Raw genomic sequence first — 72,089 nt, 5'->3', positions numbered from 1 at the left:
GAAGCAACACACTTGAACTGTCTGGGTAAAAACCGGCATATTCCACCTTAAATTACTGATAAACTTTCTTTCTTTATCAATTGCAGATTAAATTGACTGGCACGTCCTCGGGAGGAATTCACAGGATCGGCTAACCCTGCGTTGAAGCCAAGCGGATCTCCAACCTTGCTCCGTCAAGCAGATCCTTCCGGCTTACTGTGTGCCCCGGCGTATCGACACGTTTTTACGCCAACAATTCATGCGCTTATTAGGACAGCAAGTAGATAGCTCGCTAGAAAGTTTCTTGCCAACCAGTGCGCGCTAGCCTATCGGTCGGCGGCGGCGGCAGCGCAGCCAATGATGGAATACAGGAGGCGGAGCTCATCGGTGGCGACCATGAAAACCACGACGGGTACGTGTCCACAAAGACCTGGAGGAGGGCGCCGCCGCCGCCGCCGCCCGCGACGACAACCACGGCTTTCCTCAGGATGCTGCGCGAGGAGAAAGAGAGGTACGTACGTGCGTTCGTGCGTACGAGGATTATATATATTGTACTGACGAATCAGCTACTAGTAATTAACATGCATATGTATCGTCGATCAATCTGTTATGAGTTGCCCATCCCTGACGCATATCATATATATATATATATATATATATATATATATATATATATATATATATATATATATATATATATATATATATATATATATATAAAGAAAAGTTCAACTAGGCGATGTGTTCTATTTAAAGATATTATTGTTGTTGAGAAAAATATGCACTAACATACAAGCCCAAAGATCAATGAAACAATCATATTATAATTTTTGCAATAAAATAGTTCAAATACAATTGACATATGGAGAAGAGAGATCTAGAAACAAGAGATATCCTAAGAATTATAAGAAAGGAAATGTAAGGACAAAGAGACGTTATTTTCTTAGAAGATCACAAAATAGAGCTCCATTCCTCCATAAGAGAAATGTAAGAAGATATAATCCAAGAAAAAATTATGATAGTACATGTAGATGCTTTATTTGCAACTCGCCAGATCATTTAAGCAAAACATGTCCTAACAAAGACAAGAAAAGGTATTCCAATAAACAAGAAGAACAAGAAAATGTTCAAATAATAGATAGTGTGAATGAAAATATTTTAGTCTGTGATGATGATATAATGGACGATGAATCAATATACTCAATTATAGAGACAGATGAAATAGAATATGATGAAGAAAAAGAATAAGTGAAGAAGAGTTAGACTTAATTGATGAGTTAGCAGGAATAAAGATAGAAATGATGGATCAAATAGACAGTGAACACAAGTGGGATCATAAAAGAGTTGATTCTAATATAAAATGTGTATTCTGCATATATTATCAAGATCCACCAAAAAGAGCAACATGTAGGTTATGTTTAAGACATGCATGCATGTCATGTCTAAAACAGCAGAATGATATGAAAAATGAGTCAGAAGCTAAAATAATATATGAGAAAAATAAAGTGCAATTAGAAGAAGTAATTCTAGAGGAAAAAGGAAACAAATATTTAAACAATATTCCACAAGAGTTTCTCATTCCTAGATTAAGTTTTAAGACTGAACAAATTTTGTCATATTTTACTCGTGATATTATAGATCTAATTTGGAGAAATATGCTGAAAGGCATTACAAAACCTTTCATGATATACAAAACTATTTTATGAAATTATACCAAGGAAAAGAAAGGCAACTAGGAATAATTGCGAATGCAAATATTTTTCCTTTACTTCATCTCGATGATAAATTAATTGTTAAGCCTCATCAAAGATTCTTAATATTGAGGGCTGATATAAATTTAAAATATTTTAGAAACATACAAAGAAATATTGGAGATGATATATCTCTACAAACTATTATTAATCATGGGTTAGTCCATGACATATATTGTACACTTGAAGAAAATTTTCAATTAGACCTGGGAATAGCTATCAAAGAAGCTTGTAAGAAATTAGCATGTATTTAAGGAAGATACAAAATTAAGTTTTGTTCCAATCCACCAAAATTTACACAACCTATAAGACCAGTATGCATATATCACAAAGGGATCATAAAAATTTCCTACTACATGGACTTCAGATTCATAGCAAAATTATGAAGAGCTATTCGTAAAAGACACGAACCATGATAATTGGAAAATTTTCAGTGAAGCAAAAGAATTAGAAGGAAATACTAAATTTGCTCTTAAATATTATATGATGTACCAAAATAAAATAATAAAAATATTCTTACGAGAATACTATGGAAGATATAGTATAATACAAAGAGAAGTTAGAAGACTAATAAAGCCTAGTTATGACAAAGAATGTCAATTACGAAAAGAATATCGTGAATTGTTGTCCTGGTATGAAATATGGTAACCTGAAGAAGTGGACAACGAAGAAAATATTGAAGAGTCATAAGAAGAGTCAATATAGACTCAGTTCAATATCAATATATATACAAGAAATATACTCCCTATGTCGATAAGGTGTTATCAACAATTCGACCGGGGGAAGATATTACATGCTAAAATCCTTGATTTGATGTTTGCAACATCAATCATTTGGGCATGGAAGACCATACCAAAGAATATCCAGATGGATAAGACCGTGCACGACGGAGGACATCATAAAAGGAATATACAGTCACTCTACTGTAGTCAGGACAATTATTGAAGGCAGCAACTCCGTCCAGCTATCTAGGCAACAATAACAAGGAATAATTGAAGACTTTGCCTCGAAGGCTCCTTAAGGCGATAAGCATGATGGACACTCCCTTTGTGCTATAAAGCGAGACGCCAGGAGCTTTCATGAAGGCATCGAACAACCAAGCATTGGACCGAAGACCAACAGCATCAGACACCGCACTCTCATCCACTCCGCTCCACCATCTCTCCACTCACACATACACCATGAAGACCACAAACTCAGGAGTCCTCTGAGCTCGCCCACCTTTAGTGTTAATTACTCCACCTACTTAGTATTCACTCCACCTTTGTAAATTAGAGAATAAAGGAAGTCTCTGTGGTCTTCCTGCGCTTGTAGGGTAATCCCTAAGGTTTGTGCTAAGTGTTTGGGGTTTTCCGAAAGAAAAAGCCGTATGTAAGCTTGCTCTGTGGAAATAAATTAAGATTTCCTGTTTTAATCACTGCCTTCCTTTAAGCTCGTTCATATGGGGCGATGTCTCTATGCTAGGGACCCCAGAGGAGAAACCTCTGTGTATGTTGTTCTCGTGTTAGCCCTGGTAGCGGCAGTTTGTAGAGAACCCTGTGTGCGTAGAGAAGTGTTCCCTTTAGGTGGAACTGCCTGGGGAGACGATAGAGCCTGAGTCCTGTGTGTGTGTGGCTAGGGATAGCGAGGGATGAGAGTGCTCCTCTCCTCGCTATCCTTAGCCACGCACACATAGGACTCAGGCTCCATCGTCACTCTAGGCAGTTCCACCCGAATGGAACACTTATCTGCGCACACAGGATTCTCTACAAACGCCGCTACCAGGGCTAACATGAGAACAACACACGCAAATGTTTCTCCTCTAGGGTCCCTAACATAGAGACATCGCCCCATATGAACAAGCTTAAAGTAAGGCAGGGATTAAAACATGAAAGCTTAATTCATTTCCATAGAGCAAGTTTACATATGGCTTTTCCTTTCAGAAAACTCCAAGCACTTAGCACAAACCTTAGGGATTACCTTACAAGTACAGGAAGATCATGGGGACTTCCTTTATTCTCTAATTTACAGCGGTGGAGTGGCTACTAAGTAAATGGAGTATTAGTACTAAAGGTGAATGATTCTCAGAGGACTCCTGAGATCATGGTCTTCATGGTGTATGTGTGAGTGGAGAGATGGTGGAGTGGTGGCGTGGAGTGGATGAGAGTGCGGTGTCTGATGCTCGGTTCCTCGATGCTGTAACACCCCAGGTGTTTGCCACCAGTTAAGTAATGGGTTTGAGCTCAAATATGACATGTTAAGTGGTGATGAAGGTGTCAAGATCAAATCTACAAGAGTGAGCTCCAACTTAAACTTGGGCAACACACCATTGCTTGCATATGGGTCCTTTTCAGATATACACCTAAGTAATGTTGAAGGTGCTTCTTTCATGTGCCTCACATCAATTTCCACCCACATGGATGATTGAAAAAGTTTCATGAAGTTTGGAATCAAGAAGTCCTGTGAAATGACAAGTTATGCCCTTGCCTGAATTACTTTATTAGGTGAATGAGAACATGTAATGGCAAACAAACCTTGCTACCTTATTGAAACTGACTCTAATTGAACTCTACAACAAAATTTATGAAGGGTTCGTGTTGAGCAGAGGTCAAGAAAATGCCTCAATCGATCAAAAACTCTAATTTAAGCTTTATCGTGATGCTAGTTTGACCTATGTTGACCAATCTCTTACAATGTTTGCATGGAGTTGCACCTTAAATAAAAGTTGAAGTTTGAGTGGAGTAGAACAAACTTTGTTTTGGACCAAGAGCTAGATCAACTTGTAAGCAAGTCAAACTGAGGCTCAAACTTGGAACCTGTAGCTGTTTTCAGTACTCAAAATTTTACCAAGTCTGGGAACTAAAATTTTAGTTTCAGGTTAGCTTATTTGGATCTCTGTATCTCCCAAACCAGGCCGAACCAGTTCATGAACCTTTAATAGAAGTTGTAGTACTCCCTTATATATACAACTTTTATTATTGAGGTTTTTGCTGAAACTAGCTAGATTAGGGAGTAGAGAGGGGAGAATAATGCGGTTTCAGTCGGTCTGAAACTGAACTGCAGAATTCAGTTTTGGGGTGTCCTCCTTCGGAGCTCGGTATATTCCAATATAGTCCAAGTTAGCTCCCGATTCTTAAAGCAATATTGTTCATCTCGCAAAGACCAACAACTTTGCCTCTTGTGTTGTTATCAAATGACCACTAGATCGGGAGATAGAGGATGGTAAAGTTAGAGTTTCAGTCGTAATTTCGCAGTGGTATTGGCATGGTAGTGTTTGCTCGCGTTCATGGCAGACCGCGTGCAGGTGATACACGTCGTGTGGCCTCGCGCATGCACGCATGCTTGCCACGGCACCACGCTCGCTCATTTTCAACGCCCGAGTGCCCTCCTTGCTCTCTCATTCACTCGCTCTGCCGCTCCCTCCCTCGCTCTCTAGCGTCGCGCGCGCGCTCCAGGACGCGGCCGCCATTGATGCTGCTGGCCAACTCCCACTGCTGCTCGCGCAGGCTACGGCTGGGCTGCTGCTGCACGCGGCTGGCTAAGATAGGGCCCCAACGCGGCCATGGCCCTCCTTCGCAGCCAGCCGGCCAAGCCCTAGAGCTTGCCCCCGCCTGCTCAGTTCGCCGTCGCCGCTGCATGTCGACGGCCGTGCGTGGCCGGGCCACTGCGGGCCATGCTGAAGCCATGCACCGGTTCGCATGGGCCCACGCATGCTGCGCCGCCACTCCACCATCGCCGACGCACCGCCTCCGGCCAGCTCCCGCGCGTCCTCTGTTCCAAAGCCACGCCAGGGACCTTGCACAACAATTCGAGAAGAGGGAAGGATCTATGTGTGAAGCAGTGACTCATATGAATAGTGCCACCAAGGATCCGTTTGTTCATGTTTGATTTATGTTTTCTCTAGGGTCTCCGATGCAAGATTTACATTCCCTTTTCTTTGATTTTTGTAGATTTGGATGATGAACTTTGAAAATTCATAGTAATTAGTACAAAAATCGTAAAATAGTAAATGAGGACTTTTTGGAATCCTTGTGAAATTATCTATGCACTAGATCTATAATATAGCATGCTTTAGTTTAAAGTTTTTGCTGTGAAAATCAATTTGTGCAGTTAGGGTTTTAATGCTAGTCGTATTTATCCTTTTTCATAACTATAGATGTAGGGCTCCAAATGAAGTGAAATTTTTATGGCATGCTACTCATGTGATAAAATTTCATGGTCATTGGTTGTTGTATTAGTGAGTTATTGGTTTATCTTGCTCTCACATGATTTCTTGCATTAGCATTTGGTATTTTTCCATAGAGGTTGCTATACGTGTTCAAATGGCCTAAAATTTGTACAGTAGTCTATTGATAGTATGTGGAAGCTACTGTAATTTTTGTAGATTTTACTATGCACTTTTGTTATATGTTCTTTAATTCTACTTATTATTCAAATAAATTAAGAAATGTATTGAAAGAATTTATTTGGTGGTGGACACTATGTTTTCTGGTGTTCATTTGTTATATGGAACATGTTGGTGGCAATGGTTTTGCCCAGGTGCATGTTTGAAACATGAGTTAATAATTATTTTCTTGCAATTGTTGTTTTAGGATAGTTTTGGAACTGTTTGGATTACATCATGATAATGATGTTTTTCGGGAAATTTATTAATAACAAAGTTGTAGATAATTCATGTATCTAGCTGCTGTTAAAATTTGGTGGTATTTGGCCTTGTGGTTTGTGAGTTATGCCTATTTAAAGTTGGGTTTCAGAAATAGCTGCTCTCTGTCAATTGTGGACCAATTTCTGTAAATGGGTATATTTGACTTAGTTAACTCGAGAATCATGCTAAGATGATTAAAGATGAATTGTAGAAAATTTCATAAGATTTCTAGAATATCTTGTTGCATGGCTATTGGATTTGTATAACTCTAGTTATGATCCAAACATGAAGCTATTGTTTCCAGTCCAGAAATAGACATATGCTAGTTGTGGTTGTTTACTCCATGTGTTGCTAAGTGTGGCTTATGCCCTTGTTGATGGTCAAGTTATGATACTTGTGACCTTGTTAAACTTGTGTCATGCTTGATGTGCTTGCTCTCTATAGTTAGTTGTGTGATATTAGTTAAATAGCTATTGGTGTCTATGTCTTGCATAATCTTGTGTTTGTCTTGAATGCTTATGTGATGCATCTTGTGTTACCATTCATCACATTCATACGCATACATCTTGCATCTCATTTAGGTACGCTAGATGAACCATGTGCCGGATGGGATGTTGGAGCCGAATCCGAAGACGGTGTATGGTGGACCTATCCCGAAGATGGAAGGACTAGACAAATGCTAGGATGGGGGATACTCGCCAAGCGAGTGTCATCTAACAAACACTGACCTAGTGTTGGATTCCAGGCAAGCCCCAGAGCATTCTAAGTCTCCTAGTATTTTACAAAATATTACTTGAGTCCTTTATGATTGATGCATTAGGTTATAAGAGTTAACTGGAAACACTTGATGCATGAAACTACCTTGTCCTAGATATATACACCTTTAACCCTATATAGGTCTAGGATCGAATATATGCTTAGCCATGCTTAGACCGGTAGAAGTCGGGTGATTTCCTGTCACCTGCGAGATATAGGTGGATACCGAAGCACGATTGGCTATATTTGCTATCGTGGAAAAGAACCATGGGGTAATGTAAATCGAGGCCGAGCGGAGTCTATGCGTAGGTTGACTCATGTGATTCCATCTGTGCCGATTAAGGACCGTACCGTTGTTGGCACTTTTGATAAGAGTGAACGCATGCCTATCACTTAGCTGGCCGGATAACTTGTTCCGACCGCGAAGCCGAGTAGCTCAACTCAGGCCGGGCCTGTTCTGTTGTGCGCTCCTTGCGGGGAGCCAGACTGAGCCCAAGGGTAGGCTGGGCCTGAACGTCCTGGCATTTGATTGTCCTCGATTGTGCGGCGCGGTACGAACCCGCGAAATGTGTACCTGAGTTGTACCAAAGGTGACCTAAGGCTGTCTTCGCGCGGTATGCCTGGGTTTGTGTTAGGAATAAATTACCAGCTGGTTGAAATCGATTCGAATCACCGTCTCTCCCGGATAGTGAGAAACTTGGCTAGCCCCAACATCATAGTAATTGTATTATGAAATATAATGGTTCGGATAAACATGGAATTACTACACCTGCTATGGTTACTATTGTATGCTCTTAAAATGATATATCACATGTTTGGCACATGATAGTTGCTAATCTAGAGATGGATAGTTATAATTAACTTGATGACAGAATTATAATTGTATAATTGAGTTAATCGCTTTTTATGCAAAATGTTGTCAAGCTACCTCCACTTATAAAGACTTGCATACTCCTTGGAGTCAATTTATTTTTGGTTTATGACGGGTAAGTCTAGCTGAGTATATTCGAGTACTCAGGGTTTATCCCACCATGTTGCAGGTGAGGTTTTGGCCTGCTGAAGATGGTGGCTAACCACTAGTGGGCTCGATGACTCTATATTTACTTCTCATCTATATGCTTTATTCTGAGGATGTCACTTATGCTAGCAATGTATTTAAAACTTATATTAATGTAATCATTTGAAAGCTAAGTTGTTTTCATAAATCGGTTTTGAAACTCAAACTTGCACTATTATTTGTGAACTCATTTGTAATATTATTTCCGCTGCAACTCTACGTATGTAATGTGTATTTGCTTAATCACACGATCTTGGTTGTGATGTTGATTTACCGAGGTCCTTCGTGACACTCGGCGGACTACTGGGTTTATATAAGTGAAAGTATGTGCGTGTCAACGTGTTAGCGGGGATAGTCGTACTTGATCTTGTATAAATTGGGCGGTTCTGTCACAAATGCCTTCATGAATGTGCCCGACGTCTCGCTTTATAGCATGAAGGGAGTGTCCTTTATGCTTATCATCTGAAGGAGCCTTCGAGGCGAAGTCTTCAATCATTCCTTCTTACTGTTGCCTGGACAACAATAATTGTCTTGGCTACAGTAGAGTGACTCTATATTTCTTTTGCGCTATCCTCCATCGCGCACTATCTTATCCTTTTGGATATTCTTTGGTATGGTCTTCCATGCCCGAATAATTGATGTTCAAACATCAAATCAAAGATTCTGGCATGTAGTATTATCTTCCCCCGATCGAATTATTGATAACATCTTATCAACATAGAGAGTATATTTCTTGTACAGAACATATATATATTAATATTGAACTGAGTCTAATATGGAACATATATATTTTAATTTTCATAATATTGATATCTAATATTCTGGTCGTTGGCCATGACCACGGATATCCAACATCTCATCATTATTTTCATCATCGTCAGATATCTATATATTCATTTTTGACTCATAATCTTTCTTAATATTTTCTTCATAATCTTTCATTATATTTTCAAAATTTTCATCTATTTCACCTCTTATTTCTTGTAAGATTTCTTCCTTTAAGTCTTTCTTCTATTGAATAGTTATTGACTCTAATTTTTCTTTCATCTTAATATTAACATATTCTTATGGAACTATGTCTTTTTTTACCGCTTCTTTATATCTATGCGGTCTGGACGGTCCGTCTTCTCTTATATTTGGCCCTTCCCATATTGGTTTTATTTCATTGGCCTTCTTATATTTCTGGATATAGTCTTTGTCTGTTGGCTCTAAGAAATAGTTTACTCCCAAAATAGTTCTTACATATGAAAGAGCTTGATCAATATCTAAATATTTTTTCCAAGACACTCCTCCATCTTTTTCTTTTTCTACCTGCTGAGCTATAACTTCTTCAAATGATATATAAATTTCTGGTGTTTTTCCTCTATATATAACATATATGGGTTTTTTCTCTATATTGCCAAATAGTTCTTTTGGTTGTATTTTTCCATTAATTATATGAAAATATTCAGCCAAACTATTTAATATTGATAGCATATAACCTTTATCTTTACTTTTATTATTATATTGAACCCAGAAGTTGTCTAGAATGCATTCTTGTATATCATCTAGAACAATATGGTCTCGGGGCTTCAATTTATAAGTATTTGGTGAGAAAATTCTTAACTTATTATCAATTCCAAAACTGAAACATTCACCCCTAACAGGGCTTGTTCCTCTCTTCATTCCTGCAAAATAGAAGATCATGAAAATATATCAGGCAATGTATTATCTTTATCTTTTATATGCTCAAATATTACTTTATAATCATTTCTAGTAATAATATCTTCAAATAGAACCTATCGCCTAGTTGAACTTTTCTTACTATTGACTTTATTATAATATCTACATATAACTTCACAGTATGTTCTAACTGTGAACTCTTTAAATCCTAGATATAATCTAAAAGCATTTATTGCATTAATAACAGCTAAAATTTCTCTATCTGTATTGTTTATTGCTTTTAGCTTGTATTTTCCTGAAGCATACCTACATATTTGTTCTTCTAACTTTGGAGAGTACTTGTGTGGTTTTTGCTTTAATATCGCACCCCATCCCAACTCGGATGCATCTGTCTCTATAATGAAATAATATTCATCTAAAGGTAACTCTAGGGGTTTTAAATCCTTGACCTTTTCTTTAATAGTTCTAACTAACTTTATATCTTCAGGATTAAAATATTTTTGCCCATTTTTTCTTAATTTTGCAGACAATGGGCCAACTAGCTTAGCTAAATTTTCAATATAATTCCTAGCATAATTTACTATTCTTAAAAATTGCTATAGGATTTTCTTATCATTCATGACATCTGGAAATTGTAAGATTTTCTTTGCAATATGATCTTGTAAATAAATTTTTCCATCTCCTATTTCATGACTAAAAAATATATCTTTTCCTATATATCTCCATTTTCCTTTTAGACAATATTAACCCATGCTGTTCTATCTTTCTAAAGAAAGTTTCCAAATGAACTATATGCTCTTTATAGGATTTTGAGAAAACTAATAAGTCATCAATATAAACTAATATGAATTCTTGATTTTCATTAAAAATATTTTGTATTTTTCTTTAAAATAAAAGCAGGGGCATTTTTTAATCCTAAGGGCATTACTAGCCATTCAAAATAACCTTGATGACATGTGAAAACAGTCCATTCTATTAATTCTTCTACCATTTTTACTTGTCAAAACCCAGCTTTTAAATCAAATTTTAAGAAATATTTACTTCCTTGTATTCTATTTATCCATTCTTGCTTATTTAGGATATTATAAGCATCATCTATAGTATTATCATTTAGTCTTTTATAATTAATAACCATTCTTGACTTTCCTTTAGCTATTTCAGTATGATTTTTAACTATAAATGAAGCTGATCTATGAGGACTTTGGCTTTCTCTTATAACTTCCTAATTTTAGTAATTCTTCGATATGCATCTTAAATTCTTCTATATCTTTAGGTGTTGCTTCTACAGGGCTTGTCTTGATTATATAGTCAGAATTTATTATGTTAATCTTACATACTATACTATTTTTATCCTAATGCTTCATTGGTATTTCTCCGATTATTTGAATATCTTCCAATCTCCTTATAATTTTATCTATATCCTTTTTAGATTTTATATCTCTATACCAATTTGGTGCTAATGATCGCAGACTGATACATTCTATACATGAGTTTGCTATATGAAATTCTTCTATATTTTCACCTAGCTCTTCATCTATATGATTATCAGGGACCTTTTCATCAGATCCTTGGAGTTCTAAATTGATCTTTCCTGGATTAGAATTTATAGTCTTTCGTACTTCTATTATATATGGAATATTGTCTTGATAAGGGATAAATGTTATTCCTTGCTCATGTATGATTGTTGTTTGTAAAGAGAATTATAAAAATCTTAATCCTAATATCATATCATCATGTATCATAGATAGATCTCTTATTGTAATTTCATCCATTACATATTTTGTGTTATTTATTTGTACTTCAACATCATAAGCTAGTTGATTATGAACCTTTTTTATCCTAGACATATCAGTAGATATTTCTGCTTTATCTTGATCTATTGTATGAACTATTTTTAGACATTTTGCAAAATATTTATCATATATAATATTTTTTGTACAACCGGTGTCTACTAACGCTAATATTTTATAGGAGATGTTAGGCGTTAGTTTTACTTTTACAGGTACTCTTATTCCTATAATTTCTTTAAATGATAATTTTACTATATATTTGCTACCAAAGTTTATTATGGCTTCTTTTAATTGTATCACTTTATTATTTTTTCTATTTAGCATTGCTTGATCCTTTAGCTCGGTAAGGCCTCTATGATTATCTTCTATCTTATTAGCTTTATTGAGTTCTATTTTACTCTTTAGCTCTTCTAATTTTGTTTCTAAGCTATTTATTCTATTCTCTAAATTTCTGACTCTGCTTGCTAATAATTTATCTTCTGATTCTAGTTCTACTTCTTATCTCCATTTTTGGTTATTGGTTCTTAAACACGAGGAACATGCTTGCTTTAAACATATGCTGCACGTGGATCTATTTTTCTGACTAGGATAATATATTCAGAAAGCACATTTTATATTATAATCACCTATTCCTTTTATCCAATCGTGCTCATAGTCTTCTTGATTCATTAATTCTATTTTTGTTTCTATTGAACTATTAATATTTTCAGATATTATATCTAACCATTCCATTGCATTATCTAGATTGCGTAACTCTTCATCATCTAAAGAGTCTATAAAATCTTGGTAACTCTGAGTATTATTTTCTCCTTCTTCAAAACTTTCTAATAAAAACTTATTATTAATCTCCCATTGCTCTTCTTTATTTGTAATGTATTCAATATTATTTATCTGCACAACTTCTTTAACTTTATGAGTCTCTTTGTCTTTTGTTTTTAACTCATCTTCCTATTTCTTTATCACAACAGGTGTTTTAAAATATTTATTTTTTAGTCCTCTATCTTTTTTGATATTATTAAGTCTATATATTTTCCGTCTAAAGTAGAGTTCCTTTTCTCTTATAGCAAACCATTCACATAGCATAGACGTATTATATTCAACAGGAATCTTACTTATTTTTTCTCATAATATTGAATCTGACTATCTAAAGTTTCCATTATCAATAAGTATTTGACTGAGGTTATATTGGCAGACTTACTTATTTAAATAATATAGCTTTTCAAGCTTTAGTAAATCTCTTAAATTCGAATTTTAATAACCAGGCTCCGATACCACTGTTGGACGGTTACGCTAAACCGCTACAACAAACCACTGCTGGACGGTTACGCTAAACTGCTACAACAAACTCAAACTCAAAATTCAGATTCAAAAATCTCGAGTTACTATTCATAGCATTATTCAAATTTGGCGGTCACTATTCAAGTTCGTGGCACTATTCAAAATACTCGCTACTATTTAAATTCGGAATATGAACAGTGCACGAGCACTCACCGAGAGTGGCTCAGGCACCCAAATTCCTTTGCAACTATTTAGAGCACTTGCCTTTTCTTGCTACTATTTAGGCACTATTTGAAGCACTTATATTGGACGGTGGATGCGGGATGCGTGAGTGATTGCTTATGCGTGCGATTAGTGAATATGCAGATTAATATTACTCAGGATCTTTTGTAGGCTAACGAGACCAATGTTTCAGCTGGTCGTGCGACTATGCTTATGACAGTCCTACTTGGTACTCACCGTATGCATCACAAGCTCGCTTCAGAACTAGGCTAACCCGGTCTTTTCCCTCGCTATCCCCAGCCACGCACACACAAGACTCAGGCTCTATCGTCTCCCTAGGCAGTTCCACCCGAAGAGAACACTTCTCTGCGCACACAGAGTTCTCTACAAATATCGCTACCAGGACTAACACGAGAACAACACACAGAGGTTTCTCCTCTAGGATCCCTAGCATAGAGACATCGCCCCATATAAACGAGCTTAAAGGAAGACAAGGATTAAAACAGGAAAACTTAATTCATTTCCACAGAGCAAGCTTACATATGGCTTTCCCTTTCGAAAAACCCCAAACACTTAGCACAAATCTTAGGAATTACCTTATAAGCACAGGAAGATCACAGAGACTTTCTTTATTCTCTAATTTACAGCAGTGGAGTGGCTACTAAGTAAGTGGAGTATTAGTACTAAAGGTGGACGATTCTCAGAGGACTCCTGAGATCGTGGTCTTCATGGTGTATGTGTGAGTGGAGAGATGGTGGAGTGGTGGTGTGTAGTGGATGAGAGTGCGGTGTCTGATGCTCGGTTCCTCGATGCCACTAATACAGAGACGGGCTTTACTCCCGGTGGAGAACCCCTTCTAGTCCCGGTTCCCCACCCGGGAGTAAGCATCCGGGACTAAAGGGGGGTCCTTTAGTCCCGGGTCACGAACCGGGATTAAAGGGGAACCTTTAGTCCCGGTGGGTAACATCAACCGGGACTAAAGGTCCTCCCAGCTTTAAAAAAAATAATACCTCCCACCGCTGCGTTCCGTGAGATTCGAACCCAAGACCTCATGCATTGCCTCGCGCGTAGCTTACCACCCCACCTACACAACACATCTGACAATGGATGGGATCCTTCCCTTTTGAACTAACACATCGGGGGACCTTTAGTCCCGGTTGGTGGCTCCAACCGGGACTAAAGGGTCTACCTTTAGTCCCGGTTGGTGTTACCAACCGGGACTAAAGGTTGAGAACTTTTAGTCCCGGTTGGTGGCTCCAACCGGGAGTAAAGGTCCACCTTTAGTCTCGGTTGGTGTCTCCAACCGGGACTAAAGGTCCCCTGCCACTGTGCCGAGCGCAGTAGCCGTTGGGTAGGGACTTTTAGTCCCGGTTGGAGACACCAACTGGGACTAAAGGTCTCTCTAGTCCCGGGCGCAAAAAATACCGGGACTAGAGTCCATTTTAGCCTCGGATGAAAGGTCTGTTCTCTACTAGTGTGCCTTCATGAATGCGCCCGGTGTTTCGCTTTATAGCATGAAGGGGGTGTCCTTCATGCTTATCGTCTGAAGGAGCCTTCGAGGCGAAGTCTTCAATTATTCTTTTTTACTGTTGCCTGGACAACAATAATTGTCCTGGCTACAGTAGAGTGACTGTATATTCCTTTTGCGCTGTCCTCCGTCGCGCACGATCTTATCCTTCTGGATATTCTTTGGTATTGTCTTCCACGCTCGAATGATTGATGTTCAAACATCAAATCAAGGATTCTGGCATGTATATATGTGTGTGTGCGCGCGCGCCGTCTCTCTTAGCTTGCAAAATAAACTAGAGTACGTAGCTATCTAGCTGTAGTAGATTGCGTTGGATTGAGTTATAAGTATATCTTTGTGTTTTATTTAATAACTTTCATACGTTATATGCCGTCTCTCCTGCAAACTAATTAAAGGAGTAGCTAGTGTAGCTTGCATTGTGTGTTATTGAGTTAATCTTGTGTTTTACTTTACATATACATATATATTATATAAGTGACTTTGTACATGCATACAATGCATGCAGTTCTTGTGGAGAAGATACTCCGGGTGCAGCCTGATGCCAACAAGATCTATCTTCTTGTACGAGGGAAGGACGCCTCATCTGCAAAGCAACGCGTCCAAGAAGAGGTCATTACTTCACCTTGCTTACATGCTTCTCTCTTGCTTTACAGCGCCTGTTAACCGCGCAGCAGATGCAGTCCTCACTCCGTTCGGGCGGAAGCGGAGGCAGTGTTACAATTTTGAGCGCAACTAGGTGGTCTGACACACAGTCACTTACAGGATCGGAATCGGATTAGCATTGCCGGCGTCATTTTCTTTTGAACGAACTCGGCCTTTCAATGGCGCATTTTCTTTTGAACAAACTCATCTGCCTTTCCATTAAGAAGAGAGGTTTTATAGATTTATATACACAAGTGCCAAGGACCAAACATCCGGGTGCAGCCTGATGCCAACAAGATCTACCTTCTTGTACGAGGGACGGACGCGTCATCTACAAAGCAACGCGTCCAGGAAGAGGTTACTTGACTCTGCATGCACTTCATTTGTCTCCTTGCCTTAGAATGCCTGTTATTAACCGGAGGCCGGAGGGAGTGTTACAATTTTGAGCAGCTACTAGTAGGTGGTGTGATACACACTGAGTCACTGGATCGAAATTGGGTTAGCATTGCCGGCACCATATTGTACTTATCTCACTACGTGAAAAACAGTTTATAGCAACGAAGCTTTTTTTTTAGGGGCGGCTGGTATGTAGAGGTGGCCACATCATCCGGAATTCAATCAGGGTGGCCACGTCGCCTCAAATTCGCTTACTTGGACAGGAGCGGGCCACGTCGCCCGAAATCCCCCTCCACAAAAATATCAGCCCGCTCCCTTCCTCATCACAAAAAAAAAAACAGAACTCGCCCCATCCTATCTCTCTAGGCCTCCCGAGGCGACGGCGCCCCCCAGGGCGGTGCACCCGCCACCCCTCCCCCTCAATTCCCCTCGCCGGTGAGTTCGCACCGGCGGCCTCCTCCCCCTTCCGTTCCCCTCGCGGGTGAGTCTCGACAGTCTCTTCTCGTCCCCTCCCTCTCTCTCCCCATCTCTCCCGACGCGGCAGGGCGGCGGCGTGGATGAGCCTCCGCGGTGGCCTGCCCTTGGCGCGGCGGCGGCCGTCCTTCTCCTCCTCCACTCCCCCCTTGCGCCAGGCATGGGTGCCACCCACCGTTGCCTCATTCCACCGATTCGCGTGTGTTCCAGTGCTTCACGAAACCCTAGCTGCCTCTGCTCGACGAAACCAGCTACATCACGAGCCACGGACCACACAGCACGGCCGACCCCGGCTGCAGGTGGCCTCTTCCTCGCCGGCAGTGCCCGCGGTTCAGCTCGGCTGCTGGATGTGGCAGTGCCTCATCCCCTTCTCCTCCTCCTTCTCATGCTCCTCCCGTAGATCATCTATCTTTCCACTTTCCCCTTTGTGCAGGTAATTGGGTGCCGCTGCCCGCTGGCAAGGGTGGCTGCTCGCTACAATATCTTTACGTAAATCAAGGGCACTCAAGTTACATGGCGACGGTAATGTTCAGACCATGGCTATGTGCAACACCTCTATAATTTTTTGCCTCAAAAATTTTCTGTCGTCTTACCATATCTAAACTTTGTAGCTGATATTCCTCACATCCCTCATGCAGGGCACCGATTGGCAAGCGTGAGTTACACCTATGAATCAAGCAGTCCCATGAATGCACCCCTTTTGAACCTAGGTCTCCTATGTGATGCTCTCTAGGTACTTCCCCTCTTCATTTTCCTATACTATATTTTGAATGTTACCAAAAAAACTAGGATTGGAGAGTGGTGGACTTTTCTATTGTTATGGCAAAATTTGTGCAAGAAAAGGTTACTAATCGCACGGATTGATGGCTCCCATTCTAAAGTTCGATCCATTAGCTTTTGAAACCAATTTGTTTAGCCAAATTTGGGGGCCACATGACTGTTTGTATGTCCATGCATTTTTCTCAGCAATATTCAGAGTTAAAGTGCCTCGCTACACAGTGTTTCAAAGAAGCTAATTGTTCCGGTCCTTTGGCTTTAGCTTCTCATATGCCATCTATAATTCTATACTCATATACACAGTTATATATATGCAGCTATATTCATATCTACAATGTCATTATGGCCTAGCAGTTCTCTTTTGCATGTGTTGTTTTGTTTTCATTAGTTGCTACGCTTTTGTGCATTTGTTGTTGAACATAGGTCTATTGTCAATGATGTCTTTAGTTCACATAATTCTCTGGTTGTTATATTATTGAGCACACCCCATTGCCAATGATGTATTTACTCAGCACATATTCATGGTTGGGTGGCTGCCTCTGTTTCAGTTTGCTACAAATCTATCTTCTTTGTTTTTTTCCTTATATGTTTCGGTCCTATTCTTCTGGTCCATCAAATAATACATTTCAGCTTAGGCTACATTGCTCCTACTGGTCAGTACAATTTCGAGGTTAGTATATAATGTGCCTTTTCTGCTACATCTTTCTTTGTTTTTGCTTAAATTTGATTGGTTCATTTTATTGCTATTGCTGATTGTCATAAATGTAGGATAAAGTATTGGAATTGGAATTTCCAAGCATAAAAAAACAATTTACTATACTCCAGGTGAGGCGTTATCTTCTGCCTATCCAGTTTTCTTTCTCTATGCTTTTTTATTTGCCCAAACATATGACCATGTATTGCGAGCCTATGCGGCCTTAGATTCATTCATAGTATTTGAAACGGACATTTTACTCTTTATATTACTGCAGCCAAATCATGTGAATTATTAGGTTGCTGTGTGGTACCAGAAAACTGCATCTGCAGCCTTCCAAGCTGTGTGACTGCGTACCTTCCCACCTTCACATGTTTAGTTGATGAAGTATTTGTTGATTTCTTGTTGCCTATTGACATGACATGTTTACATAGTATAAATGTGCTTGTCGTATTAAATTCATGCAGCAACCACTAGATTTGTATAGGCGTCAATGTCGGGAGGAGCATGGCATGGGTCTTTGATGCAATAGATAGGGACCCGGTGACATACAAAGACTTCGTATCGATTCTCAAGACGTATACATATCGACAATTCTCATTAGCTTATACGTTTGTATATATACTTGTAACGTTCACTTTTGGATACTAACAAGTTGCATTTGCTAAAATAATTTGAACATGGCATTCAGGTTCTATGTAAATTGGATTTGTAATGGTAGTTTATATAATGCTCTTGTGCTTGTGGTCAGATTTGAATTATATATGTATATACATACATACATACATACATACATACATATACATATACATATATATATATATATATATATATATATATATATATATATGTGTGTGTGTGTGTGTGTGTGTGTGTGTGTTTTCTGGTCGAATTTGAATTTTTTTTTTGCGGAAAAATGTACTGTAGGAGCGGTTCTAGACTGAACCGCCCCTACAAACATCTATTATAGGGGTGGCCGGTACTACGACCGCCCCTACAAATTAATTTGTAGGGGCGGCTGATAACACCAGCCGCCTCTATAAATCGATTTGTAAGAATGGTCTAGGAACCGCCTCTACAAATGTATGATTTATAGAGACGGTATGGTAGGAGCGGTTGGTCGAGCCGCCTCTACAAAGCCTCACCAGCCGCCCCTAGAAACCATTCCTGTAGTAGTGTCTACTAGGTAGCTCCCTATCTAGCTCTTCACACTACAACATATACATGTTAGTTGACGACTACTCTCTCCATCCTAAAAAGATACAATTCCAAAATATTGCTAACAAATTTGACCATTTATAAAAAATTACTAATACCTATCATACCAAATAAATATTATTATATTTGTCATGAAATATACTTTTATAGTGCAATTGTTGGGTCATATATGTTCACACTATTTCATATATAAACTTAGTCATCAAATTTAAAATATTGAGTTTAACCAGACTTAGAATTACTATATCCTTTTAAGATAGAAGTAGTAGTCCTGTGACTTACTCCATGTGTTTCATAATTTTCATGTGCGCATGCGGCGGGTGCGTGGGTGGGTATTGCATTAAGCAAGGGATAATTACCGGCCAACAACCAACAATGGCCAACAACCTACTGGCTAGCTTTTTATTAGTCCCGTTCGTTTGGGCTTTTTTAGCTTATAAGCCGTATTTTTTCAGCTAACGAACAATACTTTTCTCTCCCACTAAATCTGGCAATAGTACTTTCAGCCATGACTTATCAGCCAAACAAGTCCAAACAAAAGGCTAGCTTTCTATAAGTTGTAAGATCCAAACAGTACTTCCTATTATGGCCCTGTTTGCAATGATTAGCTAGGACTAGTGATTAACTGACTAGTAGTTAATTAATTAATGATTAGTTCAGTCCGGTTTGAATTTCTAGGCTAATAAGTACTACTATTTCAGCACAAAGTCATTCGTACCTTTGAGTTTGTTTTGGTAGGTCAACTTCCCGCGCATGGCCACATGCAGTTCCCGTTGTGTGCTTGCCCCTTTGTGCTTGCTCACCGGATTTGTTTTTTACGATTTGTGTGCTTGCTCGCCGGAATGGGCGACCAGTGGTTGCGCGGCGTGGAGGAATCGGCGCGGATGGCCGTGGAGGCGCCGGGCGAATAGGAATCAGCGGTGCGGGTGGTAGTGGAGGTGCCGAGAGAGCAGGAATCGACACCGGGCAAGCAGGATTCAGCGTCGAGCGAGCAGGAATCTGTGGCGTAGGTAGGGATGAAAATGGATCGGATAGACGGATATCACCGATATTATACTTGTTTTCATATTTCTGTCCAGATTCGGATTCGAATACGGATAGTGTCAACTATGTCGGATAGGATACGATTGGATATCGACATCATAAATATGCGATTTGAGTATTCGGATACGAATACGGTATCGAATGTTGTATATTAGGACTCGGATACGGACAGATCTCAACTCCTCTAAACGGATTCGGTTTCAAATACGGTCGGAAAATATCCGTACCGTTTTCATGCCTAGGCGTAGGTGGCAGAGGTAGGCTATTGGCGCGGTGGAGGCCGGTCAAGGGCGCACGCGAAGCAGCTACGGCCGCGTCGGAGGCTGGCCACGAGCATGATGGCGAGATGCACGTGGTGGCGCAGAAGGACGCGGGAGGGAGGGGAACCGAGCGGTCGAGCGGATAGGGTCTTGTGGGGGAGCAGTACCGGTGTCTTTTTTGATGCACTCGAACTTTAGCCCTCTGATAGTTGGGTTTGATGGACCAGTGAGCTAACAACTAGTTAGTGCTTTGGCTAAACTTTAGATCATCCATTAGTCCACCTATTTAGATTCTCAAGGACTAAAGTTTAGCAACTAGTTGTTAGCCCAAAGCATTCAAACATGCTCGGTGTTTTACTAGCTATAGCCAACTACTAACGATTACCGGGTCTTCTTTTATTAGCTATAGCTTTCTGAGTAGCTTTTTATTACAATGCTAATTTAAGTGCTAAAGTGCATGTCATGATGCATGGGCTGTTGGAACTGATTTCAAAAAAAAAAAAAAAAAAAAGAAGAAGAAGAGGCGATTGTTTTGGGAAGGAGGGAGTACGTGTTTACTGATGCGCTGGCTTCTTTTAACTCAGTATCTTCGAGGTGCAATAACATTTTTACAACCAAAGTGATGTAACTACTAACAAGAGGTCATGATGATACATTTTAAACAATTCCCTGTTGCGTGCATGCAGGTGATTGGCACCGAGCTGTTCGGCAAGCTGAGTGAGAAGCACGGCGACGGATTCCAGCAGTTCATCCAGGAGATGATTGTTGCCTTGCCTGGAGACATCATCTACGACAATCTGGGACTGGATGCTCCTACTCTGGAGGCTCTGGCCAAGGACATAGACGTCATTGTCAACATTGCGGCGACCACCAACTTATACGAAAGGTTTCTTATTTTTGTAAACTTTTCTGGTTCTTGCACGGGGGCCATGGCCGCACGGTACTGAAGAATGTCATCCTTAGCCCCCTATTTAAAACTGATTTTTGTATGACTTGTGTACATATGATGTCTCGTTGGACGTGAACGTGATGGGGGTGAAGCACCTCTGCCACTTCGCTCAGCAGTGCGCCAACCTCGAGATGTTCATGCATGTCTCCACTGGTCAGTAGACTCCCGATCAATGTTCTAAATCTCCGGCTAAAGTATTTAACAGATGGCTTCTCAAACAGCCAAACAGCGGAGTTAAATGAAGCTATGGCAGGCTATAGCCGCTAAATTATACATGGACACAAATACAATAGTTTGATCTGTTTCAATTTTCAAATAGCTATAGTCAATCATAGTGGCCACACCCATGAGCATGAGTTGATGGACTAGTTGATAGTCAAAATTTTAGAAAAAAATGACCAGATGAAGTCTACAATCAGATCATTGTTTTCCCGTTTGACAGAAAATATGTGGATGTATATCTACGTTCAAGTGTGCTTCAGATGCTTCTATATATAAAATATTAAGGTAGAATACTTCAACCTTGTTGGTTTTGTTAAATTTTCCAAACTCCGACATTATGCATGGGTGAGGAAATCTTTTAACAACACGCAATTCATGTGCATGGGTGTGGCCTACGAACGAATTAACGGGTTGGTTGGTTTGAGCGACGGTTGTGTGTCAACCACCGAGCAAAAGTTTTAATTAGTCACCGACTCACCGATCGTCCTCTGCGCCGACGCGTCCCTAGCCGCAGCTGCCAGTAGGAATCCATGACACGGGATCCCAATCTTGCAGTACGTCAGGGCAGGCTCTCTCTGATGGTAGGGTTGGTGTTCTTTGGTGGACGAACCAAGCATAACCCTAGGATGGAGTGGGCTGGGTTGACCCAAAATCCAAACAGAATTTACTGAGTAGACAGGGTAACCAAATCTGACCCACTTAGGTGCCCGTTTTATTGGATTTCGAGATTCTAAAAATTTGTGAATTAAAATTCCTCTAAAATTTTAGGCCGTTTTGATGAGATACTATGATTGTGAGATTTTTTTCTATCCAGATTCTCAAAATAGGAATTCAAACGGGGCCTTACATCCCTACCAAGGGCGGATCCAGAATGGGGCTGCGCCCCGGGCTGAGCTGCTGATTCATGTTCAAAATAGTCTGATCTTGATTCCTAGGCCTCCTTTTGTCTAATTAAGATCATAGTTTTTTAGGCTAAACACCACATATGTTAAAGGGGCTACATGGACTCGCCCCGGGCTGCAGCCCGGGCAGCCCGGGCCCTGGATCCGCCCCTGATCCCTACCTGCCCTGTATGGTTGAGTGGCTTTTTGTGTATAAATAGATGCGCGTATGTGACCTCCTTCTTGGGTCTCTCCTAGCCTCCAAGTCTCACAGCCTGCTGCTGCTGGAAAATTCGGCTTGTCTATCATTTTCCATTGACAGCGCGCAGCAATAAGGCGAAAAGGATGGCGAAAAGGATCGATGCAAGGGCATGTCCCAAGAAAATGGGCAAAGGTCAAAGAAGGTCTCTGCTAAAGTAGCTAGCCGTCACCACTCACCAAGCTGTCGTCTGTGTTCCTTGCCTGGTGGTGGTCCTGCCTCAACTCAGACATGTTTTTCTAGTGTACACTAGTAGTAATATTCAAAAACACGCTTATCACAAAATTAAAGGAAAATGTTAAACGTGAAAGCATCACGCTTGGCAGTGTCCTGGTTAATTGAGATACCGCCATTTATTTCTCCCATCTGCTGCCAACGATTTGCTGCGCTCTAGGAACCATGAATTTTTGGTATGGTTAACTCAAGCTCCACGTAATCTCGAAGAAGCAGCAGAATGCAAGTGGAGATCATCATTTCAATTCTCTCTTATTCCTGCTAGTTATATTTCGGTTCTGGCAGAAAAAAAAGTTAAATCAACCGGCAGGGCGCTACCTTGATCACTCGTTGTTGGCTGCTAACCTTTACATTTCTTAAGAGGCTGCACCATGGATCTTTCTTGATGAGTGGCCGCCAAAAAGGCTCGGTGATGCTACCTCATGATCGAACAATATGCACAACAGGATATATAATATAATACAATATATAGTAGGCTACTCCCTTGGTCCCAGAAAGGAAGACGTTATGTGATGCGTGCATGTTAAACTTTCTCAACTTTGACTAGATTTATAGAAAATACTTGCAACATTTATATCTCCAAATAAATTTATTATGAAAATATATTCAACCTTGATCTATCTTTGAGCATGAAGAGAAGAGGTAGCTAAGCTCTTTGCGCGAGGTCTGAGATAATACTCTTCTCTCTCTCTTTTGACAGTAGAGAGAATATATGAATACATTAATTAAAGAACAACTTATTTGATAAAATAACATCTAGGAAGAGATGTCCTCTAAACTCTGTACCTGAACCAATATAATATACCTACCACAATCACCAAAATAGATAGGGTGGCGGACACCGCCTAATATTCTCAAAGTGAAGTAGTTTCTGTACAAACCAACCATTTTCACAAGCTGAATGTGGACATTCCAAAAATATACTGAAAAGAAATATGCGTAAATGCTTTTTAGGGAAAATATCTAGTAGTACTTTCCAACAATAAATGTACGAGAAAGCCTTTTTTGACATCACTTTCAGTTAAGTTGATCGTTAACACATCACTCTAAAAAAAATTAATGGACACGGTGGCGGGAATTTGACATTTACTAGCTTTTGAAATACATTGATTTTGCCATTAATTATCATACAAATGGCATCGTCATAAGTCTCAACCACATTTATTAGCTTGACATACAGACATTTGTGATCATTTTAATTTGCAAAAAAAAAATCTACATTTGTGATGACGAATGACATGTTAGCATTTTTTAAAAGAGAGAAAAGAGAAGGGTGCGGTTTGGTCTAGGTTAAACACCCTAGGTTTAGCTTCTAACTCTAGAAAAGAAAAAAGTAAAATGTCTCATGTAGAGGCTCTGATACATAAAATGGTATTAGGCATTGAGGGAGGTTTTCAATCCATCGCTCATGGCTTCTTGACTTATGTCTCCTTGTTGGAAACAACGCTATAAAACACCTCGAAAGGGCCTTATGGTTGCTTGCCAGCCTCCATGTACCACGTCAGCTAAGCATTTCCTCGTACAAATCTTAATTAACTGTACCACAAGATTATGTATAAATTTAGTTATCATACTTTGTCTCTCTATTTAATTATTGCTGAAGTACAAACTACTAATTTCTAGTATGAACCTGTGCAGGAGCATGAGTTGATGGACTAGTTGATAGTCAAAATTTTAGAAAAAAAAATGACCAGATGAAGTCTACAATCAGATCATTGTTTTTCCATTTGAGAGAAAATATGTGGATGTATATCTACGTTCAAGTGTGCTTCAGATGCTTCTATATATAAAATATTAAGGTAGAATACTTCAACCTCGTTGGTTTTGTTAAATTTTCCAAACTCCGACATTATGCATGGGTGAGGAAATCTTTTAACAACACGCAATTCATGTGCATGGGTGTGGCCTACGAACGAATTCTAACGGGTTGGTTGGTTTGAGTGATGGTTGTGTGTCAACCACCGAGGAAACACTAGTGGAGAAACGTGATGTACTCCCGGTTCTCAATCGCCTTCAGTCCCAGTTTTGAAATCGGGAGTAGCAAATCGGGACTAAAGGTCCCCTCCTTTAGTCCCGGTTTCGCACCCGGGACTAAAGGTGCACCTTTAGTCCCGGTTGGTAAGATCAACCGGGACTAAAGGGCCTCCCGGCCTGGCCACATGGGGCGACCCTTTAGTCCCGGTTGGTATTACCAATCGGGACTAAAGGTTTCCTTTTTTTTTCTTTTTTTTTGTTTCTATTTTCAATTGATGATTCGTTTTGGTTTTCGAATAGGTTTTCGAATACGTATTCTACGCTGCTAATAATATATGTATTCTACACGTTTATAATGTTCGAACATTTTGTACAAACTAAAGTATGAAACTAACGTATATATTACATGCATATACATATATTGTACGTTATTTTATGTACATATAATATGTATGTATGTGTATATATGTATGTATGTGTATATATATATTACAAATAAAGGTTGCATTGTATATTCTATCATATCCTTGGGATAACAAAATCACTCCATCTAGTTTGGCTTCCATGTTTCGTTGACGTCATTGTAGAACTCGCCGGCGGGGTTGAGGACCTGGTCATTAAGAAATCCTGCTATGGTCTCTTGAATTGCTTTCAGTTGGTCACGTCGTATGACTTTTTCCTTCAACCATAGAGTCTTCAATAAAAGTTAAAGGAAAAGTATTAAGTATTAATATTAATATATATATATATATATATATATATATATATATGTGTGTGTGTGTGTGTGTGTGTGTGTGTGTGTGTGTGTGTGTGTGTGTGTGTTGGACACTTGGTAACTCCAACCGGGTCTAAAGGTCCCCTGCAGCAAAAGCCTGCCGTAGTAGCCGTTGGGCAGGAACCTTTAGTCCCGGTTAGAGCTACAAACCGGGACTAAAGGTATCACTAGTTCCAGGCGCGAAAAATACCGGGACTAAAGCCAAATTTCGAGGTGGGATCAAATATCGTTTCTCTACTAGTGAAAAGTTTTAATTAGTCACCGACTCACCGATCGTCCTCTGCCCCGGCGCGTCCCTAGCCGTAGCTGCCAGCAGGAATCCATGACACGGGATCCCAATCTTGCAGTACGTCAGGGCAGGCTCTCTCTGATGGTAGGGTTGGTGTTCTTTGGTGGACGAACCAAGCATAACCCTAGGATGGAGTGGGCTGGGTTGACCCAAAATCCAAAGAGAATTTACTGGGTAGATAGGGTAACCAAATCTGACCCACTTAGGTGCCCGTTTGAATCAAGGGATTCCGAGAATCTGAATAAAAATAATCCCAATAATTTTATTGGATTTCGAGATTCTAAAAATTTGTGAATTAAAATTCCTCTAAAATTTTAGGCCGTTTGGATGAGATACTATGATTGCGAGATTTTTTTCTATCCAGATTCTCAAAATAGGAATTCAAACGGGGCCTTACATCCCTACCTGCCCTGCATGGTTGAGTGGCTTTTTGTGTATAAATAGATGCGCGTGTGTGACCTCCTTCTTGGGTCTCTCCTAGCCTCCAAGTCTCACTGCCTGCTGCTGCTGGGATAGCTTGGACGCACCACCTGCAGCACCATAACACTGCTTGTCCTCTCTCTTCTCTTTCTAGCTCCCTGAAGCAAAGAATCAAGCGTACGTGATCGATGATGTACGAGTACGACAGCATGGACGCGGCGAGGATCGTAGCGTATTTTAAGGGCAAGAGCATCCTCATCACCGGCTCAACTGGCTTTCTTGGGAAGAGTATGTTATATGCCGTCTCTCCTGCAAACTAATTAAAGGAGTAGCTAGTGTAGCTTGCATTGTGTGTTATTGAGTTTATCTTGTGTTTTACTTTACATATACATATATATTATATAAGTGACTTTGTACATGCATACAATGCATGCAGTTCTTGTGGAGAAGATACTCCGGGTGCAGCCTGATGCCAACAAGATCTATCTTCTTGTACGAGGGAAGGACGCGTCATCTGCTAAGCAACGCGTCCAAGAAGAGGTCATTACTTCACTTTGCTTACACACTTCTCTCTTGCTTTACAGCGCCTGTTAACCGCGCAGCAGATGCAGTCCTCACTCCGTTCAGGCGGAAGCGGAGGCAGTGTTACAATTTTGAGCGCAACTAGGTGGTCTGACACACAGTCACTTACAGGATCGGAATCGGATTAGCATTGCCGGCGTCATTTTCTTTTGAACGAACTCGGCCTTTCAATGGCGCATTTTCTTTTGAACAAACTCATCTGCCTTTCCATTAAGAAGAGAGGTTTTATAGATTTATATACACAAGTGCCAAGGACCAAACATCCGAGAGCAACACACAGGATAGGAGAGAAAAAACATACAGCTCACAAAATAAAACCCCAATTGTGACTAAGGAGGATGCAAACAGTGAGCTCTTTTATTTAGGTCTAGATTTTCCTTGATCCTTCCAGCAACTTGGGGACCGTGGCATGAGTTGCGTCGAAGATCCTGTGGTTGCGCTCCTTTCATAGGTTCCGCATGGTGTAGATAGCTAGGTCGTTGAACGCTCGCTCGCGTTCTTGGGGCACCGATAGTAGTGTGTTCTCCCACCAATCTGCTAAGGTGTCAAAGTGCTCCCAAGAGAGAACTTGAAACCATACTACTTGCGCAAAAGGACATGCCAGGCAATGGTGGTAACTGCTCTCTAGCGGAGTAGCGGCTCGTTGTACAGAGCACAGGTCTCGTGGTGAGGCCATCATATCTCCGATGTGAGAGGTCGTCGGCCGTGAGGATTTTGTTATAAATAAGATTTAGGTGAAGATATTGCATTTGTTTTCCGTGTGTACCCGCCGAATGATGTATATTTGGTACCGTCGATAAGAGCCTTAGAACTGTGCCCGCAAAATGCATTGCCAGCACCATGGGAACAAATGTTTAGCCAGTTGTGCAATTAGTTTCGTAATTAGTCTATAGGACAGAAATATCTTTTGGCTTGCCCTACACATTCTACATGGGAACTAAACAGTGCAAGTTGTAGCAAGTTGTGCAAAATTTGGCATTGTCCGCAAAAATTCGTCTCGTAAATTAGTCGCAGGTTGTACAATTAGTTTCAGTAATTAGTCTATATTTAATACTCCATGTATATATCAAACATTCGATGTGACAGAAATTTTAGTAGCATCTGGAAAATCAAATAGGACCGTACTCCAATAATGCTAGCTATATTACCTTCTAGCTGCTCCATATCGGTCCATTCGTACCACTGTACATAGGATCGGAGTACTCTAGATGGCTCACGTTTTTTTCCACGTTCCCTCAACCTCTACGTCCTGAAAACGAGAAAATTTCCTTTCTCACGTTATAAAATAATACCCTAAGTTCCCGTTCCGGCGATGGGAACGAGAACATGACGGCTAAGTTCTAGACATGCAAGGGAGGTTGGTCATGAACCGCAAATAAGTTTAATTTTTGCTAGTTGGTATAATCAGCAAAATTTTAGTTTATTCGTAGGTTCGCTGATAACTTTCCTAGAGTACTTTCATCCCAAACGAATGCAGTTACAGGTTTTGGAGAAATTAATTTTTTTTAAGTTTAACAATGTTTTGGAAAAAAATATAAACATTTATGCCTTCAATTAGATATACTATGAAAATACATTTCATAATCAATCTAATTTATCAATATTATAATGTTTGTAATTTTATATAGATTTAATTAAACTTAAAATTGTTTGACTCCTTAAGAAGTGAGAATTATATATATTTTTAAACTGGTGGGAGGGAGTATTTATGCTATGTATATGGACTCCAAAAATTATATTTAGCAAGGGATAGTTGCCACCCAACAACTAACAATGGACAACAACCTATAAGCTAAGGAGTCCAAATATAGCTAGCTAGTTTTTTTTATTACTATTAGCTAATAGCTTTCTATTTATTCTGTAAGTTGTAAGAGCAAGGCTAATAATATAGTCGGCCTACCTGCTATAAGGGTCTTTGCAGTTTTCTCCTAGCCCACACATCTAATAGTTAGCTCTTCACTATTAATACATGGCACACCTGTCTCTCTCACAAAGTATCTCGGTTCTTGTATCTAAGTCGGCTGTAAGCTTACAACCCGCTTCTCTTCTCTCTCATCTTATCTCTTCTTCACCTCAGTATTTAGCCGGCTTACAACCTACTATTATACTTGCTCTAACATATTCAAATAGTACTGGCTAGCATTTTACTAGGCAAATTAATTTAAGTGCATGCCATGATGCATGGGCTGTTGGAACTGTTATCATTTTCAATTCAAAAACAGAGGCGATTGTACGTACTACTCCAATAACATTTATTGATGCCAGCTTCTTTTAATTCAGTAGTACCTAAGAGCATGCATGGTCCAATAACATTTTTACAACCAAAGTGATGTTGAGTACCACCTAACAATAATTCCGTGGTGTGTGCATGCATGCAGGTGATTGGTAACGAGCTGTTCGGCAAGCTGAGAGAGAAGCACGGCGAAGATGGGATGCAGCAGTTCATGCAGGAGAAGATTGTTGCCTTGCCAGGGGATATCATCTACGACAACCTGGGACTGGATGCTCCTACGCTGGAGGCTCTGGCCAAGGACATAGACATCATTGTGAACATTGCGGCAACCATCAACTTCTACGAAAGGTTCTTATTATTCGTGCCTTCAGTAGCTAACTAGCTAGGTCAAATAAATTAATAAGTGCATGCATTGTTAACATTATTTGTTAATTATCTAAATGGAGTACTAGAGCTAGCCAGGCCAGTACTTTAACTTATTATGCTTGTATATTTGCACGAATAATCTTCATATTTGAGAAATAATTATTTGAAGGAAAATGGTAGGTTACTGTATTTTTTACAAGGTTCTAAATCTTCGACTGTAGCTTTCTCTATAGCCGGAGATAGCTTCTGAGAAGTGCCACTGCTAGAAGATTCAACTATTGCTGCTACGATTTAGCTGCCGCTAAAAGCCCGAGATAGCCCCCTATAGCCGCCATATGGGCATGAAAGCTCCAGCTGTAGCTTCTAAGTTTGTGACAAGTATGTCCCGTAAGCCACACTCATGACACTGGTACAGAAACAAGCTGTACTCCCGGTTGGGAAACCCCTTCAGTCCCGGTTTCCCAACCGGGAGCATGAATCCGGGACTAAAGGGCCCCTCCTTTAGTCCCGGTTTCTCGCCCGGGACTAAAGGTCGGTTGGTAATACCAACCGGGGCTAAAGAGGCCTCCCGGCCTGGCCACGTGGGCCGGCCCTTTAGTCCCGGTTGGTATTACCAACCGGGACTAAAGGTTTTTTCCCCCGGTTGGTATTTTCAATTGATGATTCGTTTTGGTTTTTAGCTGTGTAACCTCCATCCTGTATGCATCTGTCTTGATGAACTCACTCAAGATCTTCGCCTCCGTGTATTGTGGGTACCCAAAATCCATCATCTCATCAAGCAACTTGTACGTGACGCCCCATTCTGTCAAGTCCCAGTAACAGCACATCAAACAGAAGTACTTGGAAATTTGCTTACCACAACAACAAAGTTGCAATTCTGGCGAGCGGCTGTGAGGAGGAAGACATTGTTGTGCTGGATGAACATGTACGTGACGCCGGCGTCGTCGTAGACCACAGGCGAGTGCACTTCCGAGTCGTCCTACCCATTCCACGAGAAGTCAGCACCAGCGTCGCATGGATCTCAGGAGTAGACAACAGGCAAGGTGAGAAGGCCGATCGGCCACTTACCTCCTTGTCGAGGAGCTTGGTGAAGAAGCGCTCGGCCTGGAGCGCGGAGACATCGCCACGATAGTCGCGCCAGACGAGGACGCGGCCCTTGATGTCCAGCAGGAAGAGCGCCGACACGGCGCCTGCCATGGTGGTGGGGGGCGATCTCGTCCTCGCCGCCCACCGGATCTGGATCTGCACGCCCCCGCCTGCGCCTCTCTATCTGCAGCCAGCGGCGGCCATGCGGTTGCGGGGGCGTGGGGGAGGAGAGCTCTCGGATCTCGCCTGCCGCACCGGTGCCCGACGTGCTCACGCGGCGCGGTGCGGTGCTGGGTTGGATCGGAAGTCGGAAACGCAAGGATCCGGAAACTGCGATGCTTGGTTGGATCGGAGTCGGGGAGGAAGAAGGGGTATATAGGAGGGGACCTTTAGTCCTGGTGGAGACAGCAACCAGGACTAAAGGTCGCTTTCTAGTCCCGGACGGAGCCTCCAGCCGGGAGTAGACTTTTACTCCCGGTTGGAGGGACCAACCGGGAGTAAAAGTTAACCTTTAGTCCCGGTTGGTAGCTCCAACCGGGACTAAAAGTCCCCTGCAGCAAAAGCCTGCCGTAGTAGCCCACTTTTACTCCCGGTTGGAGTTACCAACCGGGACTAAAGGTTTCTCTAGTCCCGGGCGCGAAAAATACCGGGACTAAAGCCAAATTTCGAAGTGGATCAAAAGTCGTTTCTCTACTAGTGTGATGAACTAATGATGATGGTACGATGAAAATGTTATGTTGTTAAATAACTCTCTTATGATTTACTCATATAGTCTTATGTGAATTGATTATTTGGAATTAATCACTGGCGTTTGTTATATTAGTTTCTGTTTTTTTATTTTTCTAAAACCGCTAAATGGCTTAGCTATCGCTATAGCTAGCTAAATCTGTTCTTAGCTGTTGGAGAAGACAACCGCTAAGAGGCTTAGCCCTTTATTTTATTTTTTTTAAAGTGACAGCAAAAAGCTTTGCCGTAGATGATGTCCCCAGGCAAGGCAACCATCTTCTCCTGCAACCAACTGGGATAAAAACCCAAACTACACAGCCCAACTATCGGAAAAACAAACACCAATACAAGAGAGGCGCAAACTGTCACTGTCCAGCAACCACTGAACTGACTGCAACTACCGGACTACTGGAGCACCGCTGGTTCTTGCACGGGGGCCATCAGGCCATGGCCGCACGGTACTGAATAATGTCATCCTTATCCCCCTTTTAAAACTGATTTTTTTATGACTTGTGTAGATATGATGTCTCGTTGGACGTGAACGTGATGGGGGTGAAGCACCTCTGCCACTTCGCTCAGCAGTGCGCCAACCTCAAGATGTTCATGCATGTCTCCACTGGTCAGTAGAACTCCCGATCAATGTTCTAAATCTCCGGCTAAAGTATTTAACGGATGGCTTCTCAAACAGCTAAACAGCGGAGTTAAATGAAGCTATGGCAGGCTATAGCCGCTAAATTATATATAGACACAAATACAATAGTTTGATCTGTTTCAATTTTCAAATAGCTATAGTCAATCATAGCGGCAGCTGTAAATGGAGATTTAAAACCTTGCACCTAACGCAAGACGAAGCAAGAAGAGAGCCTGTGAGGTCAATTAATCTTAATGACATTAACTTTGCATTGGTCTATGTTTGCAGCTTATGTCTGCGGCGACAGGGACGGGCTCCACCTGGAGAAGCCCATAAAGCCCGGCGAGTCGCTGCTCGAGGGCAAGTACCTCGATGTCGACGCCGAGCTGCGGCTTGTCAGAGAAGCCAAGAAGGAGCTCATGGACGCCAGTGACGACGAGCACAAGAAGACGGAGAGGAAGGCCATGAAGGAGCTGGGCATCCAGAGGGCTCGCCACTTTGGGTGGTCCAACACGTACGTCTTCACCAAGGCCATGGGGGAGATGGTCTTGGGGCAGCTCCAGGGTGACATGCCCGTGGTGATCATGCGCCCCAGCATCATCACCAGCGTCCGGGAGGACCCGTTGCCGGGGTGGATGCAGGGCACGCGCACCATCGACACGCTCATCATCGGCTACGCCAAGCAGAACCTCTCCTGCTTCCTCGGCGACCTCAGCGTGGTCGTGGATGTCATCCCGGGGGACATGGTGGCCAATGCCATGATGGCGGCCATGGTGGCGCACTCGGAGGAGAAGGCCCCGGAGGCGGTGCCGGTGTACCACGTCACCTCGTCGCTGCGCAACCCAGTCGCCTACTCCGTTCTGTACGAGTCCGGCCGCCGGCACTTCTACGAGAACCCTCGCGTGGGGAAGGACGGCAAGGTCATCCCCACCAGGGAGATGCGCTTCTTCCCCACAATCACGCAGTTCCACCTCTACATGATGCTCACATTCAAGCTGCCACTAGAGGTCAGATAAGTGATACTTCTGTATTATACTCCCTCTAATTCAGAATATAATTAATATAATGTATGTATAGCTTTTTAAGATTGACAGTAGCTACTAGATTCATTCTCTAAACTGGGGTAATATTTAATCATATAGGTCATGTGTCAATATGTCCTACAACCTTATATAGGTCATGTGTCAATATGTCCTTCAACCTTATATAGGTCATGTGTCAATATGTCCTACAACCTTATATAGGTCATGTGTCAATATGTCCTTCAACATACTCTCTCCGTCCTAGAAAGACTGTCATCCTAACATTGGGTATGGAAACCAACAAGGAAGCAAAAACAATAGAATATCCCTACATTCTCTCTCGTGCTCTCCTCCCCATCTAGATCCAGGCCTCCCATCGGCGGAAAGAGGTGAGAGGACGCACCTCCTCCTTGCCCGATGGCTGCACTTACCTGAGGTAGCGGCGCCATGGGCCGCATCGTCCTACCATCCGCCTCCTGAGCTGGGCGTCGATCTCGGCGATAGCTATGCGTGGATCTCGGTGGGGTGCTGGATAGAAAAGAAGGAAGGGGGCGGAGCCTACTCAAGATGCGCCGCCGCCGGATTCGCCTCGATGTCGGTCTGCTCCGCGTCTGCGGTCGCCGGTAAGCCGAGTCCGCGATCGCCTCGTCGCTAGTCCACTCCGCGTTGAGCGTCGCAAGGGATCCTGCGTCCTGCGTGACCGATCTGCTCCGCATCGCGCCCCGCCAGGGAGGCACCACCCGCTCACACGCCGCCACCCCGTCCCGCCTGGATCCAGCGACTTCACGCCCTCTCCGTCCTAGACTCCTCTCCGATAGCGCGAGGGAAGGGAAGCCACAGGCAGGGAGGAGGGGAGGAGTAGAGGAGGGAGACCGGCGGAGGAAAAGAGGAGAACGGGTGCTGACCTCCCGTGGGCAGATGAGAAGAGGAGGACGACCGGCGAAATAGAAGATGAGGAGGTCACTGGTGGAGAGGAAGAGAGGGCGGTGGAAAAGAGGAGGGAGGGGATCACGAGGGCAGGACGGGGCGAGTGGGATGGCTAGGGGAGGGGAGAAAGGAATCTTACGTGGGATCCATGTCTAAAATGACTGGGACATGATTCAAAGACTACAACGTCATTTTTTTATTTGGGACAGAGGGAGTACATTTAGAATCGGAGGGGAAATTAAATGTCTTGTGCTTGCTAATAATTGTAGTGTAGTTGTCTGATTTGTCTCAATTACTCAAGTGAGCTGTTTGTGCACTGTAGTTTCTGCACTTGGTGAATCTGCTCCTCTGTGGGCTCTTCGCACGGCTCTACAATGACCTCGACTGCAAGTACAAGTTTGTCATGCATCTTGTTGACGTCTATGGACGCTTTGCCTTGTTCAACGGATGGTAATTAATTAGTTACCCTTCAGCTTGTAATTAATTAGGAATTGGACTATAATGTGTGCAAATTGATCGTCCATACTAATCATGGTATAGTCTACGTTGCACTATGTAATTCGAAAAAATATATATAACAAAAAAAAACACGTGTAGTACATCCCTCTTGTTGGTGGTGCAGAGGCAAGACGTTACCGCTTATCTCCGTTATTATACTTATGTAACAAAACAAAGTCATTAACACATTTCCTATATATTTTTTGGTTGGCTGGTAATGAAGCTTTGATGACATGAACATGGAGCGGTTGAGGTTGACGATGGTGATGAAGACCCCTAAAGATCAAATGTTCAATTTCGACCCCAAGACCATCGACTGGGATGATTACTTCACCAGAATCCACATCCCTGGTGTTCTCAAGTATCTGTGCAAGTGAAGCCTCCTTTGATTAGTATAAAGCTACATCTCGCCTTCATCTCGGCGAAAATAAAGTTCGTTGGACAAGCGCGTATGTGGGTGATTATGAAGGAAATAAAAGAAAAGGTGGCATACTATAAGTCGACTCTATTGTGAGTAACTTGTATATTTGCATTGGAGAAATTCCATATATCTTAAATATATAATCTCACAGCTTATCTCAGTTATGAACTTGTAATCTCTGTTTATATCCATGATATGCTACAAGTCTTTAGGCCCTGTTTGGAACGTGGGAATTATTTTCCTGTTCGTGTGTTTTTTATGTGAAAATAAACCGATTTCTATGAAATTCCTGCGCAATTCCTTTAGAATTCTTGCGTTCCAAACAGGCCCTTAAAGTACATACAAATAATCAGCATGGCCACCCTCAACAAGTTTCCCTCCGATGCCGAGAACAACGTTTTAAGATAATGTAACTGTACACAATCTTAATACTTCCAATTTGTTGGAAATGTTAATTGATTTTCAAATATATATATATATATATATATACAATAGAAGCATCCATGATATACTTGAATACTATAGGTATCAATCATCATCACCTTTTTTTCTCTGGATGAAAGAAATACAGAAAAAATAAAATGTGTGAAGTCAGCAGAGGATACCAATATTCATTATTTGTGCTAATTATTACTGGATTAATTGATGCCAAATAATGACCAAGTCAGCAACCCTTGGCTCATCCTGATCTCACCATGGCACATTCTTTTATCGGCATGTTTCATCCCTGACAATCCCCCTCCTCAATTAATTAGCCTGTATAAGGTTAGTGCGTCCTCTGCGTGTGTGTACGTGTGCGCGCGCTTCCTTTGGAACCCAACCAAAATGCAGGACAAACAGAGATGCAATTTCTTGCATTGGATCTACTAGCAGGAGCACACTGAGATCACGCAGAAACTCATCATGCTTTGAGAGGACATCAATGCTTACGGTCTGGCTGACAATACATTTCCATCGAAGCTGGGCCTGGGCGGCTGGGCCCAGGCTATCCATCCAAAACACAAAGTGGATTTCAGACTATGGTCCTGTTCGTTTCGCTGAAATTTAGCTTTAGCCTGCTGTTTATGCTGAAATATTGTGAGAGAAAAACTATTTATTTCGCTGAAAATTACTGCTGAAGTAGTGCACATATGTTTTCACACATTTATCTTGGTCCAGAGCACTTGAACCATGACTGGATTCATTTCCTGGTTGACACTTCCATGCCTGGAGTCTCACCCTAGTTCGATGCATTTTTCTACTAGCCCGGCCTGATTTACATTTAAGTTTGGCAAATTAAGGTGAGGAATGCATCAGCATACCTGATTCTGTAACCTGTTGCTCAATCCCTACCATAGGGTTTACTGCTAGGAAAAGAATATTGTCAGAACAGCTCAGCCACAGCCAAAAAAAAGAAAAAAGAAGAAGATATGACTGGTTCTCATCTCAGCCAGCAAATGGTTGGCTTTATGATTGCATTTGTAATTTTATTTTATATTCCCTGATAATCCCACTTTTCATGATTTTTTAAGCTGGCGACATATATACCACCTTCAACGCTTCCTTAGGTAGTAGGTACCGTTTGGTTTTGGTTGCTAATCTTGATAAAAATGATCTGATATGTTTTATTTGTTTGGATGAGATTCTAGGATTTTTATTTAGTTTAGATTCTAAAAACCTCATGGTAACTAAACCGGGACCTTATCTGACTGGACGATTGGATCCCTCCATCGCGTCACCCTCAGCTGGCTTTCGTTGTTATCCCCCAGCCACAGGTTTTGCCCTCCTCCGTCTCCCAAATTCCCAGTCTCGTAGCCTGCACTGCATCTGCTTGCGGCACCAGTTCCTTCCTCTGTGCTAGCTGCTCGCAGGTCGCACCGCATCTCCTTCAACGCGCGCTCCGAGTCGCACTCTCCTTTCTCTCAATCTCTCAGTGCCGTAGTGCGGCAGTGCAGTACGACTGTTCTCGCACCTTCCGTTCACGCAAGCGCAACCTGTTCCTCTCGTTGTCTCAGATCCCCGCCACGCCTCCTCCTCGTCCACCGACCACCACTCTCCCCTGCAAACGGGATAAGAGGAAGAGAAACCACGCGGCGAAAGGAACAGGAGTACACGAGTGAGTTCCTGCCCCGGCTAATAGAATCTTGGTAGCCAGCCATGGATATACTGCTAGGTTCCGGGAGATTCTTGGCGCGACGGCCTCCCCTCGCGCTCGTCCCTCGCTGCTCTCGAGGCTCCCCGGACAAAAGCGGCAGCGACAAAGGTAAGCGTTCTGAACTCCTGAAGTCCTGATAGCTGTCACTGTCAAGTTCTTTGGTGGCTACCGTACAAGTGTTTGGTGAAATGCCGCAGTGGATTACGTACCTGACTAGTAGCGGTGTCAGTCAGTCTAGCGTTGTGATCAAAGCGTGAGTATGGCTGATTAGAGATACAGTACGGTTTGAGTTGCCCAGTCATCACATCAGGAATTCAGGATGCAACTGCCTGCTTTCCTCGTTTATAGGTTGATGTGATCTGTTTATCTGATCGCGTAGGGCTTTGTGTGCTAAGATTGTTTGAGTTGGATGATGCTTGCTTCAATTTCAAGAGGTGCAGATTTTGGTGGTTGTCTGCAACCTTACCTTAAGACAACGTATGTATAATTTGAGTTTGACGTAAAGAAATGTATTAAGGCGAAGAAAAATCAACGATGCACCAATTGTGTAGATGGTCCTCATGTTGGTGTTCATTTCCCTCTCCGAGTGTCTGGGTGAGGTTAACAGTGCACAATCCAGCAGTTAGGTCCTGAGTAATCATAAACAATTTGTGTTCCATTTTTTGGTCTTTGACACGATGCGAATTTTGCTTCGCTGTAATCGAAACCTTTTCTCTCTTTTTTTTAAGTGTCAGCACTGTGATGGTTTTGAAGAAGAGAAAACAGTGTTTCTGCCTTCTGGAGATTTTCACACTCGAATTTGCATTGTTTTCCGTATAGTGCCTAATCCCTTTACACAAAAAGTCACTGATTTTTTTTTGAGCAACATCACCGGGGGAGCTGAGAGGCTCCACCTGAATATACTTGGCTTTGATGCTGCTTATCCATTCATTTGCTTTGGTGGATAGTTGGTGATGATGATTTATGAATTTCCATCTTATAGTTGGTTTTAAAAGTCTATTCTACGGCTAGAAGGTTATGCATGACCTGAGAAACCTCTCATGGTCAGAATTTTGTTGCTGTACTAATGAAATAATACTAGATGACTTGGGGCTCTCCTGCAAAACAAAACCACAGGTATGCAAGGAGAGATGGACCACTGTTCTAATTCACAAACTTTGCTCCCATCAACCTGAAAACACAAAGGATATTACTTTATATTGTTCCTTTGCACAGGATGTTTGGGCAACATCTAACTGGATGTAGATGGCTAACTGTAGCTCTAGTCTGCAATTGCAAAAGACCTCCTGAAAAGTGTTGGTAGTGGATTCTAGTGTTAGTTCCGGTGGAAAGGAGAATGGAAGCGAGTGCCATCGTTGCTTACACCTTGTGAAACCGTTGGAATACACCAAACCATAGTGTATCAAAACTCGAATGTGACAACAAGATAGCATCTACTACTTCATCAGGGAGGATATTGCTCAAAGAAAGTTAGCATTAGGAAGTTAAAACCTTTTGTATCCCGGGTTCGAGTCACGGTCTCCTCGCATTGCACAGGCGAGGGTAAGGCTTGCCACTAACACCCTTCCCCAGACCCCGCACAGAGCGGAAGCTCTCTGCACTGGGTACGCCCTTTATAGATTTTGATCGTTTAGATCTCCTGATGTGACCCACTGTAATTCAGACGTCTGCTGGAGCAAATGGCTTAGTTTGAATCCACCATACTGGAATTCAGTACTCGAAATTCAAAGTTGGTTCCTAGAGCTGACAGCCACTGGACTCCCCCGTGCTCCTAGTAGTGTGGACGATCTGGAAACAATGAAACAGCAGAATTTTCCGTCGTTGAGAAAAGAACGAAAGCTTGATCTTTGAAGAAATCCATGACCAAGTAGTCTCCTGGAGCATGTTGAGCATCAGACCTTTGTCCACTTTAGTTGTAAACTCAGTTAGTGAGTAGTCAGTTTTCCTCCTCCCTTTCTTTTGCCTGGCTGGTGGTCTACCAGCTTAAGAGGCGATGTGCTTGTATTTCTGACTCTCCTTATTAATACAAGCCAGCTATAAGCTGGTACTTCAAAAAAAAAGTTGACCCACTGTACCTTTTAAAACTTCTCACTTTCCTTTTTTATTAAGATGGCACCATTCCTGCCTTCCTTTTTAAACAAGAAAAAAAATTGCACTTCTTATCTGTTCATAGTTAGTTTATTTTAGATACCGTTATGAAGGTAGCAATAACCATTTCTTTTCTTCCTCGTCAGGTGAAACCTCTACTGACTGGGACAAGGCATGGACTACCTTTAAGAAGAAAGGGAAGAGGACCCTCTTTTCTGATTTCTCACCAAACAAGTATGTGACCTAGAACCCACGGCACAGCGAGTATCCATTGTCAGACAGTCTGTTCGCTTGGTCGTATTTGGCTTATAAGACATGGCTTATCAGCCAACGAACAGTATTTTTCTCTCACACCAAACCAGCCATAAGCCAAACAAGTCCAAACGAACAGGGCGAGAAGAGGTTGATCCAATCAAGAGAACTGAAAGATCTAACTTGATGCTGTGGACAAGTCCCCAGTTTACCTTGGTGGGGGCAATTATCATCGTCTTGACATTACTAATCTATACACTAGTTGTTCCTCCCAAGTAACTGCAGAAATGACAGCTAGGAGGTGAGCTGTAAACTAAGATTTCATCTGGGAAGTCTGTATTGTACATTTTTACGTGTATTATACCAACTATAGCAGTATTGCTTCAATTGTCAATCAAGTAGATATAACACCACGTTCATTCCATTCTGAAGGTTTTCTTCAATTGTATACTAAATGGCTGCTCTCTGAGTCTTTATTCCTTCATTATAACGAAGAATATTTGGGTCAGGTAGAATAATATGTTGGTCGGTATTCAATAGTCACAATACATGTTGATGCTCCTGATGTAACTTTTGTGCATGTTCTCACTTCTCCGCAACTGCAATGTGTGATCATCGAATATTAGCTGTATTAATCTGTGAAGGGTAGTTTGTAGTGTTGGGACTGTTTGGGCAAGTAGACATGTGCAAAGTATCAATTGGAAACTGATGGACACATGAGAATCACGTTTCTTATTACAGAAAAATTCAAGTCAAACAAGACAGATCAAGGCAGACAAGAATCTTGCTTAGAGGTAAAGCTATGTAACTAACCTTGTTTCCTAGGCCCTAAATAATTGGCTTATGTCTCTTGTGTTGGAGGCATCAGGATGGTGTGTTTTAATATTTTGTTGAATATATAGAGGAAATGCAATTGCAAAATAACATATCTAGGCTCTCAGGTTATGTTGAAGACTTTGGTCGTTACATCTTTATATGAAGCATCTTGGATCAAGTCAAACTTGCATCCTTCAGACTTGAAACACTTTCCAAGTTTTAACTCTTGTGTGCTGTTGCATTGTCGGTCCAGTAAAAAGAGATTGGTGCGGTTCTGAAATTACAAACCATAATTTTTAGCATTCTTAAGATAACAGACTGTTTAGAGCATCTGGAGTTGGTTGTGTTACCTTCAGTCCTTCACTAATGACCAAAAAAAAAAACAGTTTACATTTCAGCTGAAAACAGTGCAGAACATATAACTTACAATGTTGTTTTATGAATTATTACCGTGAGTCCGTGATAGTTATTATTTTTGTCTCTTGCTTTTGTTGCTATCGCACTGTGTTTAATTCCAGACAGTAGCAAACAGAAAATTGGGTAGTGTTTAGTTGGCGAAATTTTTGGCGAAATGGTACTGTAGCATTTTCGTTGTTATTTGACAATTAGTGTCCAATCATAGTCTAATTAGGCTTAAAAGATTTGTCTCGTGAATTTCGTCTAAACTGTGTAATTAGTTTTATTTTTTATTTATATTTAATGCTTCATGTATGCATCCAAAGATTCGATGTGACGGGAATCTTAAAAAATTTTACAAAATGAAGTGCAACTAAGGTCCTGTTTGGTTTCCATAAGTCAGGTGACTTATTAAGTCATGTGACTGAAAATCAGTGACTTATAAGTCATGCCTGTTTGGTTGTAGATGACTTATAAGCTGTGGGCCCCACGTAGAAAAGGGTGGCTTATAAGTTTTAAGCAGGGCTAAACCAACTTAAAACTTATAAGCAGGAGTGACTTATAAGTTGGTGATGTTTGACAAAATAAGTCACTTATTTCACTTTTTAACTTATAAGTAGGTGACTTATTTAGAACCAAACAGGCCCTAAACAGGGCCTTGGTCCATGCAGCCTGTTTGGGAGGCCGTATCGTATCGTGGATTATTTACTGCTGGCTAGTTTGATGTGAGAGAAAAACACGGTTCCTGACTGAAAATTTACGATCATTTACGAGCAAGCTGATGCCGATGACCAAAGACTTTTCTTTCCCTGTGTGAACGGAATAGATGGATCACACAGAGGGGTAGCGTGTCATTCAAGTCAACTGCTCTCTGGATGACCAAATAATTTCTTCTAACAACCTCCATCTGTACCTGTATTTTAGTGGCTCATTGATTGTGCATTATTAGGGATAAACAAGCTAAGATTGAAAGAACAAAGTGGTGGAAACTGAAAGGGGAGACGTCAGAGGTATTTAGGGAAAGGGTTATCAAAGAGGGCTCTTGGAAGGAAGAAAATGACATAAACAACATGTGGGACAAGATGGCAACCAACATTCGGAAGGTAGCCTCAGAGGTGTATGGAGTAACCAAAGGAAGGGGACGCGAGGCTAAAGATACTTGGTGGTGGAATGAGGAAGTCCAAAGGGCTATTAAGGAGAAGAAAGAATGCTATAGACGCTTGTACCATGATAGGAGTGTGGACAACATAGAGAAGTACAAGGTGGCAAAGAAGACTACAAAGCGAGCTGTAAGTGTGGCAAAGGGTAGAGCGTACGAGGATCTTTACCAACATTTAAGTACGAAGGAAGGAGAGAAGGACATTTATAGGATGGCTAGGGTTCGTGAGAGAAAGACACGGGACTTCAACCAAGTTAAGTGCATTAAGGATGAAAGGGAGCATCTCTTGGTGAAGGAGGATGAGATCCGACATCGATGGTAAGAGTATTTTAACAAATTGTTCAATTGTGAGAATATGGACACAACCTTTCAGTTGGATGACTCTTTTGATGACACCAATAGGCGCTTTGTGCGGAGAATCCAAGAATCTGAGGTCAGGGAGGCGTTGAAAAGGATGAAAGGAGGTAAGGCGATGGGACCGGATGGTATCCCAATCGAGGTGTGGAGATGCCTCGGGGACATAGCTATAGTATGGCTAACCAAGCTGTTTAACCATATTTTTCGATCGAACAAGATGCCTGATGAGTGGAGGAGAAGTATATTGGTACCGATCTACAAGAATAAAGGGGATATTCAAAGTTGTACGAATTACCGGGGAATTAAGTTGATGAGCCATACTATGAAGCTATGGAAGAGAGTTATCGAGCATCGCTTGAGAGCAATAACGCGGGTCTCTATGAACCAATTTGGTTTCATGCCCGGAAGGTCAACCATGAAAGCCATTTTCTTAGTAAGACAAGTTATGGAGCGGTATAGGGAGAAGAAGAAGGACCTACACATGGTTTTTATTGACTTGGAGAAGGCTTATGATAAAATACCAAGGAATGTTATGTGGTGGGCTTTGGACAAACATAAAGTCCCAACGAAGTACATCGGGCTCATTAAGGACATGTACAACAATGTTGTGACTAGAGTTCGAACAAGTGATGGAGACACGGATGACTTCCCGATTAGGATAGGACTACATCAAGGGTTAGCTTTGAGCCCTTATTTGTTTGCTTTAGTGATGGATGAGGTCACAAGGGACATACAAGGGGACATCCCTTGGTGTATACTTTTTGCGGACGATGTAGTGCTAGTTGATGAAAGCCGGACAGGAGTGAACCAGAAACTGGAGTTATGGCGGGAGACTTTGGAGTCCAAAGGTTTTAGACTCAGTAGAACTAAAACTGAGTATATGAGATGTGACTTCGGCACTACTACTCGGGAGGAGGAAGATGTTAGTTTGGAAGGTCAAGTAGTGCCTAGGAAGGATACCTTTCGATATTTAGGATCAATGCTACAGAGGAACGGGGATATTGATGAAGATGTTAGCCATAGAATCAAAGCAGGGTGGATGAAGTGGCGGCAAGCGTCTGGTGTCCTATGTGACAAAAGGGTACCACAGAAGCTAAAAGGCAAGTTTTATAGGACGGCGATTAGACCTGCTATGTTGTATGGTGCAGAATGTTGGCCTACGAAAAGACGACATGTTCAACAGCTAAGTGTCGCGGAAATGCGTATGTTGCATTGGATTTGCGGTCATACAAGAAGGGACCGAGTTCGGAACGATGATATACGTGAGAGATTAGGGGTAGCGCCAATTGAAGAAAAGCTTGTCCAACACCAGTTGAGATGGTTTGGACATATGCAACGGAGACCTCCAGATGCACCGGTGCGTAGCGGAATCCTAAGTTAGGATACTAACGTGAAGAGAGGCAGAGGAAGACCGAAGTTGACTTGGGTAGAGGCAATAAAAGGAGACTTGAAAGGATGGAATATACCCAAAGACTTAGCCTTAGATAGGAGTGCTTGGAAGACAGCTATTCACGTGCCTGAACCTTGATTGCTTCTAATGGGTTTCAACTCTAGCCTACCCCAACTTGTTTGGGACTTAAAGGCTTTGTTGTTGTTATTGTTGTTGATTGATTGTGCATTATTGTACAAGTTATCAAACAGATGCCTTAGTTTATGTCTGGTTTTGGGGCACTTGCAAGGTCCACGAAGGCGCGTTTAGATGCAAAAATTTTTGGGTTTTGGCTACTGTAGCACTTTCGTTTGTATTTGGTAATTAGTATCTAATTATGGACTAATTAGATTTGAAAGTTTCGTCTCGCGATTTCTCACTCAACTGTGCAATTAGTTTTTTTTTCGTCTACATTTAGTACTCCATGCATGTGCCGCATGATTCGATGTGACGGGTACTGCGGCAAAAAATTTTGGGAACTAAACGGGCCCTAACAAAGAACCAGAACTGAACTGCATAATTCTATCTGGCATTAGCAGTGAATCTCTAGTTTCTTCTCCTGTTCTTGTCTGGAGACCAAATTCCATTGCTAGATATTGATTAATGCTTAGACCATGTACAATCACCATGGGGAATTGGACAGCCAGACAAGGGCATAATTTTCTATGGCAAGCCAGCTGGATTGCTGATCAGAGAATCTAGCCAGTCGTAGTCCCAACATTTTTTCAGATCAGCTTTGTGACTACTCTACCCAAACACTGAAACATCAGATTGGCTGGTGGCCATTGTTCTTGTAAGGCCTTGTTTAGATCCAGCCTGTAAAGTTTTGAGGTGTCACATAGGGTGTTCGGATACTAATAAAAAAACAAATTACAGAATCCGTCAGTAAACCACGAGACGAATTTATTAAGCCTAATTAATCCATCATTAACACATGTGTTACTGTAGCACTTTTATTGTCAAATTATGGACTAATTAGGCTTAAAAGATTCGTCTCGTAAATTAGTCGTAAACTGTGCAATTAGTTATTTTTTAGTCTATATTTAATACTCCATGCATGTGTCCAAACATTCGATGTGACAGGGTGTGAACTAAATAAGGGTGTCGGGTACCACGAGAAGGGGTCCCCTAAGCAACAATCGAAAAAATCGCTTAGACCCTGTCAAAGTCAAAGCCAAGGGACAACTATTGGCCAAACCCCGACCATGTCCGAAGCCACCTACTCTCTGCCTCGCTAGAGGCCTCGCACGGAAGGCCTCGGACGGCCTACCGAATCTCCGCCTCGCTAGAGGCCTCGCACGGAGGGCCTCGGACGGCCTACCGATTTTCCACCTTGCTTGAGGCCTCGCGTGAAAGGCCTCGGCCGGGGAACCGATTCTCCGTCTCGTCCGAGGCCCCGCGCGTACAGCCTCGGACGAGACGCCGATTCTCCGCCTCGCTCAAGGCCGGCTCGGCAAGACAACCCCGCCGCCTCTGCCTCGACCAACTTCTCGAACAAGATGTCACGTCCGCCCGGCGCGTTCGACCACTCCCGCGATATCAGCCGAACGACGGCTCGACACAGCGGCGTGGCCGACTGGACGCCAGTCACATCGAAGCCATGCCGTCCAGGACAGGACAAGGCGGGGGTTACCGGCCACTATGCTTAGCGTTGTGCCCACGACCGGCGCCCGTACTGCGCTGTGCTATCTAACTCCTGCTCCAGGGACAACGCGGCGTGCGGAGTCAGGTCCGGGTTACTATAGCCTCAGAATCAGTGTACAAGACCAACTGCTCCCTCCATGCCTCGGCAGTCTACTTCAGGGTCTCGGCAACCTCGGGATTCACGCCTGCCGAGCCCCCCACGACGGCTCAGCCTCGGCACCAACTGAGCCTCGGCTCTTTACACTATCAGCACACAGCAACCGGCACGTCATCCGCCATGCCCTGCGTCTGGCTATCACTGGAGCTCCCACGTCACACAGGATCGGGCATGGCCGGCGTGTTGCTCCAGTGCATCAAGGACATGACCGCTCCATCAACCATACCGCCACAGTAACAGGCTACAGGGCTTGGACATGCCGCCTCTGTTCGCAGGACGTCGCATAGCGAACGCATGTATCACCCTTGACCCCCCTTCAACTATAAAAGGGAGGGACCGGGGCCGTTTCTGGGGGAGGCGCATAGGCAGACGGACGAACTCACTCACTCACGCGCAAGCAACGCTCTGTAACACGCACATTTACCCGCTGCCTGAGATCAACATCTCAAGCAACTCACACCGCTCCACGCAGAGACCTGGGACTAACTCCCTCTCTTGCCTTGCTTGTAACCCCCTACTACGAGCATTTTGGTGCAAGGAATACAAGATCGATATCTCAGACTTGACATAGGGCACCCATCGCCCGAACTAGTATAAAACTTGTGTCTCTTTGCATCACCATCTAGGATTAGGGACACGCAGTGCATTTTTACTAGTTGGTTGAGGGCCCGTCGGTCCGAAACACCGACAGTTGGCGCGCCAGGTAGGGGGACTGTGTGTCAGCTTCATCTCCCTAACGAGTTTCGGATGGCAGATCCCGTACGACCACTGCATCTTGGCACGGTGATCTGGTTCGGGAGCCTAGAGTTCATGTCTCTAGGATGTGAGTACGATATGGTACTTCTCACACCCTGAGCCCCACCGACCGATGGCGGCATCACGCACCCACAGCCTAGGCATAGGCAGCGCCCGAGCAGCCGCTCTCGTTGCGCTCGCCAGGCACGACGCGAGCGGGGCCACCCCGACACCACGTGAACTCAGGGCGACGTGGCGCGCTCCACCGATATCCCACGCCCAACTGTTGGCACAAGGTCCCTGGTTGGGGACCTATCTAGCCTGAGCCTGGATAGGGGAAAGACGCCGGTGGCACACGATGATGCCCCGTCATCAAGCTCTGCCTCGCCACGTCCTGAGGAGTCGACTTCGGCGGAGCAAAGCCTGGCGATGGCACCATCCCCATACCCATTCGGGTTGAGAAATGCCACCACCACCTATGCTTCCGCCTACGCTTCTTCTCACGCAGAGTCCTCGGGACGCCACCAGCGCTTCGCCCTCGACTTTGGCACCACGACTTCGACTCACACCCACGCCGACTCCTCGGAGGAGGATGAGGCGTGGGTCGGAGCAGACTTCTCCGGACTTCGTGACCCTGAAGCCATGAGCCGCTTCCTAGCCGCAAGCAACTACTACTTCGGCTACTCCGACTTTGACGACGGAAACACTTACGATCCCACTCGTGAGTGCTTCCACGTTGGACTCAGGATGCCGAGCACGGGCGATGAGGATGAGGGGGCAGGCAATCGTACCCCGCTTCACCAGGGAGCAGGCGATGCTACACCTTCACACGTTGTCCCACTGGCAGCGCAGAATGAGAGCCTTGCCCCTAGACAACTTCGACGCCCAGACCTAGAGCAGCTCTGTGAGCTTCAGGCCAAGGTCGAGCAAGACCGACTCCTTCTACAGCAGCTCCGAGACACTCTCGAGCAGGAGCAGCAGGGTCTGCAGCCTGAGGAATACCCCGAGCCGAGCCACAGGGTTTACACCGTTCTTCTTGGTCTATGGGGCCAAGGCCATCCTCCCCACTGACTTAGAGTACAGTTCCCCGAGGCTTCAGGCCTACAACGAGCAGAGCAACCGCACTACCCGTGAGGACACCCTCGACCAACTAGAGGAAGCCTGAGATGTTGCACTGCTACATTCGGCCAGATACCAGCAAGCTCTATGACGCTATCAAGCCCAGCGCGTTGAAAGCCGAGACCTGAAGGTGGGCGACCTGGTGCTGAGGCTGAGGCAGAGCAACAAGGGCCACCACAAGCTGACCCTGCCATGGGAAGGACCATACATCATCGCCCAAGTGCTGAAGCCCGGGACTTACAAGCTAGCCAACAAGAAGGGCGAAATCCTCACCAATGCTTGGAACATAGAACAGCTACGTCGCTTTTACCCTTAAATTCCCAAGCATTGTATACTTTGTTTCTTGAAATACAATTAAGAAGCGTTCTTTAATTGTTCTAATTTTCCGAGAAACCCGCCGAGCCCATCATGGGCCTCGGCATTACGATAACACCATAAGGGAGACTCAACTCTGCCTCTGTAGAGGTGCCCACTGCGGGGCTCGCACAAGACACGGCTCTGCCTCTACAGAACTGAGCCTCCCTCGGGGGCTAGAAGGGGGGACTCCCCCCTAAGTCCCACGCACCATTTTTTAGTCGTTTTTCAAAAAAATTCCTACGCCAAACTCCCTAGCTTGCTCTGACAAATCGATTGTGAAAAACCTAAGGACCGAAAGACTGTCTCAAGGCCGCTCCCTCACCACCTTTTGCCCGAGGGGCAGCTTAGGCTCCGAGGAAGTTTTTTGCAAAAGATTTGTTCAGAGACGAGACAGAGGGCAGAGGCTCGAAAATACAATGAAAAACGATTAAAGAAGCGTAGACGTATGATTACTTTAAAAAGGCCTCGATGGCCACCAGCGTTATGGTAGGGTAACATAATCCCTAATCTAATTACACGGCCTCTTGGGCCCAGGTCAAGGCTCAGGGTCTCCAGCATCGGCAGACGGCGTAGGAGGGACCACCTCCTCTTCGAACAACTTGGCCATCGCTGTGTCGGGGCCCTCCGCCACCTCCATCAGCTTCGCTACCTCCTTGTCGGTCTCCCCGTCATCATCAGGCAGGATGTTGCCATCGCTGATGGCCTTGAGGTCGACGTCGATGTAGTGCGAGGCGATGACGGCTAGAGCGCGCTTAACGCCCGTGTGCAGCGCCCCTCAGAGTCGCTCGCGCACTTGGCCGCTCAACACAATCAGGCAGCTCTCGAGGGAGCTGTCTGACTGGACCCCCTCGACCTCTAGGGCCTCGCAGGTGGTACGGGCGGCACTCTTCAGCGCGCAGTGCTCCCCGATCTCGGTCTCAAGCACCGCCTGCACTACGACGGAGGCCTCGGCTGCCCGAGTGACCTCCTTCTCCAACTCTACACCAAAAGAAACGGAATGGGGTTGAGCGTAAAGGAAAACAAGCCAAATAGGGGCCGAAGCCTATGGGTCTCACCCTCGGCCTTCTCCTCCCAGCATCGGGCCTCGACCCGAGAGGCCTTGGCTTTCTCCTTCCAGCGCTGGGCCTCGGCCCGAGAAGCCTCGGCCTTCTCCTTCAGGCGCTGGGCCTCGACCCGGGAAGCCTCGGCTGCCCTGGAAGCCTCTTCCTCCAGCTCCGCATCACACCAGGGAGTTAGGGGGCGAACGCAAGAAAAACAAGTAAAACAAGGGGAACAGGACTCACCCTCGGCCTTTCCCCTCCAGACCACAGCCTCGGTCCAGGAGGCCTCAGCCACCTTGAGGGCCTCATCCAAGGTGCCTTCCGTCAGCTAGTGCGCACCCTGCTCCATTCCTAGCTGTCCAGCAAGGGCCTTGACAGAGGCCGTGGCTTCTCCAGCCTGGGACATGAAGGCGTCCCAATCACCGGCCACGTGGGTCACCTCCTCCTCCAACTCCTTGACCCGCGACCTGCTCCTGAGCCACCGCCGCCGCAGCCTTCATATCGGCACCGCATAGGCGGAGGTCCTCCACCTCCGCGCTTTGCGCCGATAGGAGCTTGTTGGCGTGAGCGAGCAAGTCTTTCTGTCGCTGGAGCTAGTCCCAGACGTCCCTCTCCCGTCGGAGGAACACTGACTTCCCAAGGGACCAGGTCTCGAGCTCCTGGATAAGCAGAACAGGGGTCATGCACTGCGAAAAAACTCAGAAAAAGACAACACCGCATGAGAAAGGGAGGCGCGTACCTAGGCGACCCCAGGCAGATCGTCGGCCACGACGGATAGCGTCGTCCACAGCGATCGCTCCGCCAGCTGGCAGTATTGCTCGAAGGTGTCCCAGCGCCCCCCTCGGCCGTGTCCTCAAGGGCGAACAGAGGCTCCCCCTCAGGGTTGTCCCGGCTCCGCCACAAGACACGCGGGTGGTCCCACCCGTGGGGCTCGGGTTGCACCCGAACGAGGGCCGAGCTTCCCTCACCGGAGGCTGGAGCAGGCTGCTCCATGGTGCTGACCGCCTCGGCATCTGCCCCCTCCCTCCCTCAGGAAGTATCGCTGGAGGAGATCAAATGGACCTCCACTTCTCGGGCGCTCTCCTGCAACAGCGGCAGGCCTTGGACCAGGGGCGGTACCGAGGCCTCCGCCATCTTCATCTCCACTTCCTATGCTGCTGGCTTCACCGCGCTCATGTCGGCCTCTGCCACCCTGGCCTCAGTGGTCCCGGGGGCTCCGGCCTCCGCCATCGTGGCCTCGGTGGTCCCGGGGGCTCCGGCCCCCGCCAACACGGCCTCGGCGGTCCTGGGCACCCCGGCCTCCGTCACCTCAGCCTCGGAGGTCCAGGGGGCCTCGCCCTCGGTGGCCTCGGCAACTGAGGGTGCCTCGGCCCCATCTGACCCACGGGCCTCGGCCTCACGGGGCGGAGGCGCTCCCTCCCCCGTCTATGTTGAGGCCACCTCGACAGCCTCTCCTTGGGCGACCGGCTCCTTCGAGTCGGCCCTCGCCGATGCCGCGCCACGTTGTATGGCGGCTTGCGCCTCCACCACCCAGTGGGCGGTGGAGCTAGGGCTCACCTTGAGCGCCTTAAGTGGTGCCAAGGCGGGCACATCCACAGGACGCTTCCGGCTGAAGACAAGATACTTACGGGGTCAGCGTGCGACCGAAGAACGAACAGGAAATGCTGCAACTCTACCGAAAAAACACTTACCTCGAGCGGGGCTGCAACCGCTTTGGCACGGTGACCCTCCTCTGCGAAGGCGGTGGCGGCGGTGAAGGCATGGCCTCTGTATCCATCGGTGCAGCCGGTCCTCGACGGACCCCGCTGCCCCCTCAGTCCTCTACGGGGGCAGTTGCGTCGCCCCCACCGCCACCTGCTCCACCTCTGCCGCCGAGCCCACTGGGCTGATGGCGCACTTCCCAACGCCCGTGCCTCGGGTGTCTCGGACTCGGCCCCGGGGCGGGCGATCGTCGGCCCCGAGGCGTCTCCTCCTCCTCCTCCTAGGAGCGCCGGGCCGCTCGCCGATGCCCCGGGTGCAGTCTCCCCTACATCAAGGAGATGGTCTGGGGGACCCCGCCCTAGCTCGCTCACGTCATCACCGCTCGAAGAATCCATCGACAGTGACGACAACGGAGACGCCTCCACCGGGAGGCCCTCCTGCCTCTGCCGCTGGCGGCGTTTCTCCAGCTCTTCACGCTCAAGGGTCTTCCTCTTGCGCTTTGCCTACTCAGCGTCCTTCCGCTTCTTCTACGCCTCGGCATGCGCCCAGTTTGCCGCCCGCCGCGCTGCGTCCTCAGGAACGGGCGGCGGGGAGGCTCGCACATCTCTCATCCCCTAAAGGAACAGCGAACGCAAATAAGGGACTAGAAAACAACAAGGAATGAGGAGGCCTTGGGGGTTGCAGTGGTGCGTGACTTACTAGGGAGAGGTGAAGGGTCGAGATGGCGACTAGAGGGGGGGTGAATAGTCTTTTCTAAAACTTAATCACGTCGGCTAACCGATATAAGTGCGGAATTAAAACTATCGGTCTAGCCAAGACTATACCCCACTATATGTGTTCACTAGCACCTTACAAAGATAACAATTACAAAGGTGCCGGACTAGCTAGAGCTCTCCTAAACAATTCTAGGAGCAAGGTTACACAAACCTATGCCACTAGTACTTTAAGCGACAAGGGAGCTCCTACACATGCTAGTAAGCAAAAGCACAAAGCCAACTAAGCTCACTAGCTATGCTCAATAACAAGGCAACCAATGCCTAATTAGAGAGCGCAAATACTTAGCTACACAAACTAAGCAATGTGACTAACAAGGTTACTAAAACCAAATTAGCCACGCAAGGGAGCTACTTCTATGCTACACAAGCAAGAAGGTAATTAGCAAGCTACACAAGCTATCTAATTACTAGAGCAACTACACAAGCTTAATATGTATAAAAGTAATTGCAAGCTTGTGTAATGGGGATGCAAACCAACGGGAAGAATAAGGTTGACACGATGATTTTTCTCCCGAGGTTCACGTGTTTGCCAACACGCTAGTCCCCGTTGTGTCGATCGCTCACTTGGTGGTTCGGCGGCTAATTAGCATCACCCACTAAGCCCGCACGTCGGGCGCCGCAAGAACCTACCCCTTGAGTGAGGGTAGCTCAATGACATGCTCTACTAGAGTTGCTCTTCGTGGCTCCCGCGGGGCGAGCACAATGCCCCTTACAAGCACTTCTCCGGAGCGCCGCACAAGCTTCTTGCGCGCTTCGACGGAGACCACCACCAAGCCGTCTAGGAGGTGGCAACCTCCAAGAGTAACAAGCACCACCGGCTTGCAACTCGATCACCTAGTGCCACTCGATGCAACCTCACGATGCAATCGCACTAGAATCGCTCACTCACACAATCGAATGATCACTATCAAGTATATGTGTGATGGAGGGCTCCCAAGCACTCACAAGCATGGACACTAAGTCCCTTGAGGTGCTCCACCCCAGCCATGGCTGAGGGCCACTTCTATTTATAGCCCCAAGGGCTAAACTAGCCGTTACCCCTTCACTGGGCAACGGTCGGGCTGACCGGACGCTCCGGTCGTGTTGACCGGACGCTAGACCTCAGCGTCCGGTCGCCCACAGACGACCACGTGTCCCGGTTCCAACAGTCACTTGACCTGACCGGACGCTCCAGCTTCAACTAACCGGACGCTGAACCCCCAGCGTCCGGTCGTTTCCAGTAAGCTCCCGAGCATGACCGGACGCGTCCGGTCGAACGCGATCGGACGCAGCCAGCGTCCGGTCACTCTCTAGCTACTGCGTCACCGTACGTCAGCGCGACCGGACACAGTCTTCCAGCGTCCGGTGCATTCAGATCCAGCGTCCGGTCAGTTGACCGACGCCGGCATCTTCGCGACCAACTTGTTTTCACTTCTAACTTCTTCACCCTTTGCACCAATGTGCTAACCACCAAGAATTTGCATCCGGCGCAATAGAAAATAGACATTCCATTTTCCAGAAAGCGCCGAATCCCGCCTCGCAAGCTCGGCGAGAGGGAGAGAGGGACCCAAACCCATCTCACCCCTGCAAACACCACCTCCTTTGTAAATGTGCCAACACCACCAAGTGTACACCACTATGTGTATGTGTGTTAGCATTTTCACAATCATTTCACAAAGGATGTTAGCCACTCAACTTGCCACGCCACTCGATCCTAGCGACAATGCAAAGTTAGATCACTCGAGTGGCACTAGATGACCGATATGCAAACAAGTTTGCCCCTCTTGATAGTACGGCCATCTATCCTAAACCCGGTCATAAACTTCTCTACACACCTATGACCGGTGAAATGAAATGCCCTAGGTTATACCTTTGCCTTGCGCATTCCATTCCATCTCCTCTAATGTCGATGCAACACATGCACCAACACGATCAACAATGATATGATCCACTTCATATCATCACATGATCATATTGGTTCATCGATCTTGACTCTACTTGCTCTTCACCGTTGCCATCGTCCATCGGCGCCAAGTCTTGCTCAAGCTTCACCGCCACGCGGTCCATCACTCCAAAGCCTTCGACTTGCCCTTCACGCTTGCAACCGGTCCATCAAGCCAAGTCTTGTCTTGATCTTCTCCACCTTGATCACATGACTCAATGTCATGTCTCATGTGCATTTAAGCTCCTTCATCATCACATGTGTGAGCTTTGCAACATCTCCAAGCCATTTTCACCTTCATGGTATATGTTGCTCACACACATGTACCTGTGGACTAATCACCTGTGTATCTCACATAAACATAATTAGTCCACCTAAGTTGTCACTCAATTACCAAAACCAAACAAGGACCTTTCAAGAGGAACCCCCGCGATGGGCGCATCGTGATGGGGGTTAGGCCACCGCTCCTTAGCTTCTCCTCCACCATCTCCCTCACCCGACGAAGAATCTCCTCGTCAGAGAGGGCAGAGGCGGATATCCGGATGCCCTCGATCGGCTCATCCGGTCTCATCTCAAATAGGCGCCACCGCCGAGCCATCAGCGGCAGCACCCTCCGGTGGTGGAAGGCAGCCACGACCACAGCTGCCATAAGGCAGCGGCTCTGCAGCCTCTCTAACCCCTCCAGGAGCGGCTGTAGCTTGGGCTGATCCTCCTTCGAGATGCCATACTTCCACTTCTTCGGATAGCTCTCCATGATCCACCCGGTGTAGGGGGCTTCCACCGTCGTCATTGCGAAGATAGAACCAGCTGGTGTACCAGCGGTGATTGGTTGACGTGAGCTGGGGTGGGATGTACAGGTGCTGATGGTCCTGGCGCACTTGGAGAGTGCAAACCACCAGCCCTCACCACCTTCCTCATGCCCGATGTGCCCGTCGGCTTGGTGGTATGCCCTGCCCGGAAAAGGTGGAGCCACAGCTCCCAATGGGGAGCAATCCCCAGGTACCCCTCGCAGACGGCGACGAAGATGGCCGCCTACGCGATGGAGTTGGGGTTGAAGTTGTGGAGCTCCACGCCGTAGTAGTGTGGGAGCGCCCGCATGAATCGGTCCACCGGCAAGCCGAGGCCGCGCTCGTGAAAGGACACGAAGCTCACGACGTAGCCGTCGCGTGGCCTCGGCTTCGGCTCGCCCGACGGAGTGATCCACTCTGGCCTGTTGGGGTCGGTAACTGGACGGAGAAGGCTATTGTCGACGAGCGACTGGAGTGTCTCCACGGACACGTCGAACTGACCCCAAGGGTCCGCCTCAATGACAACGGCGCCGGCCATGGGTGCGACGGAGAATACGACTACGACGGTGAGCCTCTCTTGCTCTCTCTACCTCGCCTCTCTCTCTTCTTCTCCCCGGCGCTCTCTGTTCTAGCAACGGCTCAAGGGCGGTAAAGGTGAATGCAGGTAGGGTAAGGAGGGGAGGGGCGAGGCTCGTTGCGTATTTATGCAGGAAGGAGGCGAAACGAGCGGGCGATGAAATCAGGAAAGTTTCCCCTAGATCCAGCACAGTTAATCCAGATCTGATTTTACCGCCCACGTACCCACCTTTTCCTCATTAATCGCGTGAACAGTTATGTTCCATCCGCTGACACGGCGTCGTGTCCGACCGCTGCAGTGGCAGGCGCCGTTTCGCCTCCCCGAGAAAATCGCCTCAAAAGGCGCGCCTGCTGTTGTCAAACCAATGGGGGGGAATATCCCACACCCAATTTCTTTCAGACGAAGGAACTGGGCGCCGAGCCCGTTACGGTCCAGGGGTTCGAAGGCTGGGCCCCTAAGGGTTTCGACAGACGCCCCAGGGCAATAGAGTCAGGGATGACTACGGGCGAGCCCATACGGGGCCAAGACCCAAGCAAGTGAAACGCTTGGGACGCCCTAAGTCATGTCCGAGACCGGCAGAGAGGTCTCCGAATGGGATCCCACTGTAAGGAGGCACCGAGCCACCAGGGCCCATCGAATGGCCCCAGCACCCACTAGAGAAACCCTCTGGTACTCTTAGAGTGCGTCTCTGGACCGCTAGCCGACCCCTAGTGAATGGGGCACGGGCCTCCACTCGGACTTACCCGATAACAGCTCACCGGAAGTGCCACCGCTCATGCCCATCGAAGGTAGCCTAGCATATTCCACCCCTCCTTTCGAATGAAAAGGATGCGCGAGGGTCATACAAAAAGTCAGGGGAACCCCTGACGGCCCTCTCGCTCCGTGCAGAGGCTAGGGGGCTCTTCCTGCAATCTTACCGAGACCCAGCGACCCAGGCTCGCACTCGAGGGGGCTCGGCAAACAACCCCTCCTTCCAAACGAAAAGGGTGCACGAGGGTCGTACAAAAAGCCAGGGGAACTCCTGACTGCCCTCTCGCTCCGTGCAGAGGCTAGGGGGCTCTTCGTACAAACATGTCGAGACCCTGCGACCTAGGCTCGCACCCGAGGGGGGCTCGGCAAATAAACCCTCATGTGCGAGGGGCGCACAAAAAGCCAGGGGAACTCCTAATCGCCCTCTCGCTCCGTGCAGAGGCTCGGGGGCTCTTCCTGCAACCTTGCCGAGACCTAGCGACCCAGGCTCACACTCGAGGGGGCTCGGCAAACAACCCCTCTGTCCAAACGAAAAGGATGTGCGAGGGTCGCACAAAAAGCCAGGGGAACCCCTGATCGCCCTCTTGCTCCGTGCGGAGGCTCGGGGGCTCTTCCTGCACCCAGGACGGAAACAAGCAACCCAAGCTCGCACTCGAAGACTCAAAAAACGCGATAAAGGGCATCGAGCCCATTACGGTCTAGGGGTTCGAAGGCTGGGCCCCCGAGGGTTTCGACAGCCGCCCTAGGGCAGCAGAGTTAGGGACGACTATGGGCGAGCCCATGCATGGCCGAGGCCCGAGCAAACGATCGCTCAGGACGCCCTAAGTTATGTCCGAGATCGGTAGGGAGGTCTCCGAATAGGATCTCACCGTAGGGAGGCACCGAGCCACTGGGGCCCATCGAACGGCCCCAGCACCCACTAGAGAAGCCCTCTGGTACTCTTGGAGTGTGTCTCTAGACCGCTAGCCGGCCCCTAGCGAATGGGGCACGAGCCTCCACTCGGACTTACCCGATAATAGCTCACCGGGGGTGTCACTGCTCGCGCCCACCGAGGGTAGCATGGCACCCTCCACCCCTCCTTCCGAACAAAAAGGATGCGTGAGGGCCGCACAAAAAGCTAGGGGAACCTCTGACGGCCCTCTCGCTTCGCGCAGAGGCTAGGAGGCTCTTCCTGCAACCTTGCCGAGGCTCAGCGACCCAAACTCGCACTCATGGGCTCGGCAAACGCAATAAAACCCCTCTCACAATGCAAGAAAAGCCCCTGGAGGAATAAATCCACTCCTCCAGGGCCTCGGGGGCTACACCCGGTGGGTGCGCTCACGCGCACCCATCAAGGCCTCGAGTACGAAACACCATCCCGCCAGGAGCTGCTGCGAGCCGAGTCTCGATAAAACCTCAAAGAGAGCGCTCACACTCTCCCTGAGGCTCGGGGGCTACTGTCGGGTACCACGAGAAGGGGTCCCCTAAGCAACAATCGAAAAAATCGCTTAGACCCCGTCAAAGTCAAAGCCAAGGGACAACTATTGGCCAAACCCCGGCCATGTCCGAAGCCACCTACTCTCTGCCTCGCTAGAGGCCTCGCACGGAAGGCCTCAGACGGCCTACCGAATCTCCGCCTCGCTAGAGGCCTCGCACGGAGGGCCTCGGACGGCCTACCGATTTTCTGCCTCGCTCGAGGCCTCGCGCGAAAGGCCTCGGCTGGGGAACCGATTCTCCGTCTCGCCTGAGGCCCCGCGCGTACAGCCTCGGACAAGACACCGATTCTCCGCCTCGCTCAAGGCCGGCTCGGCAAGACAACCCCACCGCCTCTGCCTCGACCAACTTCTCAGACAAGATGTCACGTCCGCCCCGCGCGTTCGACCACTCCCACGATATCAGCCGAACGATGGCTCGACACAGCGGCGTGGCCGACTGGACGCCAGTCACATCGAAGCCATGCCGTCCAGGACAGGACAGGGCGGGGGTTACCGGCCACTATGCTCAGCGCTGTGCCCACGACCGGCGCCTGTACTGCGCTGTGCTACCTAACTCCTGCTCCAGGGACAACGCGGCGTGCGGAGTCAGGTCCGGGTTACTATAGCCTCGGAATCAGTGTACAAGACCAACTGCTCCCTCCACGCCTCGGCAGTCTACTTCAGGGTCTCGGCAACCTCGGGATTCGCGTCCACCAAGCCCCCACAACGGCTCGGCCTCGGCACCAACTAAGCCTCGGCTCTTTACACTATCAGCACACAGCAATCGGCACGTCATCCGCCATGCCCTGCGTTAGGCTATCACTGGAGCTATCACGTCGCACAGGATCGGGCGTGGCCGGCGCGTTGCTCCAGTGCAACAAGGACAGGACCGCTCCGTCGACCATACCGCCACAGTAACAGGCAACAGGGCTCGGACATGCCGTCTCTGTTCGCAGGACGTCGCATAGCGAACGCATCTATCACCCCTGACCCCCCTTCAACTATAAAAGGGAGGGACCGGGGCCGTTTCTAGGGGACGCGCATAGGTAGACGGACGAACTCACTCACTCACGCGCAAGCAACGCTCTGTAACACGCACGTTTACCCGCTGCCTGAGATCAGCATCTCAAGCAACCCACACCGCTCCACGCAGAGACCTGGGACTAACTCCCTCTCTCGCCTTGCTTGTAACCCCCTACTACGAGAATTTCGGTGCAAGGAATACAAGATCGATATCTCAGACTGGACGTAGGGCACTCATCGTCCGAACCAGTATAAACCTTGTGTCTCTTTGCATCACCATCCGGGATTAGGGGCACGCAGTGCATTTTTACTAGTTGGTTGAGGGCCCATCGGTCCGAAACACCGACAAAGGGCTAAATCAGATTTGATTGCTGGTAACCATCAAAGATGGCTGATTATTCCCATGTTCTTCACATTGCACAGTTGTCACTTGGCTGGCAATGCAGCCACAGATACCATGGAGGTTGAATCAGAGGCCATGCAGCACAATGCACTGCACACAAGACGGGAGTCTTTTTGGACTGAACGCAGGACAGATTGAGGATGTGTTTAGTTGGTGAATTTTAGGAATTTGGCTACTGTAGCACTTTCGTTTTTATTTAACAATTATTGTTCAATCATGGACTAATTAGGCTCAAAATGTTCGTCTCGCAATTTCCAACCAAACTGTGCAATTAGTTTTTTTTTCGTCTACATTTAATGCTCTATGCACGTATCGCAAGATTCGATGTAATGGCTACTGTAGCACTTTTTGGGAAACTTTTTGAGAATTAAACAAGCACGTCATCAGTCTTTCTGAGCTGAACAGTAGTGTATTAGTTTTCAGACTCTGAAAGGTGAGTACAAGCCCAGAGCGATTCTAGAACTTGAGAGGAGCTCCTTGCTTACCAAGGAAGCTTGGCGCCTTGGCCCCCACTCTTCCCAATCCTGTCCCCTACATCTCATCTGCTCTGCAGCTATAAAATGGCAAAAAAGCCTTCGCCTGCCGCCGTCACTCACTCACTCTGACATCAGACACAGCACAGCTCACGGCTCTCCAGTCCCCAGAGTCCCGTGCCTTCCTGAGCAAGAAGAAGCCACCCGCGGCGGCGATGGAGCGGCAGCAGGAGGCGGCGAGGCGGACCCTGCCGCGGCGCGGGCAGATCAAGGCGCGCATCTTCGCGAGCCTGTTCCGGGGCGTCGTCCCCGAGGCGCCCGCGCGCAAGGAAAAGGAATGCGGCAAGAACAAAGATGGCAGTAACAACCGCCGCCGCGTCTCCCCCGGTGGCTGATGCGGCTCGAGGGAGGCAAGATAGTACGGAGAATCAAGACGTGGGGCTGCGATAATCCCGCCAAGAAATGCTGCAGCCTGCAGCGCCGGTCCTTCGGGGATGGGATTGGGGTGTGCACTTCGGGTAAGATGAATTTGTATAATGGTAGGGGATTCAGATTTCAGACAGGGCAGTGAATGATCTGAATTCGGAAGCTTTCTGTGATCGAATGGAGTCTCTGAACTCCGGCTTCAGCTTGAGTGCTTTGTACTTGTAGTACAGCCTGCGCTAGGGTGGTTCAATTTTTCTGGGAATTTGTAACCTGAATGATTACGAAAAAAAGAACAGCCTGTTCATGTGTAAATTTCTACCTATTGAGTTGCAATTGGGGTCAAGTGATCCCTTGATTTTGTGAAATCAAAGACAGAAATGATTTGTGAAATTAAATAATGAGAAGTAGAAGCCTCTCTGAATATTTGTTCCAGCCAATGCCTTGGCTACCGAGCAGTATTGACATGCCTGCATTTCATTTGCTTCAATATTAAGTAAAGCAGCGAGATCCCATCAGCCATCAGCACTATAGTTATTCTTTCTGCGGCTGATGCTGTTTTGTTGCGAGAGAAAAATACTGTACTATAGCTGATAAATCGGGCTGATAAGTTCAAGCGAACATGGCATTATCTCCATACTGGATTCCATGTGAAGAATCTATACATTTACTTATTCCTTGTGCATGATGAAGCTGGAGATGAAGTCATCATGGTACTGGTTTTGGTGTCATGATATTACTCTTTCTTAGGTGTTATGGTCACCTGATTATCTGTGGGTTTTTTTTCGTTGTACCCTGTTTATTCTTTAGAGAAAAGTGACAAGTCTAAAACAAGGAACCATTGTATTGTTTAAAAAAAGAGAGAGAGACTTCATGAATGAAACTCATTAGATATTTATTGGCCTCCTTCCGGTTATGGTGAAATCAAACTTATGCTTGTTGCTTTGTCTCAAAGAAAGTGAGTGTTTTCGATGCAGGTGGATACTTTTTGGTCAAGGGAATGGAGAAGGTATAACTCTGTGATCTCAGTTGTTAATGTATTATGTAGGATGATTGAATTAAACTTTCGAGTGTCCTTTTGTTGTTCATATATGAGACTATAGGGCTGTGAGCTTTCTTAGAAACTGAGTCAGAAAAATGGTGTAGGTGCATTACTGGTCTAATAAATACAGTAGTAATAAAGGTCTAAATATGTTTTCTGGAAACATTAGTAACATAATTTACTTTATATTACAGTTTTCATAAATTGTAGTTATATAAACGCAGGCTGCTATCGTAGTATCGTATCAAAGAAAAATTCAGCACCAACAGCCATTTGAGTTGGCCTCCTACTGACCAGTTGGCAGACACATCCTTTGTACTACTACCATCTATGAATTTCAGCTGGCTAATCTGGATGGGAGGATTGCATTCTTCTGCTATCATGTAGCCAGCTGCACCTCCAAACCTCTGATATCTGAAACTCTATTAACTCCTCATATAAGAGAGCTGGTCAGTTAGCATGATATCTGAGTCAAGAAACATACATTAGCCAAAACAAGCACACCTCAAAGTTTGCTGGAAGTTTTTCAGTGCGTGTTTCCTGGAAATATAGCTGTGTAGATTTACTCAAAGGTGCAGGTTTTTTTTTTAACTTTGTGCAGGTATGTCCTGATGGCTTTGCTGAAATCGGTCCTCACACTGAGTAAATGATGTAGTTAGAATTAGAAATTTAATTGAGAAGATTACAGTGGCATGAATGATGAGAGACATGCTATATATGCTGAAGCAACAGAAAAATTTCTGAATACTCTCTTTATGCTTGATCCTGTGGTGTGGAGGTAGGATTTCCCTGCTTTTCTTAGTGGTGGCATCTACATTTTACATGTGCTTCCTTTCCTGTTTCATTAGCTTGAATCACCACATGTGATTTTAACTGATTTAAGTCATTTTGCTATTTCAAGTATTAGTAGGATGAACATTAGTTGCTAGGGATACAGATTTGAATGTGTTTATTACCCAGCTTTCTAAATTGCAGACATTCATGGCGAAACAAAGATATTAAGAGTATTTTGTGTTTTTGATCTCTCAGGAAATCAAAGTGTGCCTTCAGATTTTATGGGCATGCTGGTCAAACGGTCACTTGTGGAGACATTGTCCACATGCTGGATTCAGATCCATTTATGATACGTATGTGCCCTATTTAGTTTTGTAAGAAAACTGTTATGTTGAGGCAAATTTACCTTGTTGAAAGCCCAACTGGACCAAACAAAGAGCATCTACTCAAACTTCAAACTTGAGCATGCATTAAGGTAACTATATATGTCTGGATTTCTAGTCGTGGTATCTGAACTTCAGGCTGGCTGTGGTGTCCTCGCTCCTCAAGCACGGATATCTAAAAGAATTGATCTCATTCTCAGAGTCCTTGGCCAGATGTGCAGAGTTGACAGTCATGGTTGGCGTTTGATGGGCTGAAGTCTGGCACCACGATGAGGAGCTCGAAAATAGAGAATTACGGCAGTGAGTTTGACCGTGAGTGGGCGAGCGAGGGAGTGAACGGAGCTGAAACAACTATCTTGATGGTTGGATGACCAACGGACGAACATTATTTGTTTTTTGATAAAGAACGGACGAACATTGTTGGTCGCCCTTACGTACTTGTAAAAGTCAAGAGCATGATTGATAACATCTCTAGTTTTTGTTAGAGAGTAGCAACGCATGGGCATTACGTTACGCACGCATGGACATCTAACTATAATGCATGGGTAAAGAATGCATGAATTATTAGAAATGCACAGAATGTCACGGATTTTGATTTTTAAAACCGTTTGCAACCCACTGACATACATCTAGTCCAGTAATATTAGATTTGTGGCATACGTGGGCGCAGCCAGGGCGGAAACTCACGCATATCATATTGAACCTCTCAAGCAATATATATAGAGAATACAAAGGCTTGGGGGCAAAGACACCTGCCCGGATACTTATGGTAGTACCACTCCCAATATCCTGCCAACCAAACATACTCTAACAAGAGTTTAGTTCAAGACAACCTCGGTCCAAAACCCTAGCATCATAATTCATATAAAGAGCAAACTTCACAAAGAGCAGACTTAGAACACCCTGTATGGTTTCCCCATGGTGCTCTTGACGTACAGGCATCTCACCTGCATAAAATACATCACAACATGTTATAACCAACTCCTGCAGCTTATATTCTAAAAGGTTCATTACATGTAAACACAACAGGAACAATTATTATTAAGGTATAGATGTAACAGAGAACAGAGCATCACTCACATTCTGCCAGTTCTTCAGGAGGGACACAAGGAAGTTGACGCTCATTTGGATGTTCTGCTGGATCTGCTTCTCCTCCATCGACAAGTTACCAACAGCGACACCCATGCAAAGGACCTTGAGCTGAAACTTGACTGTAGCCTTCGTCTCATTCACCTTGGATTCGAGGGATTCCTGGTGAGTAACCAGCGTAGGGAAAACATGATTCAATCAGCAGGGCAGGCAATGTTAGACCATATATAGCAAAAGCCTCTCAGATGCACAGCTCAGAGTTAAAGGGTACTATGATACCATTTCACAATAGGTATGTATCATTGCTTTGAGAATGTCAAATAGCAACTAATAAAACAGTTTAACATTAACACAATAATGAACAGGACATTGGCTTGCAACGAGTACCGAGTACCAGTTTAGTCATTATCATCATTATCACTCGTTGCAAGTAAGACAATGCATAGGAGGAACACTTTCAGTGCGTACCATAAACGAATGAAAACAGCAAAATCATGCAAAACTACATACAGAAATTTGAAACAACATTGCATGTTACAGCTTAGCATGCAAAGTATGTAACAATCATGTCAAAAATGGACTACTTGCCTGCCTTGTTGAGACCAGGACCAAGGAGATGGGGAATCTGCTTGATGATGGCCTCTGATGCCAAGAAAGCATGGTACTTCTTGGCAAGCTTCTTAACAAGCTTCTTGTTCTTGTTCATTTTCTTGAGGGCCTCAACATCCATGTAGTCAAGTCCAGTGTTTTAAAGGCGTCGCCTAGGCGACGCCTAGGCGTCCAGGCGTACCCAGCTCGCCTTGGGAAATAGTGGCGCCTTGTCGCCTAGGCGCCGCCTAGGCGTCCAGGCGTACCAAGCACTCGCCTGGACGCCTAGCCGCCTTTAAAACATGGGTCAAGTCCCATCTTCTCAGCCTGCAAATGTAGTAAAACAGTTTGCGTGAGGAAGAGTTGATCCATATAGAAAGGGCACTTAGATTATCTGAGCAAAATTCTCAAACTTCCATACAGTTGAGCAGAATTTGTATATACATATTTTCATGCAAATGGAATCAAGCGCAAGATTGGACTGACTAATACATGCCAGTCACAATTCAGTAATTCAAAACAATGGTGTTTTTTCAGTTCAACAAACTACTAGTGTACTACTGTAAGCATGTTCAACATATAAATAAGCAGATTTTCAAGCACATCAACAACTAACTGCTTACTTCCTCAACGTGCTGGGCATCACGAGCATGCACACCTTCATCTTTGGACGAGGGATGTGGGACAGAGCCACTGAAACGCTTGTCCTTCTGTGGATCATAATTCTTCAGACCAATCTGAAGTTCAACAGTCTCGGTGAACTTCCTATTCTTCTCCTTGGCATCCCCAACAATCTGGGAGATTGCATCCTTGAGAACCTCGGACTGCAACTTACTGCAATAATATCAGTGCATAGAAATTATTTGACAAAGATAATCTATCTGGATGGGAACACTACTCTAGCATTCCAATTATCCCTGCCAATAGGGAGAATTGTAGAAGGCAAAAACTGCAGAATAATCAATCATAATAAGCAAACTAAGTTAATCTATCTCATGTGTCGAGATAACCGCCCGAATCTATCTCACATCCATTTTCATTATGTGAACGAACTAACAGCTGAACCCAACTCCGAAAGAATCAGATTGGATGGCCTGCTAATGGGGTCCAACCCAACCCAACCCATAGCCTGTTGTAGCCCAACACTACCAAAAAATCTAAATCAAGCACCCACCCCGACCTGCTCCGCAATGACCACCCCAACCCGCAAAATTAAACCCATGCAGCATGCTAACTGATGCTCTCAGGTTGCTGAAAGGTCCGTCCCCAGGCTGTTCTGAATCATGGAGAAAAATAATCCAGACGAACATGAATAGAAATTTCTGAGCAACGCATCCAAGATCCAGGATACTAATTTTGACTCCCACAGTTCGTTTAAAAAATATGTCACAGAAAAGCCAAACTGGACGGCCATTAGCAACGGCCAGCCAGCATTAAATCCTGCATTTCTTGTTGTAGGAAAGAGCTCCAGAGCTGTGGTGGAAATTGTGTGATCACTTCCATATCACACAGTCACCTCGCTTTCCAAATCCATCACTAATCCAGGGAAAAATAGCCAAAAAGAACAAAACAGACTGCAGCCAGATGGATCCAGAAAAACAGAACCAGTGCAGAGCGATGCGGTAGACAAATGGACCAAAAGAAAACAGAACTCAACAGCAGAGATAGGTTAGAGAAATCGCTGATGAACAGTGCTCCTCGTTTTCTATGCAAGCTGCCAGCGGTGGCAGATCGAGGATGGCGACAGCCTGTGGCAAGATACGACTGACAAGCACATCCTCTCCTGAGCTGGCGACACGCTCCTCCTACCGCCCCACCTCCTCTCCAGTGTGGTGGCTCTCGCTGATGGATAAGGCTCATGTGTGGCTGGTCTTTGTGGGGCTGTGCTGCTCACATGGTCCTTGTGGCTGTTTTTAGGACAGCATCTTAGACTAGAGGACAGCATCTTAGAGAACAGCATCTTAGCTAGGGCAACATATTAGCATCTTAGACTAGCATCTTGGCATATGCTTGGCTGGCTAGCAGGCTATAAATATGTAACCCCAATCCCTCAGGTTGGTATGGCATTTGTGTGAGCTTGTGTGAGAAATAGACAAGAAAATTGCCCCAACTCCTAGTGTCATCCTCTCTCGATGAGAGTAAGAATTCTCCTACTACCAAGAGTGAGAATTCAGCGACTAACAACTGGTATCAGAGCCGTATTATCCTGTAGCCTGAGCATCTCTTAGCTCATCTTCTCTCCCAGCCCCACAACAGCCCCAGATGTTGGCAGCAGCAGCTCCTCCAGCCGCTCCTGTTCACTCCTCTCCCAGCTCGTCTGAAGCAGCCCTCTCCCCACACAGCAGCCCCCCGGTAGCGCGTCATGTCCGCAGGGCAGTCTCAGTGCTCGGTCACCTCGAGCACGCGGCGTCGGCAGGAGGCCGAACTTGCCGCGGCAGAGGAACGCGAGCGAGCGGCGGCAGAGACCGCTGCAGCGGCGGCAAGGGCGTCGAGGCTGGCAGCGGCGGAGCTGGCAGCAGCCAGAGCGGAGGCGGAAGCAGCGGCGCGGCGAATGCAGCGCGTGCGGCGGCAGCGGAGGTCGAGGCTCTGCGCGACAGCATCGGCAGCTCCATTTCCGCTGATGACACTGCCGACGCGGATCTCGAGCTACTAGAGAGGGAGGCAGCGCGAGCGCGGGCGGCGCAGTGGACAGCCACGCACGCCCACGAGTGTGGCGGCAGCCCAGACAGGCGCGGACGCGCTGGCGGCGCTCCTGGAGGAGGCGCACACGGCGGTGGCGCTCCTGGGGCAGCCGCGCACGCCCACGAGCGCGGCGGCAGCCCAGACAGGCGCGGACGCGCTGGCAGCGCTCCTGGTGTAGGCGCGCACGGCGGCGGGTGCCCCTGGAGGAGGCGCGCACGGCAACGGTGGCGGACGGGTCGATGGAGAGCGCGGCCTTCACAGGCAGCATGGCTCTCTCTCCCCGGATCGGTACCGACGGGTCGATGGAGAGCGCGGCCTTCACAGGCAGCGTGGCTCTCTCTCCCCGGATCGGTACCGTGGTTACCACGGGCTCCAGGCTGTTGTCAGGGACGTCGGTCCCGGCGGTGGGTGGCCTACCCTCGCCAAGACCAACTACGTCGAGTGGGCTGCGGTGATGAGGGTAAAGCTCCAGGTGCGGCACATGTGGGAGGCAGTCCGGTACGGCGACGTCGACTACGACCTAGATCGACGGGCGCTGGATGCTCTCATCGCTGCAGTCCCGCCCGAGATGCAGTTCTCGCTTACCAGCAAGCGGACTGCCAAGGAGGCTTGGGACGCCATCGTTGCGGCACGCATCGGCAGCGACCGCGCCCGCAAATCCACACTGCAGGCACTTCGCAAGGAGTGGGAGAACCTGGCCTTCAAGCCAGGTGAGGACGTTGATGACTTTGCTCTCCGTCTCAACACTCTGTTGCAGAAGATGGTGCAGTTCGGCGACGACACCTACGGCGAGGAGAGAGCTGTCGAAAAGCTCTTCCGCTGCGTCCCCGAGAAGTACAAGCAGATGGCTCGCTCAATCGAGTCTCTGCTGGATCTCTCCACGATGTCGATCGAGGAGGCGATAGGTCGCCTCAAGGTCGTCGACAGCGATGAGCCACAGTCCCTCTCGGGGCCCATCACCACTGGCGGGAAGCTCCTTCTCACTCGAGAGCAGTGGCTTGCCAGCCAAGGTGATCGGAGGAAGGGGGAGCCTTCTTCCGCGACAGGCGGCCGCAAGCGTGGCAAGCCGCGCAGAGACGCCCAGGCCGGGGCGCGAAGACATGCCAAGGGTGATGCCCGCGGAGGCGCCCAGGGCGGCGTCGCCGACAGGCACAAGCCGGCACGAGACGACACCTGCCGCAACTGCGGCCAGCTTGGCCATTGGGCCAAGGACTGTTGACAGCCACGACGCGGCCAGGCCCACGTCGCACAGGCGGAGGAGCCGGCTCTGTTCATGGCACATGCCAGCATCGAGCTACCTCCAGCGGCACCGGCCGTAGCGGCTCTCCTCCACCTTGACGAGCCAAAAGCACACGCCCTCCTCGGCGACAGCTCCGGCAACGACAAGACTGACGGGTGGTGCCTCGACACCGGCGCCACCCATCACATGACCGGTCGACGGGAGTTCTTCACCGAGCTTGACTCTAGCGTCCGAGGCTCCGTTAAGTTTGGGGATGCCTCCGGCGTGGAGATCAAGGGCGTCGGCTCCGTCATCTTCACCACCGTGTCTGGTGAGCACAGGCTGCTCACCGGAGTCTACTACATCCCCGCGTTGAGGAACTCTATCATCACCTTAGGACAGCTGGATGAGAACAGTTCGCGCGTGGTGGTTAAGGACGGAGTCATGAGGATTTGGGATCATCGTCGTCGCCTTCTTGCCAAGGTATCCAGAAGCGCAAATCGACTCTACGTCCTTAACGTTCAGGTGGCACAACCCCTCTGTCTCGCTGCTCGTCGGGATGACGAGGCGTGGCAGTGGCATGAGCGTTTCGGGCACCTTCACTTTGAGGCCCTGAAGCGGCTCAGTGCCACGGAGATGGTGCGAGGCCTGCCATGCCTCGACCATGTGGAGCACCTCTGCGACGTCTGCGTGTTGACGAAGCAGAGGCGACTCCCCTTTCCACAGCGGGCTAGCTTTCGAGCCAAGGAGAGGCTCGAGCTTGTGCACGGGGACTTGTGTGGCCCGGTGACACCGGCCACACCGGGAGGACGACGCTACTTCCTGCTGCTCGTCGACGACCTCTCCCGCTACATGTGGGTGATGGTCCTCGGCAGCAAAGGAGAGGCTGCGGACGCCATCAGGCGCGTGCAGGCTGCTGCGGAGGCGGAGTGCGGTCGCAAGCTGCGCGTGCTGCGCACCGACAACGGCGGCTGAATTCGTGTCGTACTGCGCTGACGAGGGCATTCAGCGCCACTACTCCACGTCGTACAGCCCGCAGCAGAACGGCGTCGTCGAGCGGCGCAACCAGACGGTTGTGGGGATGGCTCGGGCCCTCCTCAAGCAGAGGGGGATGCCGGCTGTCTTCTGGGGAGAGGCGGTGGTGACGGCCGTCTACATCCTCAACCGCTCGCCTACCAAGGCGCTCGATGGCAGGACGCCGTACGAGGGTTGGCATGGGCGCAAGCCGGCGGTCTCCCATTTGCGGGTCTTCGGCTGCCTCGCGTTCGCCAAGGAGCTTGGCCACATTAGCAAGCTCGATGACAGGAGCACTCCGGGAGTATTCATCAGCTACGCGGAGGGCTCAAAGGCCTACCGCATCCTCGACCCGAAGACACAGCGTGTGCGCACGGCGCGCGACATTGTGTTCGACGAAGGGCGAGGATGGGCGTGGGACAAGGCGGTGGACGACGGCTCGGCTCCGACATACAACGACTTCTCTGTCGAGTACGTCCACTTCGAGGGAGCTGGGGGAGTAGGCGGCTCTTCTTCGGCGAGCGCGTCTACCCCAGTCCCCGAGCCTCCACCGACCCCGACGCCTGCTACTCCGACAGCACCACGCTCTCCAGCCAGGACCTCGGCTGCGATGAGTTCTTCGTCGGCTCCACCACAGCCGGCAACACCACGCACTCCAGCACCGACAGGCACCACTCCGGGCACGTCTACTCCACCACCAGCTCGTGTCGAGCACGGCCCGGTTGAGCTCGCTACTCCGCTCTCTCACGACGAGGAGCGCATCGACGCGTACCACGACGGCGAGCCGTTGCGGTACCATACGATGGAGAACCTTCTCGGCGACCAGCCGGTGCCGGGACCGGTGCCTCACGACCTGGAGGCGCAGTTGCACCTTGCGTGTGACGACGGCGAGCCTCGGTCGTTTGCAGAGGCCGAGAGACACGCGGCATGGCACGCCGCGATGCAGTTGGAGATGGATGCGGTTGAGAAGAATCGCACCTGGGAGCTTGCTGACCTTCCTCGTGGTCATCGCGCGATCACCCTTAAGTGGGTGTACAAGCTGTAGAGGGATGAAGCCGGTGCCATCGTCAAGCACAAGGCTCGCTTGGTGGCACGAGGTTTCGTGCAGCAGGAGGGGGTCGACTTCGACGACGCCTTTGCTCCCGTGGCACGGATGGAGTCCGAGCGACTCCTCCTTGCGCTAGCTGCCCAGGAGGGCTGGCGTGTTCATCACATGGACGTCAAGTCGGCGTTCCTTAACGGCGACTTGAAGGAGGTCTACGTGCACCAGCCGCCGGGATTTGCGATCCCCGGCAAGGAGGGCAAGGTGCTCCGCCTGCGCAAGGCCCTCTATGGCTTGCGGCAGACACCGAGGGCGTGGAATGCCAAGCTGGATTCCACGCTAAAGGGGATGGGCTTCGTGCAAAGCCCACACGAGGCGGCCATCTACCGACGGGGCAATGGAGGAAATGCCCTGCTAGTGGGTGTCTACGTCGACGACTTGGTGATCACCGGCACCAAGGATGCGGAGGTGGCGGCATTCAAGGAAGAGATGAAGGCCACCTTCCAGATGAGTGACCTGGGGCCTCTCTCCTTCTACCTAGGAATCGAGGTGCACTAGGATGACTCTGGGATCACACTTCGACAGACCGCCTACGCCAAGCGCGTCGTTGAGCTAGCTGGGCTCACCGACTGCAACCCAGCTCTCACTCCGATGGAGGAGATGCTGAAGCTGAGCCGCGACAGCACGACGAAGGAGGTGGACGCTACACAGTACCGGCGTCTTGTGGGGAGCCTTCGCTACCTCGCCCACACACGGCCGGACTTGGCATTCTCCGTCGGCTACGTTAGTCGGTTCATGCAGCGACCGACGACGGAGCACCAGCAGGCTGTGAAGAGGATCATCCGCTACGTTGCGGGGACTCTCGACCACGGCCTCTACTACCCGAGGTGCCCTGGGGCGGCACACTTCGTCGGGTACAGCGACAACGACCACGCCGGCGACATCGACACCAGCAAGAGCACGAGCGGGATCCTCTTCTTCCTCGGCAAGTGTCTCGTTAGCTGGCAGTCGGTCAAGCAGCAGGTGGTGGTCCTGTCCAGCTGCGAGGCCGAGTACATAGCGGCCTCCACCGCTTCGACTCAGACGCTCTGGCTCGCTCGACTGCTTGGTGATCTCCTCGGCAGAGACACTAGAGCGGTGGAGCTCAGGGTGGACAGCAAGTCCGCTCTGGCCCTGGCAAAGAACCCCGTGTTCCACGAACGCAGCAAGCACATCCGGGTGAGGTACCACTTCATCCGAGGCTGTTTGGAGGAAGGGAGCATCAAGGCGAGCTACATCAACACCAAGGACCAGCTTGCAGACCTGCTCACCAAGCCCCTTGGGAGGATCAAGTTCCTTGAGCTCTGCTCTAGGACCGGGATGGTTCAACTCTCCCACAAGACGACGCACAAGACTTAGGGGGGGAATGATGGATAAGTCTCATGTGTGGCTGGTCTTTGTGGGGCTGTGCTGCTCATATGGTCCTTGTGGCTGTTTTTCTGTTTTTAAGACAGCATCTTAGACTAGAGGACAGCATCTTAGAGGACAACATCTTAACTAGAAAAGCATATTAGCATCTTAGACTAGCATCTTGGCATATGCTTGGCTGGCTAGCAGCCTATAAATATGTAACCCCAACCCCTCAGGTTGGTATGGCATTTGTGTGAGCTTGTGTGAGAAATAGACAAGAAAATTGCCCCAACTCCTAGTGTCATCCTCTCTCGATGAGAGTAAGAATTCTCCTACTACCAAGAGTGAAAATTCAGCGACTAACACTCCCACAGAGCCCTGCCCACACTAGGCTCCGTGGAGGCTCCGTGGGGGGAGTGGTGCCACACCGGCCACGCAGCTCAGCCTCGCCACCGCCCAACGTAGCAGTGACCCAGCCCCCACCCCTAGCTCCCCTGCGACAGTAGGGCTGATAAAACCCGCTGACTGCACATGCCGACCCGCCCCAACTCGCGTTTCTTGTAAACCCAACCCGTCCTGATGCATGACACTGTAAAACAAGGTTCCACCCATTTACACAGCACACATTAGAACCCGTCCCAAAAAAACAGTTAACCCCGCCCCGTTAGCAGGCCTAGATTGGAAAGACCACGGCTAAATCAAGCATAAACTAATCAAAGCATGATACAAAGGGGCTCCTAGATTTCTTATCATCCTTAGATCGATAACATAGCTTATAATAATCAAATGAAACACAAGTCAAATACATAAGGCATTGATCTCCTGAAGGCACGATTCAGCTGAAAGGACCAAATCCTACCATGGCAATCGACAAGACAACTACACGAAATCGGCATTTCTATCGCAAAACTGATGCACGACATAACAGATGCGACGAGAGAAAGAGAAATCAGTAGTACCTCATGGCTGCAAACGATCACTCGATTCCCTGTAGAAGGAACAACAATAAGAAATAAAAAACAGAAAGAAGGGTCAGATACGGTAAAATGGACAGCAGATAGGGCATCGAAACATGCGATTTCGCGAATCGAGCCGTCAGCAAGAGAGGAGGCTGCCATGGCAGCAGAACCGTACCTGCTTAGGGTTTGGCCCGAGGCGAGCGACGGAGCGAGAGGAAAGGGAAATGAAACGGCGGCGCCGGGTGTTTATATATATGAGCGGGGAGCGGTGTCGAAGCAAAACCCTAGAACGAGCTCCTGATGAATGACGCGTGTTAAGCTTGACACCGTCGGATGCGGGTATGGACGTTATGGGCCATTGGGCCTCTTCCGGATGTATGTGGGCCATGTGTTGTCGCTTTGCCGCTGATAAAGGGCCTCCAGTAGCGACCATGGCCTTGTTTGCTTTGCTGAAAAGTCATGGCTGAAAGTACTGTTCACTGATTTGTTGTGAAAGAAAAATACTGTTCATTCACTGAAATAGTACGGCTCATAAGACAAGCGAACAATGCATATAAGGCTATTTTAACTCCTATAAGCTATCGTCATTATCAGATTTCCCTCCTACATTAAAATCAGACATTTTATACCTCCTATAATCTCTCAAGACCATTCAAATTAGCTCCCGCAATGGATTGAAGTGTTTTTGAATGAGGTTCCTTAATTTTTTTTAATTAAATTAAAATCTAGTAAATACTTGATAATATTTAAAATAAAAAATGTCTCTAAATTTCTAAGGTTTCAAGATAAATCCTAGATATATATATTGGGATGTGAAAAATTCAAATAAAATATTTGATTGTTAAAATGTCTCTAGAAGTTTTTTAAAAACATATTTAGCACAAGAAAAATGGGAGAAATACTAAAAATCTTGAAAAATTCAAAAACATTATGATTGATATATATAAACGAGCTTTTAAAACTTGACATGACAAAAATATGAGATGCAACCAGTATGAACGCAACATACATTAATGTTCAGTATTTATGTTATGCATTTGTGGTTGTTGCATCTTATGTTTCAGTTGTATACATTTAGATATCAACTAGAATGATTTTGGAATTTTCTATAGTTTTTGGATATTTTTTTCCAGAATTCTAGAGTTAAATCTAATTTTTGGAAGCTGCTAGAGATATAAGCTCTAAATATTTTATTAAATTTGTTGTATACTAATCTATATCTAGGATTTTATCATAATTTTTAGAAACTTAGAGGGATTTTCCTTGGTTTAAATATAGGGTTTGTGAAA

The 72,089-nt window shown here is 46.5% G+C and overlaps 2 protein-coding genes, 1 long non-coding RNA gene and 1 pseudogene across 4 annotated transcripts; 2 read left to right on the top strand and 2 right to left on the bottom strand.

Moving 5' to 3' along the window:
• The first annotated feature begins 26,325 nt into the window (after window positions 1–26,325).
• On the top strand, window positions 26,326–34,813 carry LOC136501498 (fatty acyl-CoA reductase 1-like). 2 transcript variants are annotated; one of them, XM_066497024.1, is made up of 7 exons: window positions 26,326–26,443; window positions 26,592–26,695; window positions 29,116–29,318; window positions 31,667–31,767; window positions 32,068–32,786; window positions 34,051–34,178; window positions 34,450–34,813. In XM_066497024.1, exons 1-7 carry the CDS (start codon window positions 26,344–26,346, stop codon window positions 34,601–34,603), a joined length of 1,509 nt encoding a protein of 502 aa, XP_066353121.1. In that variant the 5' UTR covers window positions 26,326–26,343; the 3' UTR covers window positions 34,604–34,813. The 2 variants fall into 2 exon arrangements, with proteins under 2 accessions (XP_066353121.1, XP_066353119.1); XM_066497022.1 differs by lacking the exon at window positions 34,051–34,178 and having other exon boundaries at window positions 26,356–26,443; window positions 34,450–34,546.
• On the bottom strand, window positions 30,123–30,576 carry LOC136500748 (AP-1 complex subunit mu-2-like). Its single transcript, XM_066496170.1, has 2 exons — window positions 30,405–30,576; window positions 30,123–30,315 (listed from the first exon to the last, which is right to left on the bottom strand). Exons 1-2 carry the CDS (start codon window positions 30,531–30,533, stop codon window positions 30,163–30,165), a joined length of 282 nt encoding a protein of 93 aa, XP_066352267.1. The 5' UTR covers window positions 30,534–30,576; the 3' UTR covers window positions 30,123–30,162.
• Window positions 34,814–36,440: 1,627 nt separating the features above from the next.
• LOC136501323 (uncharacterized) lies at window positions 36,441–57,836 on the top strand. Its single transcript, XR_010770220.1, has 3 exons — window positions 36,441–36,889; window positions 39,016–39,915; window positions 57,744–57,836. It is a non-coding gene; the product is annotated as an uncharacterized lncRNA (long non-coding RNA).
• A 3,625-nt stretch (window positions 57,837–61,461) lies between these two features.
• Window positions 61,462–71,014, bottom strand: LOC136501322 (large ribosomal subunit protein uL1-like; annotated as a pseudogene).
• Between the last annotated feature and the right edge of the window lie 1,075 nt (window positions 71,015–72,089).

This window comes from Miscanthus floridulus, chromosome 13 (genome assembly GCF_019320115.1).
Source record: "Miscanthus floridulus cultivar M001 chromosome 13, ASM1932011v1, whole genome shotgun sequence".
Taxonomy (NCBI): domain Eukaryota; kingdom Viridiplantae; phylum Streptophyta; class Magnoliopsida; order Poales; family Poaceae; genus Miscanthus; species Miscanthus floridulus.
This window is presented reverse-complemented; position numbering and strand designations above follow the sequence as displayed.

Coding starts and splice junctions, on each gene's coding strand:
- LOC136501498 (XM_066497024.1), top strand. CDS start 26,344: ATGATGTACGAGTACGACAGCATGGACGCGGCGAGGATCGTAGCGTAT. Junction 32,787..34,050: donor CATTCAAGCTGCCACTAGAG/GTCAGATAAGTG, acceptor TGTGCACTGTAG/TTTCTGCACTTGGTGAATCT. Junction 34,179..34,449: donor TTTGCCTTGTTCAACGGATG/GTAATTAATTAG, acceptor CTGGTAATGAAG/CTTTGATGACATGAACATGG.
- LOC136500748 (XM_066496170.1), bottom strand. CDS start 30,533: ATGGCAGGCGCCGTGTCGGCGCTCTTCCTGCTGGACATCAAGGGCCGC. Junction 30,316..30,404: donor CCAAGCTCCTCGACAAGGAG/GTAAGTGGCCGA, acceptor TGGAATGGGTAG/GACGACTCGGAAGTGCACTC.